At 42.6% G+C, this 53,380-nt stretch overlaps 2 protein-coding genes across 2 annotated transcripts in view; both read left to right on the top strand.

Moving 5' to 3' along the window:
• Positions 1-9,611: 9,611 nt before the first annotated feature.
• LOC306929541 (RNA-binding protein Musashi homolog 1-like) lies at positions 9,612-46,843 on the top strand. The gene is made up of 14 exons (XM_079510111.1): positions 9,612-9,740; positions 10,241-10,281; positions 11,150-11,231; positions 11,382-11,466; positions 22,717-22,758; positions 23,513-23,605; positions 32,930-32,978; positions 34,690-34,772; positions 35,250-35,367; positions 36,193-36,276; positions 37,757-37,813; positions 41,592-41,654; positions 41,935-42,092; positions 42,973-46,843. Exons 1-14 carry the CDS (start codon positions 9,679-9,681, stop codon positions 43,012-43,014), a joined length of 1,059 nt encoding a protein of 352 aa, XP_079366237.1. The 5' UTR covers positions 9,612-9,678; the 3' UTR covers positions 43,015-46,843.
• Positions 46,844-50,882: 4,039 nt separating this feature from the next.
• LOC306930434 (transmembrane protein 233-like) overlaps positions 50,883-53,380 on the top strand; it is a 2,567-nt gene continuing 69 nt past the window's right edge. Inside the window, exons 1-2 of the mRNA XM_079511397.1 lie at positions 50,883-51,228; positions 53,193-53,327. Coding sequence (XP_079367523.1) covers positions 51,037-51,228; positions 53,193-53,327 — 327 coding nt within the window. The 5' untranslated portion in view covers positions 50,883-51,036. The remainder of the gene's footprint in view (positions 51,229-53,192; positions 53,328-53,380) is intronic.

Here is a 53,380-nt window from a genome sequence, read left to right as displayed (position 1 = left end):
TGTTTGTTTGTTTTAATAGAAAGATATTTTTTAAATCATAAGAAGATTCGTCCATTCCACCATGTTTCAAACAAACCAAAGTAGTCTGTCCTCAATGTGCACTTTAACACACACGCATGCAGTATATTCTGTCCATGTTTCAAACGAACCAAAGTAGTCTGTCCTCAGTATGCACTTTAACACGCATACACGCATGCACACACACACACGCACACACACACACACACACACACACACACACACACACACACACACACACGCGCACACACACACACACACACACACACACACACACACACACACACACACACACACACACACACACTGTCACACACACACACACACACAGAGTGGTTTTCTCAGTGTGTCATCAGCAGCTGTTCCTGGAGCTACTATATTATAAGCAATCCACTCTATAGCTGAAATGAAGGGAGGAGAAACCATCCTGCCAAACACACATGCTCTCTGTCTGTCTGTCTGTCTGTCTGTCTGTCTGTCTGTCTGTCTGTCTGTTATTATAGCTTAACCCCATATAATGTACTTTTGTAAAATATGCTGTTTGAGGTTAAAGGGGGTGTTTGTAAAATAAAAATATATATATTATATATTGAAAAGTGAAAGAGGAAATAAATGTACATTCCAAGACTGACATGAGAATGTTGAATGGGTGTAGTTTGACATAAGTGGCCAGTAGAGGGGGCTATATCATAACTTAGTCATAAAGAAATGGGTCCATTTTTTATTTTTTTTTAATGGCCTTTTGCTTGATTTAATTCAAATGACTACACATTTATTGTTTACAGTATTACCTGGAGTGGTGTGGCTAGTATTGATTTTATTAATTATTTCTAGATTTCCTTTTATTTGCAAGGTAGGCCTACAGATTGGCTGCATTTACAGGATAGCCACCATGTAATGTTGTATGACTCTGGATGTGATGTGTTGCGTAACAACATAACGTCAGCATCCATAGTCTTGGGGGGGGGGGGGGGGGGGGCATTAGCCAAAAATAGCAGCTCTACAAGCTAATAGATCTGCTATTTTTGGTGAAGAGATTTGTTATAGAAGGGAAAAAGCGGTCCAAGTACAGATCCAACTCAGTTCCAGTTTACTAAGCCGCCCTAGGGGGTTTAAGTTGTTAAACCCTAATACACTTCTTTGACTGGAGCCCTCCAGGGGTCTACTCTAGGTCCACTCTTCCCCTCTACACCAAAAATAGCCACAAGCTCAAAACACATCACGCTGTGGCACGTTGTGAGCTTGTAGATCTGCTGTTTTTGTCGAAGGTTCACCCCAGAATAGGGAAACTGCATGGGTTTCATTGGCTTAAAAACCTGTGAAGGACTGTTCAGCCTCATCCATTTCCTCTGTCACTATAGCATCCAAATAGAGTCCTGTGGGGTTTTAAACCAATTCCCTCTCCTCTCTCTCTGTCCTACCAGCTCTCTTATCTCCATGTTCAACTCTCCATCTCCACCAGCCACTCTCCAGTTCCATCTCGGTTTCCAACTCCTGTTTCCAAAATCTCATGCTCTTTCTATGGACTCGCCTTCTGTTCCGCTCTCTCCACACACACAGTAAAATCCACAGCGTTAATTTAACTCAGAGAGTTCAAAGACAGTGGACCCAAATGGATCCGCAGGGTCCGTTTTCAGGCCCTCAGGGTTACATTAACACTGAGTATTTTTGCACCCTGCTGCATCCCTCCCTCCCTTGCTCTCTCTCACTCTGTTTTCTCTTCCTTTCTTTTCCTCCTCTCTCACCTGGTAACCAGATCTCTGGAGAGGAGTGTTGTATTTCCACTTTCCCAGAGAACAGGACAATCTGAGCCACACAAAGAGTCACAATGGACCCCCTCTGCTCTCTCTCTTTCTCTCTCTGCCTCTCCCCTTTTCTCTCTGTTGGTGCCGTTCACATACACAGCAAAGTCCTGAGTCCTCAGTGCTAATTTCACTCTGAGAGAGTAGAACATTCTACAATCTTAGAGTAAAGTTAACACTGAGGATGCACATACCGGTATGCCGACATAACACCATTTATGGAATATGAAAAACCTTCCAACACAGAAACAACCTAGCAAGTTTCCACATTCATGCTTTTGTCTTTATGTTTTAGTTTACTTCACTATACTTCTCTTCTCCTGGTAAATTCCTCTGCTTTTATTACAGTGCAGAATTATGCTAACTAATACTTATACTTATAGTATAAAGTAATGTAAAATATCAGTCAAGTTGAAAACATAAGCATGTTTGTGTTCTGCTGCTGTTCAGCCAGTTCAGATGCTCATGCTACACCTTTCCCCCACAAAAGAACCACAACAGCAACTTATTTTCAATGTAAATCCACTGTGTATCCCTGCTAATCACCCATGCATCCCATGGTCTGCTCTGTTGCATCATTTCCTCACTGGTGACATCACGGTGCACCTGGGACAGCCGATGGGGTTAGAATCAAGGTGAGAGAGAGACCTTGTCTTGAGAGTGAGACCTCTCTCTCTCTCTCTCTCGACTCTGTGCTGTCTTGGTATGAATACCATACCACATTAACAATATTTCCAGTACATCTAAGTACAAAGATACAAGGTTAAATGTACTTTAACCTTCACTATCTTTTTTTCATATACGTATCAAACAACTGATGTTATTTGAAGAAAATAAAAGTTAAAATAACAAAGGTGATAGATGTCTGTGTGTCTTTCTGTCTTGCTGTCTAAAGAGATTAGAAAAACAAGACTTGAGTTTTCCTTGTTTGTCACCCAAACGTGTAATTACAAATGACCGTGCAAGGCTAATGTGTTCATTGCCAATCAATCAGACAGCAAAACAGGGCACAATCTAACTGTTGCCCATAAATCAATAGCCATACGCTTCCACACTGGGCTGTAGGGCCGTTCCTGCTTGCTGACAAAGCATCCACATGAGGCTACAATACACATAGCTTATCACATTTGACTGTATGCAAATATGATGAGTGAAAGTATACACCCAAACACGCACAGTCGCACACCCACTCCAACTATCCAGAGATACACTGGATGCCCCCAAAGCCTTCGTGGAATGGAATACATTTCAGCAGTCACACACACTGAGTGTGTGTGCGGACACACATACACTCACACACGCACGCACACACACACACACACACACACACACACACACACACACACACACACACACACACACCGGAAACAACTGGACAGGTGGGATAAATTAAGCCCATTCACCCCTCCCCCGAAACACACGTATGTACATATGGGCACACACTTACATACCACTGTGACTTGCTTTCACAGACCTTATTTTCATTGACTCATACAATTAAGAAACAGCAACAGACAGGAGTAAGAGCGATTTTCTGAACACACAAACACACACACACACACAAAGACACTCATATACAGACATCCACACTCAACCAAGGGGACGGGGGACAGTGGTCTCCTATAAATAGCAGCTGGGAATGGCGTTGATAGGCTCTGTGAACACAAGTAGAGGGGGGGAGTGGAAAAAGGATTAAAAGAGATACAGGGACGTATTACAACTTGACTTGCGTATGTGTGTGAGTGTGTGTGTCTCAGGCCGAAAGTGCTTTGGAGAGCAACGGTGTGGATTTCTACCACTGACCAAAACCACACTTTAACCCGTCACCTAGTCTCGTCCTTTGCCACTCTCCCTTGTTCTATTTTTTTCTCTCGCCCTCTGGCTCCATGGTATTGGTATGAAAATACAACTGAAATGAAACAACAGTAGATGTTCCACCCTCCACAGTAAAAATCTTCAGGGTTCATTTAACTCTGAGAGCGTACTAGTGTGGCATTTGTACATTCTCAGAGTTTGAAATAAAATGGTGTTTTTTTCTTACTCAATAAAGTGTTCCGTAATTTGAACAGAACAACGCACTACCGGATGAATGGTTCAAACTACAGTATATTAAGCCCAACACATGTCTAGCGAGGACAAAGTGACGATGAGTCAACTAACTACTGTGTACGACAAATCTCTTTGGGCAGGCGTGATGATGACCTTACGGTCGTGACTGAGTCTACATATCATGATGTCATCTCCAGCAATGGCTTGGTGACATCATCGTTCCGACGGTCCCCTAAGGAGATGTGGAGATCATACCATGCTGATGTCTTGCACTGTAGTCCTCACATATCTTTCATCCAATATCCAGCTGTGGGCTTTGAGTGGTAATGTAGTATAGAGTGCTTTTCCAAAGCACCAGCATCCGTTATCAATGACAAAATAGTTATTGCAAAATAGTGAATCTATCTCTATCTATCTCTAAAATATCAACGCTCTACTTTCAATTTGTGAACCTATTAGTACAGTATCAATTATCATTGAGATACCCACTGTTTTTTGAATATCTAATTTTAGAGTGTAGTCCTTAAATGATACATGCACAATGTTAACACTCAGAGTTAATGTAACCCTGAGGGCTTGAAAACGGACCCTGCAGGTCCATTTGGGTCCACTTTCTTTGAACTCTTAAATTAACACTAAGGATTTTACTGTGTGTGGAGAGAGAGGAACAGACGGGGAGTCCATAAACAAAGGTTCATACAGCATAAATATGACGGAAGATTATTAATAGATGACAAATATTGCTGTCTAACAAGTGAGATAAATAGACAGACAGCTTTAATGGACTACTGTGCAATTTCCTTGGTGGCAACTATAATATTGATAATCTGTCTGTAAGTATTAGTTGTCCTCTGCATTGTTTCCGGGAGGCTTTGTGTGTGTGTGTGTGTGTGTGTGTGTGTGTGTGTGTGTGTGTGTGTGTGTGTGTGTGTGTGTGTGCGTGTGCGTGTGTGTGTGTGCGCGTGTGTGTGTGTGTGTGTGTTCTGTCCTCATGTCCACCCATCTGTCTGTGCAGTAGCCTATTCCTGTATGTATACTGCTGCTTCTTAATTCTCATACAACTGGTAGACAGAAATAGGCTTTTGTGTCATCAGGGTTAATAGGCTGCACTCTTTGTGTGTTCCCAGCAAGCCTACAGCGGTCTTTTATTGCCTATCAGTATCATCAGTCCAGTTTGTATGTGTGTGGTTGCTACTTGAAAGATTAATACAAGCTTAACTCAACCTCAGACAACTGTTGAAGGCCTGGAAATCTCCCCAACAATCTCTTCCTTCCTCTACCTTTCTCTCCTCCCTTTGTCTCCCTGCCTTTGCCACACCTTCCCCTGGGGGACGGAGGATTGTGATTGGAGAACGGAGGTGGGGCTCCTGGCGCAAGCACAGGTGTGCTCGTTTCCTCCCGTTGCCTCTCTCATGTAATGACTGGCTCGCCACCTGCCAGGTGGAAAAAACAACCACAGCAGACGAAGGGCTCCACCATGGCCTCCTGGCTCCCACTTAAAAAGATTTTCTTCCCTTCCCTTGTTGCCTTTATCTTTCATCCATTCGCAAACATTCCATTTTTAATCCTTTTCCACTAACCACTGCCTGATGCCTTCAACTCAAGTGAGGTATTTCCGGATTCACTTGCTCTGTTTACATATATGTATTACATGCAAATGATGGGCTGTGGGAGCGCTGCTACTGTCTGACACAAGGACGACACATACAGCCACTGCTGCTTGTTTTTCAGATAATTTTCCTATTGGTCTTTTTTTCCCCCAGTCCCCTTCTCACCCTCTTTCAAACAGCCTGGCTGGAGGGCGGTAGAGATCAGGTCCCAGGCCCTGGAGAGGCCAGAGGTCATGGGTAGACAATAGGTCCTCACTTTGGGTCATCTGTGGTCAAGGAAACAAAAGCAGTGAAGACCCGGATTGGACAAACTATCTGGACAACAAGACAGGGAAGGGGGTAGTGTGAGCATAGCGAAAACTATACTCTCTCCCTCCCTCATCTTTCTCTCTCTCACACACACACACACACACACACACACACACACACACACACACACACACACACACACACACACACACACACACACACACACACACACACACACACACACACACACAGAGTTGTTACTCTTCCTTTCCACACAGGCTTGACCTGTGTGTTATGCTAAATGGGCTGCTACGAGCCTATAAAATAAGTGAGCCAAAGTTTCTCCAGTACTGCAAGAATATTGTCTCTTTTATGATTCATTTATCACCAACCTTTCTCAAACATGATTTGATTGATGGTCTTGTTGTGGGTGTTATGACTGTCCTATTATTTTTCCTTTTTTGTTCTACTTCACCTTGCCCTTTTCTCTTCCACATGTCTCACAACTCATTCCTTCCCCTCCCCCAAGCCTCTCTCGTTCTCCCTCTTTTTATTCAGTGCCATTGATCATGCATGCAGAAATTCAGCACGCCCAACCATGGCTCCAGCCAGGATAGGCTAGCTAGTAGCTAGTGCCGGGCCCTGTCCTACATACTGTTCTCTCGCTATGGTTCACCAGGCCCCACACACACACACACACACACACACTACCCCCCCCCCCCCCCCCCCCCTCTCTCTCCCACTGCCATGCACAAAAATGCCCTGTGGCTTGTCTTGCACAAAATGCACAAAAACACACAGATTATAATGTAGCCTAATATTATCAGAGCAGGGGGAAAAAGTAAGTTTGTTAGGAATCAAACGAGTGTTTGTGAGGGTTGTGGAGATTGTGATAACATTTTTATCCCTTTATTATTTTTGCATGCACGCATGGCATGCATGATGTACACACACCACGGTTGTCTTACTATCTTTTTTTCAACAATGTATTTATTTTCCTTTTTTACACACAAATGACAATACAAAAAACAACAATGAACATTACAAGACAATTACTGATATAAAGAAAGCAAAACAACAATAACCAAAAAACAAAACAAAACAAAAAAAACAACAACAGCACTACTCCTCTTCAGCTCCATCCATTAAATGTGACAAATTATTGTTCTTTATGTATCTTATAAAACGGCCCCACACCTCCTGAAACATTTCTTGTTTGTCCTTAAGAATGTATGCAATCTTTTCCAAAGGTAAACATAAAGACAATTCCCTGAACCACTGTGTAATACTTGGTTTGTCTGGCCTCTTCCAGGTCAATGCTATCACTCTCTTAGCTTGTAAAATACATATATCTATAAACATTTGTTCATTACGCTTTATCTTGTGTCCCTCCGGATATAGACCGAGCAGGAAGAACTTTGGTTCTGGTACAATATTTATTGACAAAATCTTCTGTATTTCCTGCCCGACCTTCCACCAAAACTCCATCAATTTTGGACAGGACCATAGACAGTGGAACAATGTGCCTCTATCTTCACCGCATCTGGTGCATACATCTGGAATATTACAATTATACTTATTAAGTTTAACTGGTGTGATGTACACTCTCATAAGCCAATTGTATTGTAGAAGTTTTAGACAAGTATTCCCAGTCTGGGATTGAGTTTGTGCACAAGCCGTACTAAATCCTCCTGAATATCTGTTCTCCAGGCTTGTCTTACTATCTTAATGGGGACATCAAAACCAAATGTTTATTAAAATGCCCACAAGGACTTGCACGCACGCACGCACGCACGCACGCACGCACGCACGCACGCACGCACGCACGCACGCACACACACACACACACACACACACACACACACACAGACAAACACACACAGACAAACACACTGTACACAAGCACACACACACACCTAAATGCAGGGTGGTGCCATATTGCTACTGTAATCAGACAGCAGCCTAATCTATGCTCTACTGTTCAACTCAGTTTGCCCTAGTAGTATAAGGACACAAATTCTTCTGAGAAATCCAACAAGCCATTTGTTATGCATCTAATTTATATTTTTACAGTTTGCCGAAGGCACAAGCTGTTGAATTGAGTGAGTGCATTTCACATTAATGTGACTACTATTAGTGTGACTACTATAGCCTACTGGTAATGTAGTTTGTAACTGGGGTGTTGAAAGTGCTTAGTTGACTGATCATATAGCCAGCCTTGTACGAGGTAATGCTGCTAATCTGCCACTTAGCTGGTCAGGACAGCCTGTCACGTGGAATCTGAGAGTGGGCCGCCATCGTATTGTATAGAATAGATGAAGGTCGGGTACAGTGGTTGGGGTTAGATGAGTTGAAATGGGGGAGAGGTGTCCCCCTAACACACAGATTATCCCATTATGTTAGTTAGTTAGTTAGTTTCATTTGTTGTGGAAATTTGTTTTTGGTCTCATAAACAACAGTAACAACAAAACAGCAACAACAGCAAAACAACACTTAGACACAATTATCAAAAAGCAGGACAACACAACAGTGACAAATAGGCCTACATTAAAAACAGATTTAACGAGACATGGTATCATTTAGGGCCTTAATGCCATTAGGAATGAAGGATGTTTTAAAGATGTTACGGTTAGCTTTATGATTAAAAAGAAAAGAAAAAATAATCATCATCATCATCATCATGATTCATCATCATCATTATCTGATCATCATCACCATAACCAAATGCATAATAATATGCATAATAATATATGCATAACCCCTCCCTCATACATACACATACTGTACACTCATATGGACTACTGTATGCAACCACACATACACACGCACGCACACACACGAGCACACACACACACACACACACACACACACACACACACACACACACACACACACACACACACACACACACACAGTCACGCACAGTCACACACACACACATACGCTCATGCAGATTGTGAACAGGATGTGTGTGTATATGTGTGTGCGGCTGTGCGCATGACAACAGATGTTTTTACTGTAGATTATTTCATGTCAGATGTTTTTATGTTGATGATCGCTGGAGCATGTGATGCGAGAGGACCTGGGCAACTAGGGCCAGGTTAGTATAGGATGCAAACTGGATGAAGCGTTGGAGATGGAAAGATGCATGGATGGTGGGGATAAGGGTCAAATGAAGGTCGTACAACAGTTGCACCAGCAGGCATTGAGTTGAATGCCGTTTGGATGGTAATAATCTGGTCAAAATGCAGCAGGGTTGGGTGTGGACAAATGAATCTTTTCAAGTTCCATCAATTATCCTCTTTTTACGTAATCTACAGTTCTGTTTTGACACCAGTGCATCTCCTTGCTTTTAATATAACATATTTTCTGATAGCTAGATAGATAGCTAGATAGACAGATAGATATAGATATAATTTGTTGATTGATTGATTGGTTGATTGACTGATCGATTGAGCCCAAAATAAATCCCAGTGTGGGCTACCAAATAGTGGTCTAGTCTAGAGTATCCATGATGTCCGTTAGTTTATCTCATAGAGATAAGCTATATACTGTGTGTGTGGAATGGATCTCATCTCAACACGTGCACGTTCATCATTCATGAGCCATGTTGCCTATGATGATCAACCAATATGTCACGAACGGAACGGCGGGGAAACACCAGAGAGAGAGCGCCACTGACTGACACGGATAAAAAGCAACGTACATGATGGGAGGGAGCTTCGAGTCTGCTGTGTAAGCTACGGGAGAACGAGGTATAGAGGCGGAGCCGAGCCGTGTGTGTGCGTGAGTGTGTGTGTGTGTGTCGCTCCGCGCTCGTCCCTCCTCCTTTAGACAAACCACCCCCACCCGCCCCCCCCCCCCCCTCGCAGCCACCCGCCCCTGAGTCTGGAGCAGTGAGGCTTACTGCTTTTCCTCGCCACACTGTGCGGGAATACTAGTAGAGCAGAATGGATACGGAAGGGAGCCAAAGCAGCCTGTCCTCCACGGACAACTCCCCCCACGACCCCTGGTAAATGCCTCCTCGGCCCGGCCTGTTTCCGTAGGAGTTTGTCCTTGGGAGTTATTTTTAGTTAAAAGTGTGGATCTTTATAGCGGAGCAGCACCGAGACAAAAGACAAGCATGCTTTCTGTGATGTGTGCGTGTGAGCCAACACAGCCAGTGTGTGTGCTCCACTCAGCCGCGCACCAGACCAGACGGATGGACGCACGGCTGTTTGTCTTGTTCTGCTTCATAAAAGGGCATCCTGCAACTTTTTCATCGTCGTCAGACGCCTGGAAAGCCTTGATTTTGTTTCTTTTCTTTTTTTCCTCTCCCTTTGGGGATTATAACGGATCTGCTTGCCTATTCGTGCGTCTCCACAACATGGCCGATATTTCCCCTCATTTTAGCTACTTTATTGATGCTACAATGTTGTTTCAAAGTCGTCTAGATGTGCATTTACCCGCTGGATGTTGAAACGAATACATGTGTTTACCCTGCGTAACGTGTGGCTTATTTCTCTCATTCAGCAAAATGTTCATCGGGGGTCTGAGTTGGCAGACGACACAAGGTGAGCTGTCCCGCACGCTACTTTAAACCCCGTCTACGGATGAAGCTGTTTGTCAGATGGATGCAAGTGTGTGTTGCAGCTTAATTCAATGTCATAGCAGGCTATAAATGTATTTGCTCGCATGCGACACCGAGCAAAGCGTTCATTCTGAAGTTACCAGTGGGACGGAATAGAGCTACTTCTCGTGCAGTCTAAATCAAAGCCCCCTCTATTCAATAAAGGATAAAGCTTGGGATTTAGGATGGCTGAAAAACACCGAGAGATTATTATTATTATTACTGCAAACTGCTATGAAAGCGACTCGCCTGTTATTGCACGCTGTCGTTATTATTACATTGTATTTAACGAGGGGGACGTGTGATTTATAAATCGCCTCGCCACCTCTTGAGAACTTCCTAGCGTTTTTGATGCTGAGGACATGTTTTGTTTTCGTCAATGCATTGTTGCACTCCAGCTCCACTACTAGTACAAAAAACCCATTCATTTATTTGAAGGCCTCGCATCATCACAGTGTCTTACCTACCGGATGCATAATATATTCTACGACGCCACGGGCCAGCGTGGTGTTTTTTTGGAACAATATTCGGCGCAACAATGCAACGTTTGTCATCAGTTAGGCCTTAATAACGGGCTGCGTTAGGCTGAATAGCCCGAGAGAGAGAGAGAGAGAGATACTAGCCCCACCGTTCTGTGGCCGATCAGCCCTCGAGGGACACAAACAACGTGGTCTGCCCCGACCCCCATTGTCTCCCGTCAGTGGACCATGTAGTTTCATAAGGTGTGCGGTTTAGCACATATTTTTTTAAACACGCGGTGTAATTGATTTTACCATAATGTCCCCCCCTCCCCACCCCAAATACATTTTCAGAGGGCTTGAAGGAGTACTTCTGTAAATTCGGCGAAGTGAAGGAGTGCATGGTGATGCGGGATCCCGTTACCAAGCGGTCGAGGTAAGGAAGGAGGCGTGTGCTGCACCGTCCTATCACTGTGCACAGATCCAACTACCTTTCCTGCTGGCTTTTCATGGATGTTGCGTTTCTTTTTCTTTTTTCTTTTTTTTGTATGTAGCAATATTTATTTTTTGGTTTTGTTTCTTGCAGGGGATTCGGGTTTGTAACATACGCAGACCAAGCTGGAGTCGACAAAGTTCTAGCTCAAAACAGACACGAGCTGGATTCTAAAACAGTAAGTTAGCTTTTCTTTTTTTTTTCTCCTTCCTTTTTTTTTTAATGATGGGCTTAACATAAACTTCCTTTAATGCCTTTACATAGACCTAGTCATTCATATTTGTACAGCGTATTTTCCCCGGCCCTCATATTCCTTTGTAGTTTATGGCTGGTTGCAGAGTGTATTTTGGAGCAGCACACCCCCCCCCCCCCTTCATTTCCCCCTCCAAATCCTGGTTCAGGGCGCCAACATGAAAGCGTTCTTTCTTGGGCTTCATTGCCATGGTTACCTGGGGACCTGAATGGGGTAGTAGACTTGTGTAGAACTCGGTGGGTTCTGAATCTGTAGGGGAAAAAACAGCACCGTTTGGTGGCCACTCTGTCCACTCACTGAGTGCATTTATTTTTTTTAGTTCGAAGGTTTAGTGTTGAAATCGTTGTTTTCTTGACTTGAATAGTAAGTGGCCTTATTACAGTTTGTTTTCTTGCAGGACTTGGTTATAAGCTGCCCTATTTGCAAGTTGTTTTGTATATAGCAACACTTACACTGCACAAAGCCAGGCTTAGGCCTGGCTCGTGTTTAAATCTCATTGAAGGTTTGAATGCTCCTTCCTTGAGGCTCTGCTAATGCATGGTTCTCAAAGTGGGGTCCACAAACCCTCAGGGTTCCTTGCTGGGATTTCAAATAGACCCTTTCTGGTCCGTTACTCTGAGAGTGTACAAATACTGTAGAAGCAAATGAACCCCCTCAGAGTTGTTTTTATTTTATTTTATTAAAACGTTTGAGAACCACTGTTAATTTGATTGGGTTCTTCTTGTCAGTTTTTTTCCCTAGCCTTCAGTGGCACATTAAGGGAGAAAGCCATGGGTGGAGAATAGTAAAGTTTAGTTGGTTGTCAGTGCAGGCCTGTTGCCGTGGGTGACAGCAGGGAGCAGGCACAAGGGACAGTACTGTGACTGCACAGCCTCGTGGGATTTATGTCTCCATAACAACTTCCCAGCATATATATCACCTACAGACACGCAGTCCCCTGTAGGTAGTGGTGAACTGACACACGCACACGCATGCATGCACAGACAAACACACTGTGTTGTGTCACACTAGCACCTTCACATAGGCCTGTGTGTTTTTGGTATAGATTAGAAGTGTATCAGAAAATATTTTGTCTGCTTTCAGATGTGATAATAAATTAGTAATAACTTTACATTTGTGGCATAAGTTTCTGGGAGCTCACAATCACAGTTGCTTACCTACCGCCCTCTCATACTTACCCTGAACTGTAACCAACCACACCGAAATCAAATTCAGAAACTTAAAGCCTGCTATGTTTTTTTAATGAATGCATTTTAATTTTGTCCAGTCTGTCTGTAGCCTAAGGTAGAGTATATGTTAATACAATTTATACAATTGAGGTGGTTGTATTAAGTCTCCCTGCTCTTCTATTGACAATTGAGAAGATCGTGTCAAAGGTCATTACTCACCTAGACACAGGATCTGGATCATCTGACAAGATTTTGGACCGTCCATTTTTAATCTCAACCATCAAATCACAACCATTTCTAGGTGAGCTCTGGTCAGCTCTGACTGTTGGTGCAGTGCATCATGGGTCCTATCAGTTCAGGAGCCAGTACATAACTTTAAAGCTACGTACTTACTGTTTGGAATATCTGAATAATCCCCCCCACACACACACACAAAATCACTGCCCACAATGATTAGGGTTGGTACATTTATTTAAAGCATTTTGTTGTTGCTGGCTTTGTAATCATCTCCGAGCTGTTGCAAATGATTATTTCTATGAGTCATTTCACCGCTTTTTTTGTTTGGGTATGATTCTAATACTGGTTTGGGGCTTTTGGAAGCTCAGCAGCCAGCTAGGCCACCGGCAGGGTTAGGCGTTGTCTTAATCCATTGATACCTGGAACGCATCCATGTCACGTTAGCGTTAGCGTTTTAAACATTATGTTATAATTTAGCTATTGAAAAATAGCAGATCTACAAGCTCATAGCGCGCCACCGAGTGGCGCGCTATGAACTTGTAGGTCTGCTATTTTTTAAAAATCGTTAAAATGTGCCTCAAATCTTTCCGAAAATTGTCATGATTTTTAAATTTCGACGTCAGGCCTGAATGGGTTAAACCAAAATCCTGTATGAGGCTAAACAAGAATACTGTAAGCAACTCATAGCATCTTTGGTTCTCACCGGTTATTAGGACTGTACCATGTCTGGGCTTTGCATGGGCAAAAATAATGTTTCGTCGGCCGACTGGTTTGTGCCGATTAAAAATGCTAGTCTGTTGCAATCTGACAGTTTTACGTCGTTTTTGACTAGTCTGAACAAGACTCTTTGGTGTGTGTGGAAGGGCCTTTAGGATAGGCTAAATGCAGACAGAGGATGTACAATTTAACTTAAGTAAATGGTGAAACATTTGCGGTGTTGGGGGGTTGCTAGTAGTCTACCACAACAGCTACATTCACAAACACTATTCAAAAAAGTGTTGTTGAAATGTATTTATTCAGGTTTGAAGACTCAAATGTTCAAAATCAGTTTTTGCAGTTTTTTCCAGCATTTGGGATTAAACTATGTTGTAGTGGACATTAATACAAGAAAGAAGAGGAAAAACATTTTGGGATTGGGAATAATTATTTTAATTTCAACAGATACATGCATTTGAGAATCAGGATCCATCTCTTTCTGTGCCTCTTAAAACCTGCATAGACTATGATTATTTTCTCTGTATTGACCTCTGTATTGGTCCAGTTTTCTGGACTTTCTCTCTTCCCAGTCGAGTAATAGTTATTGTTTGATCAGCGTGAGATGAGAGGAGAAGAAAGAGGTTGACATTCCTCCCTGGGAATTAGGAAGAATGTTCTGTTTTGAATGTTCTGTTTTGAATGTTCGCTCCATGGAGGCAGAGAAAAAGAACCAGAGCTTAAGAAAGGTTGTGGGCAAAATAATGTAATAATATTTACCGTTATTGTCCATTTATATGAATTAGGGCCTTGTTTTTTAAGAAAAAATAATGGTTAATTTATTATAATGAATTAAAAGATACTGTATATGGGAACTGCTCTTTCTTTAGATAAAGGTCGAAAGCCTGATTTATACTTGTTGTATGACAGTGTCGCTCAGCGAACATAGCAGATCGACAAGCCCACAGCGTGTCACGGATGCGGTGTGTTGTGGGCTTGGAGATCTGCTGTGTTCGGTACATGACACTGTGGTACGGCGGAGCATAAATTGCGCATAAGATAGTTGTTTTGGAGAGTTTAGATTTCCTGCCTGAGCAGCGCAGATGGCCTCAAGGCAGTGATGTGCTGTTGTGTTGTTGTGGACAGGGAAGGCACGGCTGCAGTCACAGTGTAAAGCAAAGACTATTTAATGAATTATACATATTTTTGGCATGTCAATTTACCCATTTGTAACTCTGAGAGTGCACAAATATAACCAAATGGGATACAAATGCATGGAAGTACTTTTTTGCTTTCCTGGCAGTGTGCACAAGAAATTTGGTGCTTGCTCGGTCCAGCGGTTTGCCAGATTATTTCCAGACAATTCCACATACACTCTCATAGACGGTCCTACAAGTGCCTCACTGCAGAAATATACTATGCCTTCTGTTTATTCCCCTCTAAATGTTGACGCTGCGAAACAATGACGTCAAACGCTCCGTTTTGCGTCATCGAGCGTACGTTTGTTTCGTATATTTCTCTAGAGTAGATCAGTGTGTGGTTGGTGGCTATTGCCTGTTATGTGGCACCACTGTCCATTTGTGAATGTAGCAGTCAACAGCATGGTGCTAATGTAGCTGCATCCATCCATAGCCTTAGCCATGCAACATATGTTAGCGCCACCAGGCTTCTGTCTGTGGGCCGAGTTGCATGATGGGGCCGCCAAAGCCATCAGCCATGGTCTCTGGTTAGTGGCACTACAAGCTAGGACTATAGCTCCTAGCTGTCTGGAGATTAGCAGTTAATGCTGACGTGGACAAGACATGAGAGGGGGATGGAGAGAGAGAGAGACGGGGCAGAGAATGAAAGAGGCCCTGCTCATGCACTGTAATTAGTATAGATCCCAAAAGCAACTAATCGGATTGGAGGAAACAAACTGGATTGGGCTTCCGAGGTATGGCCACAAAGCTGAGGCTAAAGCCATGGTCCTGTCCTATAGGTGGAAGCACCCTACACTGCAATGTCATCAGTGTTCGTTTAACTCTGCAGAGTCAGTGTGAATTATGTATCCAAATGGACCTGTAGGAGTCCATTTGGATACATAAGTATGTATTGTACACTCTACTGCAGGAGTGCAAAAGTTACTTGAAACTAATCGATTTAATCGATTATTAAAAAATATATAATATCAATATAACCAATTGATATTCCTATCCCTATTTTCAGCAAATAGGGATAGTCGTTGTCGGCAAAAAGTTTCACAAAATGTCAAACAATAGTACTATTTTCACTATTACAGTTTAAAAATAAAATGTATGATATAAAAAAATATGAATTCAATTGTGGATTTGCGCTTCTTTCCTATTCGATGAATTGAATTAGTAAGTAGTAATTGATAAAACAATCGATAAGAAAATTATTGATAATTTGCAGCCCTACTCTACAGAGTTACAAATGGATAAATGAACACTGATTTTACTGTGTACACATGATTGCACACACACACAAACACACACCAACAAGCTATTCTAGCAGGGGTCGTCAGAGTGGGGTTGGGGGCCTTCCTCGGTGAGCTTCGTTAACTAATTACGGTGCCATTGTTCAGCTGTGCAGATTGACCCCGCTGGCTTGGACCCAGAACGAGTCTCTCTCTCTCTCTCTCTCTCTCTCTCTCTCTCTCTCTCTCTCTCTTGACACGCCATCGGTTTGTCTCCTCTGTAAAACTTTGCTTTCAGTTTTACAGCCACACTGGGGAACCAAAAATATGCGTTTTTGGGATATCGCACAATGTGTGAGTGCATGGTGGTTTTAATGGGACCTTAAAAGTGTGTGCATGCATGTCACGGTGTACAGTATAGAGGCATTGCAAACACAACTCATTAATAACTCATTTGTAACTCATTCGGGAAGAGTATATTTTTGTATCTGCCTTGGACAAGGGCACATGTTGTACACTATGTGTGTGTTTTTATGTTTAATTATATGTATGTGTGTATCTTTGTAGCTTGTATGTACATGTGTTAATGTTTGGCGATGGGGGAGTGTCTGTTTGCACTGTATTAAGCGAGTGCCCCTGTTTGTGCGTGCGTACTGTGTGTGTGCGCGCGCGTGCGCGCGCGCGCGCGCGCGCGCGTGTGTGTGTGTGTGTGTGTGTGAGTGCAAAGTGGGGGTAGCAGGGGAGCCCCTGTTCCTCTATGGGCCCATCTGTTTTGTCCTCTTTGTCCTGTTAATTAATGAAATCAGAGGGGCTGCCTGCTGGGACAGCCCGCTACACTGGACAGGCCCACTTTCTCATGGGCAGGCTCTCTGCTTTCCAAATGAATGGGCCCTCTCTGCCTCTCGTATGCTTTCCCTCTGTCCTTTTTCTCTGCCTCTCTGTGCTTCTCTCTTGTATTCTCTCTGTCTATGCATGCTGCTATCTATCTATCTATCTATCTATCTATCTATCTATCTATCTATCTATCTATCTATCTATCTATCTATCTATCTATCTATCTATCTATCTATCTATCTAGTTTTTTTGAACCTCCTATGCACAGCTTTGTGTGTAGGTGTGTTTGAGCACGTGTTTGTAGCACGGAATGTGATGATTTGATTGGCTGATGTATGATGATGTATGATGGTAATAAGAGCGCCCCTCACTTCACACAAGTGTGATTTATTTTCCTCTAGCTGACAAACCTACTACACGTTCACACTTCACATTCAGAATCGGCTAATTCATTCAGAATCTTAATTATGTTATATATTTATTCCTCTCTTGTTTACACATGCCACTCAGCTTGTGTTTCTTTCTTATCTAAAAGAGGGTTGAAAGTTGCAGTAATCAATACTCGTCTTGCTACTTGCACTTAAATACAGTTGTCTCATGTCAAAGCAAGCTGTTTCTATGCTCTTTTGCCTTTCTTATTTGCCCAGAATAATCTTTGCTTGTATTGATTTGACATTCTATTTTGTTTCCCAGTTTGTTACACAGGTGGACAGGCTGGGCCATGTGAGGTGACTATCGTGGTAGAATAGTACAGTCCTATAAGCTAAACTACTAAAATCATATTGTAGGCTCTGTCTTTAAACTGATTTTATAGCACATCATCAGTGGAGGTTGGATGTCATGAAGGATGGATCATTTAGCCCAGAGGTTCCCAACCACCGGCACACGGCACATTGGCCACCCGTACGCGAGAAGGGACCGGCCATGAATCTATAACCATGCGTCTCCGGGATTGACTCGGGAGCATGAGAATACCAAGGATTTGTCAGTGATGTCACTGACTGTGGTTTATAAACAGCTTCGAGTCCTACTTCTTGCTACTTCCGTGTTGCACAGCCTAACAGTGACATCATCACCGTCGAATCCTTGGTATTGTTATCGTTCACGTGTGTTGAGCGGGTACCAGCTTTAGTTCCGACACTATTATTGGTCCGACTTTAGTCATTAGACCGACAACCTACCTCAAACCCTAACCTAACCATAACCGCAAGCACGGGAGCAGTGCATGATCGAGCGTTAGTCCGACCGTTGTTCCCGCATGTTGGACTAACTCTCCGTCGGAATTAACATCGGAATTAACAACAACAGCTGTAGCCTATTTTGTCACGCTCGCGCTAATGAAACACTAAACGGGATTATTATTTAATTCATCTTTCATGTCGACATATGTCGAGTATAACTATCAGAAGATAACCCAGGTAAAGTAATGCATCACTCTGCAAGTTTAACTAAAGTTTTCCACCATTTCTGAAAAAGACATAGGCCTAAACTGCTATCCATGTTGATATAACGCCATTTAGGTCAATGATATAACATTATGTTTTTATGATATAATAATATAGCAGCAGGTAGCCTACTTGAGTCATTGATTGTAGTCAACTGTCTTCCGTGTTTTGGTAAACTGATGCGAGACGCGACGACGCACCGTACCCCCCCACACACACACACACACATGCCGGTCCGCGAACATTTTATGAACTGTCAGCCGGTCCATGGGAATAGAAAGGTTGGGAACCCCTGATTTAGCCAGACCATTTTATGAACACTCGGTCATATCTCTTTCTGTGTGACACAAAAATGAAATAGTTTTAACTTATTCCGGAGTAGTTAACCACTTGAACCCTAGCGACTCTTCTGGGCATGTCATGATAGCTGAACATTCTGCAAAACATCTACACACTCACAATAACGTGTTGTGTTGCAACTATGGCGTTGTGGGCTTGTAGATCTTTTTTTTTTTTTTTTTTTAGTGGAAAATATTTGGTGCTGGGGGGGCAAGAACCCAGTCATTGAAGTATATATGGGTTAAGTGGTTAACTGATTTACTGATCAGATACGACGAGCTCATGACAATGAGCAAACTGCAAATTTAATGTCTTCTTATCCCAAAATGAAGAGCTATTTCCGAGTGTTGCTAACAGTGATCTGACTAAGCCATTTGAGTTTTGCTTCGTGGCCTATCTGCCTTCACCAAGGCTAACCTCTCAGTCTAGCATGCAGCAATCTTTGATAGATACATTAGTGTTCTATAGGCTCTATAATATATATCTGTGTTGTTATTTTGTTTAAGCACAGCTAGGTGTACATACTTGGTAGATTTCCTCTGTTACAATTCTCAGATGAGTTAATTTTAACTGCATGGCATGACCTAGCTATAGCAGCATTGTACAGTATTGCATTACACTCTAAGTAGTCTGAATGGTAGCCTACTGTATTTTAGGCTGTTTCTCTTTAGACTAGTGAAGTACGTGATATCTGATGACTTCTTTGTATACCAACACGCTTGAAGATTATCATTATTTGCGTGTGCAATTTGTTTAGTTCTAACCTTTAGAATTGCCTTCATGCCTGTCATTGTTCTGTCTTATGTCAGTGGACAGCAGTGGTAGTAGTTTGCACCTGACCACTTTTATTGTAAGCCCCATGATCTGTCTCTGTCACATAATCGCTTTAGGACAACTCACGTCCCGTAGTCCTGTTAAAACAGTTAAATCGTTGGTGCAGTGACCTCAAACTGAGTTGAGAGCCTATTACAGTCTAAGTCCTGCATTGTTGGCCACCTAACTTCTCGTGCCCGTTCACACATGCCGTCCGCCGGAAATCTCAAGACGACAGTCTAGAGATAGACTTGTAATAATGACGTACAAATTATAATGACGATACAAAATTATTTGGAGCCATATTGAAGGAGGAACTGTTTGTCAGTGCTTGTTATTAAAGGACAAGCCCGAGCCAAGTGGGGATATTTCTCCATAAGATGTGTCTAAATTGACCATTTGACCAGGACTAAACCAAATGCACCTCTACCATATGCTGTTGTGGTCAGCGTGCTGTTTGCATGTCCCTGTCACCTTTGTGTCTGATCAGACCAGCTGGAAGTGACATGACTCCTCTCATCTTTGTCCTACTAGAAGGTGCACCCCCATCCAAGGATGTTTCAATCACATCTCCTTGGCTTTGGTGTTCTGCCCCCACATGTGTGGTATGATATGTTAGGTAGCCTAAATCCGGGGGGATTAATCAAATTAAATGAATCATCAAAACAACATTTTAAATGTTAAAAATGTTGAGCAGTTTAATATCGTCGAATTATATTAGCTATTTTCGCTATTTACTTCCAAAAAGAAGACATTTCACAACGGGGGGGGCGTCAGAGACTATGGCGATTTGGGGGTCCTTGGCCTCTCTTGTTGCTTAAACTCTGTTAAGTTTACATCATCATTCATCACAGCTATATGACGTTATACAAATGAATTTGGGGCGTTCAATAACTGCGGACCTGACAGATGATTCCCGAGCCAGGCGGACCGTGGCTGCATGTCACCCCCTGACTCTCTCCCTGCTCCTGTCTCTCCACTGTACTGTCGATTAAAGGCAGAAAAGCCCTCAAAATGTCTTTAAACAAATCAATAGCATACCAGGAAGAGATTAGAAAGTTGTAATTTCCCCTCCCACTCATCAATGTGTATTTTTTGTTAAAATTATCATTATTTAGCTAATATCAGGTCCATACATTTGATAGTTCATGACAGTTTGTGAGGTATATTTTTGCTTTCCATTTTCATAATAATAGAGGAATGATGCTGTTTCCAAGGCTAAGGTCATTTGACCTGAGCTCATCGCTCTCATTGGCTGGAATGATAATATCCTGAAAAATTCCGCGCAGTTCTCAAATGCCAGACTCTCATTTGCATATTCAGTATTACTAAAGGCCAGCGCGCTCAAAATTCATTTGGTTCTATTTATATCCATAACCTTGACTACTGATGAGATATTCCGCAAGGGAAAAATTAGGCAAGCGGCAAAATATGGCTAATCCTAAATGGATGCAGAATGAATCTGTGTGTAAAAAAAAAAAAAGATTTATACTGTACCCATACATAATTTATTCTGAATATTAACCCATTCAGGCCTGACGTCGAAATTTAAAAAAAAAGGTTTTCTAAATCATGACAATTTTCGGAAAGATTTGAGGCACATTTTAACGATTTTTCAAAAATAGCAGACCTACAAGTTCATAGCGCGCCACTCGGTGGCGCGCTATGAGCTTGTAGATCTGCTATTTTTCAATAGCTAAATTATAACATAATGTTTAAAACGCTAACGCTAACGTGACATGGATGCGTTCCAGGTCTCAATGGATTAAATGGGCCTTGCAGACCTCAAAATATACTGTACAGTCTAATTATTAATTTAGATGTTTTGTGTTCATCTGTATATTCCAGTACAGAAAGAGATATACATAACAAAAGTAATAGAAATTACCGACATATTTACAGAATTAACTCTGGTCAACTTGGATTCCTGAGGGTTTCTTAAATGAAGTTCTACCACTTATCTCTAGCAAAACAACCGGTCTCGCTTTCATATTTGATACTTTCATTTTGAGTTGATACAACAGGTGTACGCGGCCTGCCCTGCATAGTGAATACTACCCCAGCAACCTACTACACAGTCAAATACCCAGTGTTCATGTCATTCTGAATTATAGAAATGGAACCAAATGGACCACATTTGTACACTCAGAGTTACAAATGGGCGAAAAATGAACACTGAAGATTTGACTGTATATGTACTTCTGTAATCTTAGTAAAGCATCGCCAGTGTAACTGTAATACGGCTCGAGCACTACTTAACTAGGCACTAATGCCCGGTTTATACTTCATATTATAAATACAAAAATAGCTGATCTACAATATCTGTTCACAGCGCGTTGCATTTGTGGCACGTTGTGATCTTGTAGATTGTCTATTTTCGGTGCACGTCGCAGGCTATGTATAAATCAGGCTAAAGTTTTACATTTATTGTTGCAATCGGATCCTTTTTTCACACCAGAAGTTGACAAATGTATGCCACCAGTGGTGGACAGTAACAAAGTTGCATTTACTTGAGTACTGCCAGTTTTGTGAATATCTGTACTTTACTTGAGTGTTTGTATTGTATTTTCTCCTCTACTTCTTAGGAAGGGAAAAGGTTCATTTTGAATTAAGCCACTTGTGCCATATTTGAAATATAGTGACAACAGGCAGCCGATCTACAGCTTGTAACTTTAAACGCAGTAGAGTAATATTTGAACATGACAGTGTTGGAAAAGGTAGTCACATTTCTTACTTAAGTAAAAGTATCAATACTGCAATGTAGATGTACTCCATTACAAGTCCAGTAAAAGTAAAAAGGTAAAGGTATCAAAATGTACTTAAAGTACCAAAAGTAAAAGTACTCATTGTGCAGATTAAAAAATCATTTGAAATTTGAATTTTCAAATGGACGAAATGTATAGGGCTGAAGTGTTTCATGTATGTGTTACAATTGTTACAATAATCAAAGTAACTAGCAACTAAAGCTTTCAAATCAATGTAGTGGAGGAAAAGAACAATATTTGCCTCTGAGATGTAGTGGAGTAGAAGTAAAAGTATTGGAAATTGGAAATACTCAAGTAAAGTACAAATACCTCAAAATTGTTCGTTAAGTACAGTACTTAAGTAAATGTACTTAGTTACTTTCCCCCACTGGAACAGGAGTATCTATCTATATACTTTGACCAGAGTTGTGCACTTTGCCCACCTCTGATTGTCACTGATCTACTCTCTCCCTTCTGTCCTTCAGATCGACCCCAAGGTGGCGTTTCCCCGCCGAGCGCAGCCCAAGGTGAGTGTGTGAAGGGGTTAATGGTAGAGGAGGGATGATGATCTCAGATGTGTCACAACTCATCACTCTGCCCGTGGTTGGGCTGGGATTAGTGTCCAGCCACGTGACCCAACGGGGGGCTGCAATCCCTTCGCCCACCATGACCGACTGTCCACTCTCTCTGACCCAGCACACACACACACACACACACACACACACACACACACTCACGCACACGCTCACACGGGCACGCGGTCACACATGCGCACGCACGCACGCACGCACGCACACACTCACCTGCTACACACGCACGTCTATTTCTCAAATTCTATATACTTGTGTGGACATCTTGTCCTCACATCTTGTCCTCAAGTATAGTAATAAAAGTGCACAGTCTGCACGCACGCACGCACGCACGCGCACACACACACACACATACACACACACACACACACACACACACGGATATAGATTGACATTTTGTTAGTCATAGTTGCAGTTGTAGCGTGGTGATAGTCTTCATTATTACTCATATCTGTATTTCTGTAACACCCCAAAGCACACATCCTTCCCCCCCCCCCCCCCCCCCCCCCCCCCCCCCAACATTCCTGTGGGCCTTGAGCTCAGCTCAAATGAGGTTGAATGCTGAATGGCTCATTCAAAAACCACTGAAGATTAGATAAACACCAACAAAACACACATCTCTTTATTGCTAGCATCTTTCCCTGGCTAATGTGATTTGTTGTAATGATGCCATCTTGTTCTGTGTTCCTAGCTGGTGACCAGGACAAAGAAGATCTTTGTGGGAGGACTGTCAGTCAATACCACCATTGAAGATGTGAAGCAGTACTTTGACCAGTTCGGAAAGGTATGTAATGCACATGGAGTTTTGACACCATCGGGAAACCATCATCATTCCCGCTTTTCATGTGCTGTCTTCGATTAGGTCGTTAAGTCCATTAAGTCCTTGAAATATGGAATCCTCCCTTTTTTGGAAACTAAAAGACGTGTCCCTTTTTGAACTCACATTTTTAGGACTCAATCAATGACACACAAGTTCAAACAGCATCTATAAATATATTATAATTAATATAATGTACAAGAACTGTACATACTGTGATATTTTATTGACATTTAGTGACTTTTTCCCGGGGTCCCTTATTTTTCTTGGAAATTAGGGATGCCTGGGTGTCCCCTATTTGAATTTCAAGTAGTTGATAACCCTACACAGATGGTTTTTGTCAGATGTGTTGTCCCATGGTGATTCTTACCCACATCTTTCTCTGGACATTTGCCAGAGATTTACCATTTACAGGCTTCTAACCTGGGTTTTTATTTCGGGTCTTTTCAGTTGACAAAAGGCACAGAGTGCCTCATTTTACACAATAAAATCTGAAGCGTTTAACTAGTGTGCATGTGTGCGTGTGTTTGTGTGTGTGTGTGTGTGTGTGTGTGTGTGTGTGTGTGGGGGGGGGGTTACTGTCCTGTTCTGCATCTGGACGATGCCATATTAAGTTGTTTGTTTGTTGTCAGCGGTTAAAAGACGCTTTTTGGCTCGGCCGTTTTATTTTGGGGCCAGCTCCTTTGAGTGAAATCTGGTGAAAGGCAAGCACACGCTGTGGGGACAGATGTCTGGTGAAAGGCAAGCACACGCTGTGGGGACAGATGAGCGGCCAGGGAAAGTGAAAAATAAAGGGGAGGTGGAGGAGGTGGCGGTGATGAGCGGGGAGAAGCAGGGCAACGGAGGGGCTTTGAAGAGGAAGAAGCAACCCCCTGTAGGGAGGGAGGGAGGGAGGGAGGGGCACGGAGCCAGGCAGAAGAGCAAGGAGAAAGTAGGAATGTTCACGGAGGAGTGGAACCAGACGGAACAAGCGTGCGGCGGTGCGAGCGGCGCATGATGAAACGTTACCGTTCAAAGATTCAGTGACAGTGTAGGGTCGGAGAATGACGGCGGTTTCATGTCAAAAAAAGAAAAGAGAGACAGTGTGGTGAAAGTTTGGGTCCTCCAGGGAAGTATTAGTAAGTGTGGGACTTCAGTGTGAACAGCTGCTAGCTAGCCCCCATCCTAGATGCAAACAAACCCGCACACCGGTTAAGTCCCCTGAGTTCGTTGCTGTGGAGACTTCTTTTGCCTATTGTGCTGCTGTTTTTAGGCTTCCTTTAAAATATGTGTGAAGTGTGTATTTGCATGGGTGAACATGCAGCCGTGGCAGTGAAAAGAAGCTTACATGCAAACATTGAACTATGCACAGTCTCTCTCTCTCTCTCGTGCGTGCACACGCAGGAACACTCTCACACATGCACACGCGCACACGCACACGCACACACACACACACACACACACACACACACACACACACACACACACGCCCACACATCCTGCTGTCAAACAGACTCAGTGTCTGGTTCTAATGTTGTTGAGCAGCAGAGGGTCTGAAGATCACCGTCACTTTGGGTTTAATGAATTGGAAGACATTAACGGCACAAGCCGCTGTTTCTCTCTCACCTTCATATTGTGCGGTGAGTGAGTGCTTGCTTAGGGCATTATTCCAAGCACACTGTGTCTTAGATTCTGCATTGTGAACACAAGACAACCACAGTCAGTTGAAGTGATCTGTCACTGCACTTGGTCTTCGCATGCCATGATTCACACTGACGGGTGTGAATAATGGCTGTTTGTGCACTAATCAGTCCGGCCTGGTGACTATTGACTTTCATGTCTAATACCTCTTTTCCACCACCATTCTGAGGCTAAGCGAGTCTCCGCTGCAGTGCTCCGTTCCGTGACGGACAGTGGTGGAAAGTAACTAAGTACATTTACTTAAGTACTGCATTTAAGTACAATTCTGAGATATTTGTACTTTACCTGAGTATTTCCAATTTCCAATACTTTTACTTCTACCCCACTACATCTCAGAGGCAAATATTGTACTTTTACCCCACTATAATTATTTGAAAACCTTGGTTACTAGTAGTATTTCTTTCTTGGCAATATTGATACTTATACTTAAGTAAAAAAAAAGTGAGTACTTTTTCCACCACTGGTGACAGAGTTGTGTGAACAGTGTTTCAACCGAACTGTGGAACGTAAATCAGGAGTAGGACGTCCCCTAAACAAAAAACAGTGATTTTTTGTTTTGTTATAGAGTGTTTATTCAGTAACAGGAGTAAACAGAAAATACATTTTCAGGATAAATAATACAGGATAAACATGATGAATGATCTTGTGATCTTCTTTCCTGACTGGGTGAGTTTGGTGACCCACCTGAAAATGTTTTTTCTGTTTATTAAATAGCTTATTAGAGAGACAGGGAGTCCCCTCTCTATTGCAATGATCACTAGAATGTAGTACTCTAAATTTAAACTTCTGATTGGAGTTTGGTAATAATAAAAGAAGAACGAGGACTAGCAGGTCAACATTTTAGCCGCTTCCAAACAGTAAACAACATTTCCTGCAAGTTGTGTATGAAGTACAGTGTGTGTATGTATGTACAGTATACAAATGACAGAGCAGAAATTGATCAGGCTTAGCCTTTAAAGGGATAGTTCAGATTTTTTGAACTTAAGTTGTATGAAATACTTGCCATTAATATAGTGGTTGCAACTGTATTAATTGATTGCCCGAGTCCTGTGGTGGGAGTTCTGCTCTGGTTTTGGTCAATATTAAGTAGTTCCGGTCATTTTGTGGGGGGCACTGGGGCCACGCAGTAAAAGTAAATTAATCCACAAACCGAACGTAATTTGTATTGTTGACCTATTTCTAAAATATTAGCGCGACTTTCGTTCAACTTTGACCCCTCTATCACATGGAAAAAAAAATTGGGCGTAGTGATATGGACACAAAAAACATAGTTCTGTGTGATAGAGGGGTAAAAAAAGAACGGAAGTTGCACTAATATTTTAGAAATAGGTCAACAATACAAATAACGTTAGTTTTGTGGATTAATTTACTTTTACTGCGTGGCCCCCAGTGCCCCCCACAAAATGACCTGAACTACTTGATATTTCACCAAAACCAGAGCAGAACTCCCACCATGGGACTCTGGCAATCAATTAATACAGTTGCAACCACTATATTAATGGAAAGTATTTCATACAACTTAAGTTCAAAAAATCTGAACTATCCCTTTAAAACCCAGAAAGCATCTGTGAAATTTTAGATGTTGCTATGTAAATGATATAGCAATAGGAATGTTTGACAAGATTTTCTGAAAACCTTATTTAGAAGTTTTACATTTTAGAACGATTTAGAAGCCCTTTTTAAAATCGGCCTCTGGCCTAATGCCTTCCCTTGACCAGATCCCTAGATTTGCATTGGGCGACGGCGCTTTGTTGAGTGTCAATACATATTTTACAACAAATCATTTGTCTGGTGAGAACCTGAGCTTTACCTGAATGACCTATATATCAACCATGTGGTAACACGTAAATTCAGCATCTATAATTGACAGCCATTGTAGTCTTCTATGAATAGATTTGGAAATGTATTGTTGTCTCCTCCAACTGTCTGGCAGTAGTAAATATTCCGACATGCATTTGGAGCAGTATTTTGTGTTGACTGACTCAGTGCAGAGCCAAAAACCAATAATTGGAAATGTACGTAAGCCCTCCCACCGGATCGGTTTGGCTACCCAGAGAGTGGTTCATGGAACCGTTCGAGGTTGCAGTGGAAAAGCCTCATCCTTCGGATGAGAGGATATTTGGACTTTTTAGGACACGTGAGATTCTCCCTGAAATCAGTTCAGCTGTTGCTGTATCATAGTAGATAGCTCCAATCCCACAGTGCATTCCTGCCGAGCAGGGGGTATCTCTTGTTTATTGTCTGAGCCTGGTTACATGCTGCAGGTTGGGTTGTCCTGTTTATTTTCTTACTGTGGCACCACCCCACATGGAAAACACACAATACACTGCTACGCTCTCCGCGGCCTGCAACGACCTGCTAGAGAGGACGAAGATGATTTATTTGAGGTGGTTATTTATCGCTATATGTACGCTACATTTGTGACAGGATGGAAATGGCAATATACACATTTTTAACCACTTAAGCGTATACTTACTTAGCTGGTCAGAGTTCTCTAGGCCCCCTCCTGTTTTCGCTCTACACGAAATATCTTCTAGAAAAATAGCAGCTCTTGTGACCTTGTATATCCGGGGAACAATGTTTGCCACAGAGTAGGGATGCTAGGCTTCATGTGGTTGATATAGTCGGACATTTTGAACCTAAGTGAGGTGTCAGAGTCAAAGGTCCAGTTCTCTCGTGTGACTTCCCAACTGTCATAGCCGCGCACCAGTTGCTCATTTCCACGCAAACCAGCCAGCTGTGAGTGAGAAATGGATCCGGACATCAGTATAAAGGTCTTGTAATCCCCCCCCCCCCCCCCCCCCCCCCGTCAACCCCCCCACCCACCTTCCAGCCGGGCTGAAAGACTTTTGAACATCACACCTAAAAGCTGAAAATTCCAGCAACTCTGGAATCAGCTGTTGGTTTTTGTAGGTGTTTTGCAGCGTTTCCAGATGTCAGGATTTTGGTCGCACAACTATAGCAATCTCTGTTTAGTGAGAGAACACAAGGGTTCACCGCAAAGTAACCATCCCCGCGTTTCCGTGCTCCTCGGTGCTCACATCCCTGAAAATATAATGTGTAGTAGAACTTCACATTCGAAATCTCCTCTCAAACTTTCTAAAAAGGATATGAGGGAATGTGGGGGGAGCTGTGTGCTATGGGCCGACTGGACAACAACATGGTGACTACAGACGGGAAAGTTTGGACTCCACTCACCCATGCAAGTTGCCGATTAGGAGGCTTGACTGGACACTTTGTCTGCGGCACTGTTTAAAAGATTGCTGGAGAGAGAGGGAGAGCGAGATATGAGGGCAGAGAGAGGAGAATGAAAGAGCGGTTTACAAGGGGAAAGACAGTCTGAAGAGAATGTGAATGGCACATTTCATAACATCGCACAAGAATGTTTGGGTACATTAATGATGCACTTGGCATCCAGCACTTGTTAGAGACAAGACAACAGCATATCCATTTTTATTTTTTTTATTTTTTTTTCCTTAAAAAAAAAAAAAATAACATTCTCATAGAGCTTTTCCCCAAAACAACATAGAACTATGTGCAAGGTTTTTATATCAGCATGTTTCAGAATGTCACTCGTCATGAGAACATGACCTTAGGATTTCTCTTGACACTCCAAATACACACGGTGGGTAGTTAGCAACAGAGCTGCTGCTAAGCCAATCTCAGTCCCCCATAGCTATGCAATCATATTGTCTTACAGCACCCCTGGCTTTGGACATGGGGAGCTTTCCTTATTATTGGTTTTGGCTAAGGCAAGAGCCTAGCGTGTGACCATGGCATAAGTTAACACATGTCAAATACTTTGCCACTTAACGCAACGTTGTGTTTTTGTTTTTACTGAAGACATCAAGGTTAACCTGTACGGTTTGGGCATGCCATGAAGCATGCGCCAAATATTTGACTGTAAGCACATGTTCAGAAAGGGACGTTAATGCTTAATTTATGCGCTGTGAGTTTCTAGTACTGGTGTTTTTTTTGGTTTTTTTAATCCATGATGCGTCATACGACGAAGCATAAATCAGGCTAAAGCACACCATGGATATGGTGTGTTCCGGCGCGGCGCAGTACTGCTAACGGACGGTCATCGTCCAGAATAGCTGTTGCTAATGCTAACAGGAGGCTAGTTGAGCTTGTAACACTATTCTTATGATAACATGTTGGCTTGCAGCTGTCTACTCACTGCCGTGTCCCTCAGCGTGCTGCTGTGTCATTGAGTTTGGAAGAGCGGAAGGGTGGATGGGATGGTGGTGGGTGGTGGAATAAAACCACACAACGAAGGACAGAGAGAGAGAGTGCGTGGTCAGGGGACTGTGTGTGTGTGTGTGTGTGTGTGTGTGTGTGTGTGTGTGTGTGTGTGTGTGTGTGTGTGTGTGTGTGTGTGTGTGTGTGTGTGTGTGTGTGTGTGTGTGTGTGTGTGTGTGTGTGTGTGTGTGTGTGTGTGTGTGTGTGTGTGTGTGTGTGTGTGTGTGTGTGTGTGTGTGTGTGTGTGTGTGTGTGTGTGTGTGTGTGTGTGTGTTGTGAGATAACTCGGATACCTTTACATCTCTAGCAGCTAATACACCAGATATTGTTGTGATTGATGAAGAGTCCAGAGAAGTGTCTGTATTAGAGATAGCCTGCACCTTTGACCACAGCCTAGAGGAAGGCCTTTATGACCAAGGTCATAAAATACCAACCACTTCTACATAACATCTCAGAGCTGGGCTATAGGTGCAGACTATTTGTCTTTATTATTTGGCAGCCTAGGCATATGCACAGACTGGTTGTTAGAGGGTTCCAACAACTTGGGGATGCCCAAAAAGGAGGCAAAAAGGCTGGCAAAGTATTGTGGTGTCTATGCTATAATTGGCAGCCGTCATATATGGCGGAGACGCTGTTACTTATACCCATAGAGTACTGTGTGACATGCCTGTTGTATCATGAAAACACATGCCATGACTTTGCAGATGTAACTTTAATGCACCTATAATGTTTGTGTCCTTGTATGCATACCCTTTGTGTGGACATAAATAAATGGTTAAAGTGTGTGTGTGTGTGTGTGTGTGTGTGTGTGTGTGTGTGTGTGTGTGTGTGTGTATGTGCGCGCTTTTATGAGCACTGGTGGTTGTTAAAAGCAGACAGAAGTTGGATGGAAGCATGTCTCACTTATCTCTCTAGTCTGTATCCTGGCATGGGAGGATTTACCCATTACCCTGAGTTATTACTTCTCGTTGTCGACTGTCGTGCACCAAAAAACACAGATCTACAAGTGCACAGGCTTGTATAGATCCACTATCCGTGCGGCGCAACGCAAGTATAATTCTGGCTTTTCTATTACACAAAACGCGAAACAACTCAAAGTAAACACTCAGGGCTGTATTTTGCGTGTCTTAAGTACCAGGTCTTATTACTTAACTTAAGACCTGGAGGCGTGGTCAATGCTCTTTGGCCCACTCAGAATAGCCAAATGGCAATTGATCACGCCTCCAGGTCTTAAGTTAACCCATTTTGGGCGGAACCCCTTTTGGTGTTTTAAACATTATGTTATAATTTAGCTATTGAAAAATAGCAGATCTACAAGCTCATAGCGCGCCACCGAAGTGGCGCGCTACGAGCTTGTAGGTCTGCTAATTTTTTTTTAATCGTGAAAATGTGGCGCAAAATCCTGACAGAAAACTGTCAGGATTTAGAAGACATTTTATAAATTTCAAAAATCAGGCCTAAATGGGTTAAGTAATAAGACCTTGGTACTTAAGACATGCAAAATACAGCCCTCAGAGTCATAGCCACTCATAGGATTGCTGCTGCATCTTGGCCACTTCACACTTGAAAAGTTCTGTAATTAGACAAATATGGGTCAGTGGGAGAGAGACTTAAGGACGTAGATGTGTTCTACATGGGAGGCAACAGTCCAGAATCTTCCACCACTCGCATTACACTGGCTTGAGATTCAATACTAGTTATTGAAAATAGCTGTGTAGTCATACTTCGTGCGCGCGTGTGTTTGTGTGTGTGTGAGAGAGAGCGTGAGTGTGCGTGTGCGCGCGTGTGTGTGAGTCTGTGCTTGCGCGCACATGCACATAGGGTTTGAGATGCAGAAGGAGGGGATTGGGTTTGAACACTTTCTTCCTGCCTCAGCCATGCTTTAACCTGCTCATAATCTCCCGTCAACGTAGAATATTCAGTCAGTAGTAATAATGGCAGCATTGCGTTCCATGTCTGGCTGCCCATTACAGGTAAAGCCTAATTCACAGTCTGTTGCCAATATTTAAGCCGACAACGTGATGGCTTTGAGAGTTTGTTGTGGAGAAGCCACGAACCTTCATCCTTGTGAAGTGCGAGGGAGGAGGAGGAGGGGGGGGGGGGGGGGGGGGGGGAGGAGGGGGGGGAGGGCAAGAGGGAGAAGAAGAAAGGAGTATGAATAGAGCAAAGTTTGAGTGAGGGAGGGAGAAAAGGAAAGTGGAGGGAGAGGAAGAATGAAAGGGGAGCATGTTGACAAAGCTCCCACTTCACTGTTCTCTCTCTCTCTCTCTCTCTCTCTCTCTCTCTCTCTCTCTCTCTCTCTCTCTCTCTCTTCCTCCCTCCCTCCCTCTCTCTCTCCGCTCTCTCTCTCTCTCTCTCACACACACAGAGAAGTTTCTCTCCATTTGTCCCATCTCTCTGAAATAGAATGACTGAATGTTCCCTGTTTCTCTATCTCTCTTTCCCCCACACACACACATGCACACGCAAATGTCCACAGACAGATTTTGCATCCCCCATCACGAAAATGTACCTTTCTGTTTGATTCTTAGCACTACGTTTTTCGTCACCTTCTGGTGTTTCCTCCACTTTTCTCCGCACAAGCTCTCTCCCTTTCTGTCTGTCCTTCTATTCACAGGGAGGGAGGGCTTGTGTGTGTGTGTGTGTGTGTGTGTGTGTGTGTGTGTGTGTGTGTGTGTGTGTGTGTGTGTGTGTGTGTGTGTGTGTTGGGGGGGGGGGGGGTCTTCCAATTGAAATTCTTTGCAGGGTCTCCATGGGAATTGTAAACTTTGCAGAGGTAAAGAAAAGACAAGAGCGAGCAAATCAAAAGGAGAAAGAGAACGGGGTAGAGTTTGTGAAAAGCTAGCCTTCTCCGTGCCACAGAGAAGAAATGACTCACGTGCTCGCGCGCGTACACACACACACAGAGAGAAAAGAGAGAGACAGAGAGTGAGAGAGTGAGTGAGAAAGAGTGTGCATGTGTGAACAGGGAACATTCACTAGTTCTATTTCACTCTGGAATATTTGACTTACTTACTTTCTGTACAGGTCTGTTTATTTTCACCCTCTCCTTTCATTCATCTTTTCTTTTCTGTCCCACTCCTCTTTCATTCTTTCCTTCTTTCTTTTCTCCCTCCTTTGTCACCTGTCACCCCCCCCTACCCCCCCCCCCCCCCCCCCACGCCCTGTCCCCTCCTCCCTCTCCATCTGTTTTCCCCTCTCTGGCTCCAACACTAAGGAGAGACAATGGAACCCCATGCTGTGTAATGGTGTGGTGTGGGTGTGCGTGTGTGTGTTGTGTGCGCGCGCATGTGTGTGTGCGTGCGTGCGTGCGTGTCTGCCTGTTGATGTGTCAAAGCTCATCTCCTATTCGTTGCTTTGTTCCCGCAGGTCGATGATGCCATGCTCATGTTCGACAAAACAACCAACAGACATAGAGGTATGGAGACCTACACACACACACACACACACACACACACACACACACACACACACACACACACACACACACACACACACACTCAGATGGTAATGTGTGGTGACTCAGTAAAAGGGACACCCCGACTATGCCTTCGTAAATTAAAGGAGGAGCAGGGTATCATCATCATCATCATCATTTTGCATTAGAAATGTTTAAAAAAAGTGAGCAATAGTTAAGTTGTAATTTCCTGCTTAACCAGCTTCTGGGTTTCAGTGTTATCCGTTTTGTGCTTTCTCAGAGTAATATGATAGCAGCGCTAGGTTACAGTAGGGATGAGATATGCAGAACAAATGGCACTTTTACACTACGTGGTACAACTCCACTCGACTCGACTAAAATGTTGTGGTTTATCATCGGCCAAACGTACCTGGTATACAAAGGTGCTGAGGTGATACCAGATACCTTTGTCACACAATGGTGTTGTGCAAAAGTGGCGAAAAGAGTAGATCTACAAGCTCACAACGTGTCATCATGACACAGGAGCTTGTAGTGCTGCTGTTTTTGAAATTGCATAATTTTAGTCTTTTTTTATATAATTGATTAGTTTGAGTCTAACTGCAGTGGAACATAAAGGAAAGCGACTAGAGTTGAGTCGAGTCTAGTACCATGCAGGCGCCATTTCAACGTGTGTGAGAGCAGGAAAGGAAAGGAACGAGGGGTAGAGGGGATGTCGGCTGGAAGGGAGGCAGGTGGAGGAAGTGGTTGAGATGATGAATCAGGTGGTTTAATCTGGGCTCAGTGGAGGTGAACCACTCTCCTTCCAACTCTCCAACAGCATGCTGACAGGTGGGTGGGTTATGAGAGGCTTTTCTTATCGCCTCAGCTTCTTGAGTCAGAAGGGGGGGGTTACAGGTCAGTGGGAATTGGGTCAAGCCCAACATTGTGGTCAGTCAGTCCTCTTTATCACATTGGGCATCCCCTTTACAGGCACAATGTTCTGCTAATCATTTACTTATCCATTCATTGACGATAAATGGGCCATTTTCAATTTCACAAAAGTTATGTCTCATTATAACCTTTCACTAGAGGGTATGCGTGTGACATCATCATCATACCCGGAAGTTATGTGGGAACGTCGCCTACTGGGTGACAAAAAACTATTTTCTGGCCTTGACAGCCAATTACACTAAACTCACTTTGCCACTCACTATATGCATGCGCATATATCTGTCACAATAACCATTCCACATAAATGTGTTTTTGACACCTTGTCTAGTAAACACTATTTTTAGTCGCTAGGGTCTGCTGGCAAAACTCCAGAGGTACTAGCAAAATGACTACTACACTGGATGTTACACAGTGGGACTTTAACATGATTTTGATCACACTTAGTATTCTGTTCTCTTCTCAAGCATTTGCAAAAAAATGGTTTGAGATGTTCTTGAAATGATCTTCCCTAACATGTAAAAGCATGGTGTCGTTTCCATGTGGAGAAATCTTAACATACCGTATCTTAGCTGCCATGTAAAATCACGGCACTTTAAAACTAAGTGCTCTGCTCCATTGACAAACGTATTTAGTAAGTGTTAGATAACAGTGTCTCTCTCTCTCTCTCTCTCTCTCTCTCTCTCTCTCTCTCTCTCTCTCTCTCTCTCTCTCTCTCTCTCTCTCTCTCTCTCTCTCTCTCTCTCTCTCTCTCTCTCTCTCTCTCTCTCTCTCTCTCTCTCAGGTTTTGGTTTTGTTACCTTTGAGGATGAAGACGTGGTGGAGAAAGTGTGTGAGATCCATTTCCATGACATCAACAATAAAATGGTATGTATACATATTTCCATTTCTACTTGATCACATGAACCCCAGCAATTTGGAGTAGAGGGGGGGGAAAAGAGGGGGCCCCCTGGGGGACTTTTGGTCAGTAAAGTACAGTATATAGGGGTTTAATAGTTAATTTTGGTATGGTTTTGGGTTGAGAATTTACACTTTTGATGGGAGTTATGTAGTTTTAGACTAATGTTAATTTCACGGGAAACAGCCATCAATACACAAGTAAATACTCAAGTATTCAAAGGTACAAATTATGAAGTACATTTCAGAAATTGGACAGTAGAGCACCACAGTAGTCAAGTAAAGTCAGTTACTGTCCACCACTGGGAGTTAGTCATGCCCTAATGAAGCCTAGTAATCCCCATTCTTTGAATGTACCAACGATGCGATTATGGGAGATGAAATGCACGGCTGAGTATGGCTGGCGATGTGTGTGAATGTATGGCTATATGATTATCCCTCCTTTAGGTCGAGGTTAAGAAAGCCCAGCCCAAAGAAGTGATGTCACCGACGGGGTCGGCCAGGGGTCGTTCCAGAGTAATGCCCTATGGCATGGATGCCTTTATGCTGGGCATAGGCATGCTAGGTAAGATCAAAGCCTGTAAGTATGAACAGAGCACGCTGATATTTCCATTACTGACAGATCCGCCCTGTGGCCATCGCATTCACAGGCACACGTGTTTTGTTCAGGAAGCCAGACCAATGCTTGTTAATGCAAACATTATTGAGGTATTTGACCAAATGGAAAGATGCTTTGAATGCCCAACAACACCCCACCCCCCACCCGTAATACTTGCACACTAGTATTTGAGATAGATAGTCATGTAGACCATCTGGCACCTTCATCGTTCAACAAAGTGGAACTGTTCTTGCTGAATAGTGGGTCAAGGGGGTAGATCTGTATTTGTGACACATACAATTCTCATTGAATGCTCACTGAGGCCAGAGACCTGGAGCCAGAGGGAGATGCTCATAGTACTCGTAGTCTGTGGTTGTTTGGCGCTCTCTACTGGACAACACTGTTTACACACTTTGGGCACACTGACTTAATCAGACAAGTTTGTATATTATATATTCTTCTTTGCTGTCGGGTGGAAAACTTGTCAGGAAATGGAAAAAAAGAAAGAAACCTGTGTTCCAATATATCCAATATAGTTATTATTTAGTCATAAGATCTTGTTAACTCTTCATAGGTTACTTTAACTTTCCAAGATTTTCATGAATAGCGAAAATAGCCGATCTACAAGCTCACAACACATCGCAATGTGTGCATTGCGTTGTGACTTGTGAGCTTGTAAATATGCAAATTTTAAGTAAGGCGTGCCATTCATTTATGAACGAAGGTTTCCGCCCGACAGCAACGATATATTTTAATGTTTACGTTTTTGTTTTTTGCTCTCTTTGCTGACAGGCTACCCAGGTTTCCAGACTACAACCTACACTAGTCGCAGTTACTCTGGCATCGCGCCTGGATACACTCATTATCAATTCCCTGGTAAGTCCATACACGCATGCTCAACGAGGAGTCTCTGTGTCAGCCACAGTTAATTCCCTTCACCCCTGTTATTCAACATGCTGCACATTTATGTGTAGAAACAAACACACACACATGCACTTGCACGGGCAGAGTCTCTGGCTGCTTGTAGATATTAACTTCCATAAGCACTTCGCAGTCCCTCTGTACTACTGACTTTTCTGTTTTAGCTGTGAGTGAATATTCAAGTGGTTTTATTCTCAAAACACACACTTAACTGGGAAATCACAAGAAACAGTTATACGCAAGGACTTGGAATAACTAGGAATACACAAGGAACTGAACACCACATCATTCACAACGACAAACTGACAAGGAACAGAACACACTGGGGCATAAATAATTAAATATAGACAAAGACTAACTAGGCACAGACGAACTGAAGCACAATCAACACTGGTATAGGCTAACAGGCAAACAGAACACAGGTGACTAGGGTTACACTAATACAGGGAGGTGAGACAAGGCAGGTAACAGCAAACAAGGCAGACAGGAAAGCACAGAACACTGCTACAAAATAAGATACTGAATACAAATACAAGTAAAAGTCCCAAAACTAATAAACACAGAGTCCCAAGTCCCAAGAGCAGAGGAGCGAACACCAACATAATATGGATGCTGGAGTTTAAATGGTTAAAACTGCAATCCATGGCTCAGTGGTCCAGGCACCTTGGCTGGTAATCCAGACTTGCAGTGTGCTGCGGGTTCGACTCCCGATCCCGACGGCCCTCACTGCATGTCTTCCCCCCATCTCTCTCCCCATTTCCTGTCAGCCTACTGTCTGCAATCCATGAGATTTGTATGTCCGTCTGGGTATTCAAACCCAGGGTTCCCCGTGCAAGAGACAAAAGTTCTACCAGTGAGCTAAGAAGGATCACCTGCTTGAGCAGTGGAGAGATATTGCACTTTGGGCTTCAAGCAATTCCAGCTGTCAGACACTAGTGTTCCTACCCAAACAAAGGCAACAGCAGAGCATTGAAACCACCTCCAACCAATGAACATTATTTGCTGTCGGCCAGAAGACGTGTACCTCCATATATATCAACTTTGTTTTTTCACAAATGAATGCCCTCCTTCAGCATATAAGAGTATCACACAAAAGTAGTGAAAATAGCCAATCTACAAGAAATGTGATGCATTGTGAGCTTGTAGTCTGTCGGCAATTTTCACTGTTCATTATTATTTTAAATAATAACAAAAAACTAACGGTTTTGGATATACAATGTCTCCACCCAACAGTAACAATTTACTAGTTATATTGTATTAATGCAGATGGGTCAAGAAGTGTGTGTGTGTGTGTGTGTGTGTGTGTGTGTGTGTGTGTGTGTGTGTGTGTGTGTGTGTGTGTGTGTGTGTGTGTGCACGTGTGTTTGTAGTCTGGCTGGTGGACGGTAAACTGTACTAAGCACTCTCTCTCTCTCTTGCCCTTCTCTGTTTCTAGAATTCCATTTAGAGAGGACCCCCCTCATGACATCGGCCCACCCCCATGAGCTGGCAGGTCAGTGGCTCCTTGCTCCTCCTAGGGCCAGTGGTAGGAAACGTACTCAAATGTTCTCTATATGTCACTAGTAAAAGTCCAGAATTGTAAATTCACTTGAGAAAAAAAAGTATTGTTATCAAAATGTACTTAAAGGGGCATTCCACTCATTTTCAACATTTTACTATGTCATTCATATACCTTAGAGCTGTTGTGTGGAAATAATTAAAACGTTCCCCCATTCTGTGTTTCCTAAAACTGGAGATCTGAAAAAAAAATCATTAACCCATTCTGGGCGGGAACCCATTTTTGGGTTCTGTACAGTATGTACAGTATTCAAAAATGTAAAATGTTTGATGCTGCTATATAAATATTTGATTTTTTTCAGAAACCTTAGGTCAGGATTTAGAGGCCTCAGGCCTAAATGGGTTAACATGGGGAAACACATCTTGATGATGTCATCAAAATGTTACACAAGTCCAGTACTTAAAGGGGAAAACCACCCATTTTCAACATTTTACTATGTCATTAATATACCTTAGAGCTGTTGTGTGGAAATAATAAAAAAGTCCCCCCATTATGTGTTTCCTAGTATGAAAAGTATGAAAAGAATCATTAACATGGTGAAACACATCTTGATGACATCATCAAGATGTGTTTCACCATGTTAATGATTTATTCAGACCTCTAGTTCTAGGAAACACAGAATGGGGGAACTTTTTTATTATTTCCACACAACAGCTCTAAAGTATATTAATGACATAGTAAAATGTTGAAAATGAGTGGAATGCCCCTTTAAGTAAATGTTACTTTCCACCACTGCTCACGTCCAACAGCTCTTTGTCCTTACAGACCTTTTTGTTTTTAAACTGATATTGTCTAGCAGGAAAATCCATCTAGCAGGAAAATCCTGCTAGATGGATCTTCTTTCTTTTTTTTTGTAGATCAATATGGACCATTCATAGTAACTGGTATTCCTTTGAATTATTTACAATTTTCTGCCAAAGTGTCACAGTCAAACAGGTTTGTGTTCTTTAGTGAGGTGCTTATGGTCATTCTGACTCTATGACTCATGATTTATCTGGGCGGAACTACAGGACAAGTGCTTGTATCTCTTTCTTTGCTAAGTTGATGATGCCATCTAGTGGCATTGGGTTGTACTTGTTTCTTCACTTGAGTATTGCCTACTGTAAAATGTAAATCCACTGTATTCAAATGTATTTTTTTCTCTTTTATAATTTGATTGTTTTTGCCGTTTTCTTTCTGTTACTAATCTTGGAATCTTTGTACAGTTAGTCTAGGATCTGGCTAAGATATGTATGCACTTCATTTAGGAGAGAATATCTCAATTCTTCTTGGCTAATATGACCCCTGCGAACAACTTGGGAACTGTGAAAAATTCTCTATCCGGGGCGAAATACCCGAAAATGACCACACCCTTTTTAAAATGACCGCTAGTTCAAACATGGCTCTATTTTCTAAACTGTTGGACTGTTGGAGCTACAGATTTTCTGAGGTGCTCAGAATGTTCAGAAAACTCATGTTTGTTGATTCCGTGCCCGAGCCAGCAACCCTCCAGGTCATCATTGTGGCCAAATCCAATCCGCCACCTGAAAAAGGTTTTGTCTACAACTTTTGAACCAGATGAATGCAAACTTGGTGTCTAAATCATGTTTTTTGACATTTAGAAACATTTTGGAATGCTTATCTGTATGACTGGGTGTGGCTGAACCTCTATTTTACCAGAGGTGGACAGAGTACTCGACCTCAGTACTTGAGTACAAATACGACCTGTTCAGATTTACTCCACTACAAGTAAAAGTAGCTCAGTCAAAATGTTACTTGAGTAAGAGTGAAAAATGATATGCTATTAAATGTACTTAAGTATTCAAGAGTAAAAGTAAATTCAGGCCTGGACTGGCCACTTGACGTACAGGGCATATGCCGGTGGGCCACCCAATGAATGGGCCGCTCCATACATTTCTTTTCTCCTTTCTTCTCCATTCCATTTCCTTTTTGACCCTGTCCAGCCCTGCACGCACGCACGCACGCACGCACGCACGCACACACAGAGAGAGGTAGCTCACATCATATGTAGACTACTTAAGAAAAGTATCTGGTGTTAAGATGTATTTAAGTATCAAAAGTAAAAGTATTAAAGACCTTTTCATGGTACAAAGAAAAAAAAACAGCCAGACATGTCTACTTCTCTTTCCTTTCAGAATCAAGTACCGGTACTTCAGCTGTTTTTGTAGAGAAATTTGTCTTAGACAAAGGGCCCGTATCAAGCGTAGCCCTTATGCCCATGTCGCCGCAGAGCAACGCCAATACATCTTTCTTGCAACATCAAAGAAAACCGCCCTCTTCAAGTGGCTGCTGTCCATTACACCAAAGAAAGAATTCTCCGTCTACATCCATTAGCTAGTTCTGTCGTCCAATGGTTTCATCTGTCCTTCAGTGTCCTGGGCTGAATGAAGGTCTAAAAGCACATCATAGGAGCTTGTGCTCTTATAAGCCGGATGCTTAGGGGGAAGAAAGGGAAAAAATACCATTCCTTAATACGAACGAATGCATACAGAACTTAACCATGCTAGTCTGCCTCCAATATTTCAATTCAATTCAATTCAATTCAAAGGGCTTTATTGAAAGGGCTCTTTCACTATATCCATAAATCTTCTCTTTGATCTTCCTCTAGGCCTCCTGCCTGGCAGTTCCAACCTCAGCGTCCTTCTACCGATATACTTACTATCCCTCCTCTGTATGTGTCCAAACCATCTCAGTCTGGCCTCTCTGGCTTTATCTCCAAAACATCTGACATGTGCTGTCCCTCTGATGTACTCATTCATGATCCTATCCATCCTTGTTACTCCCAGAGAGAACCTCAACATTTTAAAATAAGTAAAACAAATTGTCAGATAGTCGCCATCTTTGAAATATGCAAAATAGAGGTTCAGCCACACCCAGTCATAAAGATGACCATTCCAAAATGTTTCTAATTGTCAAAAAACATGATTTAGACACCAATTTTGCATTCATAGCTCATGTGGTTCAAAAGTTCTAGATAAAACCTTTTTCAGGTGGCGGACTGGCGGCCATACTGGATTTGGCCACTATGATGACCTGGAGGGTTGCTGGCTTGGGCACGGATTCAACAAACATGAGTATTCTGAACATTTTGAGCACCTCAGAAAATGTGTAGCTCCAACGGTTTAGAAGATTTTTCGAAGTAGTGGTCATTTTAAAAAGGGCGTGGTCATTTTCGGGTATTTCGTCCCGGATAGAGATTTTTTCACAGTTCCCAAGTTGTTCGTGGGGGTCATATTAGCCAAGAACAGTTGAGATATTCTCTCCTAAATGAAGTGCATACATATCTTAGCCAGGTCCTCTACTAAGTAGCACAGGTCTATCATCTCTCCAGGTCTTTAGTGAACAGAAAATAAATGATTAGGTTTAAACATGATACTGACATGATACTGACCATGATACTGTCATGATACTGACATGATACTGACATGGTACTGTCATGGTACTGGCATGATACTGACATGATATTGACCATGCCTTTATTAAAAAGAAAAGACAAAGTAAAACATTACTGTTACCATCTGACAGAGCTCATAGAAACCTACAAAATTATATAAAGTCAGTTTTACCAAAGAATGTCACGTACACTTTGTGTTCCAAGCCCTGTATTTGGTCATGATCAGGATACTTATGGGGCTGAGATTCATGTCTATTGTATACAGTATCTATTCTAGAGATATAAACCTTGTTGTTTCTATTGTGTTCTGTCCCTCAGCCATTCCCCTGACTGCATATGGACCAATGGCAGCAGCAGCTGCAGCACAAGCATTAGTTAGAGGTAAGTGTGTGTGTGTGTGTGTGTGTGTGTGTGTGTGTGTGTGGCGTGCGTGCGTGCGTGCGTGCGCGCGCATTTTCGCTGAATGTTACAAATGTTCGCCTACTATCCCATGGCAAGAATAGGAATGCTAGGATTCGTGCAGTTACGGTAATGTTATGACGATGTTGAGTACAAACATGTGTGTGTGTTAGGATTTGTTTACAAGGGAAGCATAGATAGATAGATAGATAGATAGATAGATAGATGTTGTTAACAGTCATGCCTGATGTCTTTCTCTCAGGCTCCACCCCTTCTCGCACGGGAGGCTTTCTGGGCACCAGCAGTCCCGGGCCAAATATGGCCGACCTGTATGCTGCAGCCAATCAGGACTCGGCATTGGCCGGCTACCTCAACTCTGCCAGCCCCGCCCCCAGCTCGGGATTTGGCCACAGTCTCGGGGTAGGTCACACCCACACGCCATCATCATCATCATCACATGGTCTTTGGATGCACAATACATACATAATTATGTTTCCTGTCGGGCAGAAACTTTGTATCTACATATTTGTTCTTTTTTTGAGTGGTGTAAACCACTCCTACAACTGGCTTTGTTAGTTTACGTGTCTGTTCGTACCAAAAAATTAGCATTAGTTTACGTGTCTGTTCGTACCAAAAAATGAGCATGGTTGCTATGGTCACCCAGTTCACACGGGTGTGATTTCATTACGTCAGACATTACGTCAGACCACAGCTGATCAGTCTATATAAGACCTTACACCACTCAGTTCACACGGGTGTGATTTTTCTTCTCATAAATGAATGCCATACTTTTAAGTAGCGAAATTACGCGTTGCAGCATCGTGACACGCTGAGAGCCTGTAGATCGGCTAATTTCTCCGTGGGTGTGTCCGTGGGCTTTATATATAGATAATTAGATATATAGATTTATTGTATACTAGATATACAGTACTACAGGCTCAGGAACGATTTCCCCACCCGGTTATCCAGTACCCATTGTCAGAGTACATGTTTTTGTCTTTCTGGCCTCTTTTCCACCAAGTTTGAACCGGTTCGGTTCTCTTTTTCCCCCCAACTAATTTTGAACAACTTCAGAGTGTTTCCACTGAAAATGAATTGGTTTAGGAACACTAAAAGTGTGTTCAAAATAAGTTACAAAAAAAAGGGTATTTATAAAAACTATAATTGGAACACAGGTTCTTTTTTTTTCTTTTTTGGAAAATTAATGGTTTTGGACATGCCAACAGCGACGAGAATGTACATTAATGTTACCTTTTATTGATACATTTATTTGTGTATTATCTTTGTGTCCTATCCACAGGGTCCTCTTATTGCTACTGCCTTCACTAATGGCTACCACTGAGAAGACTCAGGTCACTGAACAGGGATGGATTTCTTCTCTGCTGATAAAGCCAATCAAACTGCTGGGGTGTTCATGGCTAAATGTGATTGGCAGCCACAGGCTCCACCGCTGTAGCCCTGGCTTGCTGTGACTCCACCCACCGACCGAAGATCTTCTTTCAAAAACCTTGAATTCTGTTTTCCTTTGCTACTAATCTTCCTCACCATGACCCCCCTGTCTTTCCTCTCCTCTCCTTTTGTCCATGTGTAGGCTGATTATTAGATCTCCAATATCCTCTTCTTTCACCACTTCCTCTGCAGCTTGAGAAAATCAAAAAAAGACAAAAGAAAAAAAACACACACAAAAAAACACAAAAAGAAAGAAAAAAGAAGAAGAACGACCCAACTCTGTGGAAAAGTTTGTCATTGAGTTTATGGCAAGTACACAGAGGACTCTCTTTTTACTTACTTATTAGATTTTTTTTTATTTTTATTATTATTATTATTATGTTGTTTCATTTATCTGTGATAAAATGCTGTTTCATCACAAAAACCCTTTGAAACTGTTACCGAGGTGAGTTGAGAGAGATGACGTGCCACAAAGCTGGGTTCATCCTCGTCCTCTAGTCTAAAATGAACCCAACCACTTTTAACAGAGGAAGAACAAATTAAAATCTGTCAAACTCCTTTTTTTACCTTGTGTCACAAGAAACATGGAGAAAAAAATAAACTAAAGTGTATATTTTGGTAGTCTTTTAAAGCAAACCTTTGTAATATTGTTATTAATATTGACGGTGATGATGATAATCTGTAAGGTATTTTATTCTGTAATTGGTTTTAAAGCAATGTTTTTATGTCTTCTTGTAAGATATTGTACATAGAGTTTGGGGTAAGGGAGGGTTGTTTGGGTGGAAGGGTTACTAAACCAGTTGAAGCCTGATTTGTACGTAAAAAAAATAGAGGATCTACAAGTTGACGACGTGTTGCGCTGCGACACGTTGTCAGCTTGCAAATTGGCTATTCTCGTGCGTGACACTGGCCCGCAACCAAGTACAACTCAGGCTTTAACATGTCATTGATTTGTTTGAAAAGAGTTAAGGTACTGGCTGTGATTTAACTGGATGTGATCAACTACTACTAGTGTGGTCATCTCAATATGTTTCTTCGTATGCATCTGGTGTACATAATGTAGGCCAGGTCTCTATCCCAGTGGTCTCTCAAACCAGACAACTCTTCCACAATCTTCGAATGCAATACAGTAGTCTGTAACTTCACCTTGCAAAAGTTGTGACAGGAAGCTGTCATCTGTTACTTCCGTTCACAAATGTATATTTTAAAATATCTTGGAACTATATTTTTGAAAATCCCATATCTGCTAAGCAGCGAGCTAGATCGGCTTCAACTAATTTGATTTCCAGTAGAACTTATATTTACGCCACTGCAAAGGCGAAACAGAAGTGCCGACGAGGTGGGACATCCGCTTTTTTCCCCCCTACGCATCTTTCAGCGCTTCCCGATGTACAGAACGTTAGGTGGAAGCATTTGAATATTGTGTGAGCCAATGAGCTGTCTCGAGAGACTACTATCCCAGCATTGCCTCAGGCACGGTGCATTGGGCATCTTAAGAAATAACCTTTTATGAATATGTTTTTGCATATCCATATCCAATTCAATGAGTCCAAATGATGTTAGTCTTTCAAATTCCTCATCCATTTACTTGCCTTTGAAAAAGCACCAATGATTGTATTATTTTGCGATCATTTTATTACCATGATGAACCAGATTTCTCAATGTACTCATGAGACCTGGTGAATAACTGAAATGCTCTTACATCATGAAATGTGTTCATAATAGTGGATTGGCACGAAGGACGAAGTACGACTTAAAGGATTTTCGAGGACTGGGGGTTTAATGGAATTGGGGGTTCACTTGACTACCATTTTTGGAAAGGATTATATATATATATATATTTTTGTTGCATTTTCCTTCATAATGTTTTTGTTTCTTACTATTGTTTTTGCCATTCTTTAACGCGGTGTTATCAGCCGTGAACGCAAATGAAGGACATCCAAGGAGAAGCTATTCTAAAGATCGCGGTTATGTTTTTGTCCTATTATAAATAATATTGAAGGTGCATGTGCTTACAGCTGAGTGTGTGCGATTGACTGTCTGTGCGCATACATCAAGGTGTAATACGTAACTATTGTTTGGCAACAAAGGAGCATTTTGATTGCCAATTTCGGTACTGATACGATTGCCTGGTTCCATTTTGGTCAATTGCCCCGTCCCCTGCGTCCTACATTTTCTTATTATTATTATTATTTCATTTAATCTTTACTGACGGATCTAAAGTTATGAACTATTGTCAATGTCAGGCAGAAACCTTGTATCTCCATATTTAATTCAATGTTTTTTCATGAGTACATTCTTTGCATGTCATGCCAAAGTGGTGAAAATAGCCAGTCTACAAGCTCACAATATTGTGCCGCAACTCGCAACGCAGTTGTGAGCTTGTAGATCTGCTATTTTGAAGACTTTAAATTTGTTTTCACAAACTGATGACATGCCTAATATAATGGCACGTTGAAATTTGTTACGTCTGTTTATGAGTTTTATTATTATAAATATTCAACAGATGACAAATAATAGCAAGAGCTTGTGAATAAAATTACTACATTGATCCTTTGGATACAGGTTATTGTTTTTCCAATTTCCTGACAAGGGTTTTGGACATGCAAGGTTTCTGGTGAAGCTGTTTCGTGATCTTCCGTTATCCACTGTTCTTTTTTGTTTCATTTGAACGCCATTGCTACTCATTGTAATGATGGGCAGGGGGTTGGGGCGAGGAGTCAGAAAGGTACTGGGCCTCACCTCAGTCAGTTCTATAGAAAGGACTTTCGGTATAGACCAGTGGTTCTCAAAGGGGGTTCAGGGACCCTCAGGGTTGCTTGAGGGGCTTTCAAATGGACCCTTTACAGGTCTGTATCTCTGAGAGTACATATTTCTACATCCATTTGTACTCTCAGAGTTATGGCGGTCATTGACATTTTCATTTTTGTGAACCACTGTGTTCAATACTGGCTGGGCAGGAAGGAAAATATTGAACAAAAAAAATAATCAAGTGTATGAAATATATACCATTTATTAGTTTGTGTTCATCATCTGTACAGCTCCATTCTGCTGGTTGACGAAGGCAAGGCTTGTATGACTTCCTGACCGGGCCATTTTGTACCTCTCTCAGTCTGTCTGGGAATACAACACAAAACTACTGCTGGACACCAACACTGTAACTTTTTAACTTACAATAAAGCAATAAGTTATTTTTTACCTTACAAATGAGAATAATAATTACTGATGTTGGTAGTAGGAGATGACGTATTGATATGTCTGCGGCATTAAGACTTATTTTCAGAAGAAAAAAATGAAACTATATTTTTGTTTCCAGATCTTGTTCCCCTTGTACAGTGATTTTAATGCTTTTCTTTGTGTGTGTTGATGTCAGGAAAAGGGCCAATGCTTTTGACTGGAGCTTGAAGCTCTAATGCTTAACTTATGCTCCTCCGTACCACGGTGTCGCCGGTCAAAAGTAGCAGATCTACAAGCTCACGACGTTTTGCAGATGCGACGTGCCATGAGCTTGTAGAGCTGCACTGTTGTTGCCGTGTTAACACCATTGTACAATAAGGTATAAATGGGGCTTAACTGTGAGCTCTTGAACAACACTTTAACCAATCCCATTTGGGCAAATCCCTACCAAGCTTTATCACAATGTTTTTCTTTTTTTCCCCCTCCTTTCTTTCTCTGGAAATTTCGATTTTAAAATTCCTAATAAATTATTCTAAAACATTAAATCGTAATCTTTTTTTACACCTATATTTCCATCTATCCCAGCCATTTCAACTGTAGCCTGTACATCTCTGCTGTCTGGAAGAAACCACCTAACTCCAAAATGTTCATTTTTCAGGAAATGAAAAAAACATCCAGTTCAAGTGGAGTTAGGAGGTTTTTGTCGATTTTTGTCAATTGCACTGATTTATGAAAGAAAAGAAAGAAAGATGGCTAAACGGGTGGAGTTAGCTGGTTTAGCAGGTAGTTTGAGGATCCAATGGAGTTAGGAGGTTTTTGTCGAAGCACTTTGTAATACTTTCCATTGGTTCAAGATTTGTTTTAACCAACACAGACATAAAGGGTGTTCAATAGCATTGATTTATGAAAAAATAAAATATATAAATAAATACAAAACCTCACAAATTGAGTTAGGTAGTTTCTTCCGGACAGCAACGAAATGGTGGTATCCCCTGGCTTTCCTCATCAGAAGGCCACTAGCCGTTATACCACACATGGGCGGAACAAATTCACTGCCAACTCGACATGACTGAGGGGCGACTCACACGGTCGCAACAGATTGATGTATGCTTGTTGTATGAGATGTATAGCTGATGCAAGCTCGCAATGCATTTCCAATGGGAGTCACATGGTTTGACACAACATTTGTGTTGTATGAGGGGGGGGGGGGGGCAGTCGAAACACAGCCGAAAGCCATACAACACAAATGTTGTGTCAAACCATGTGACTCCCATTGGAAATGCATTGCGAGCTTGCATCAGCTATACATCTCATACAACAAGCATGCATCAATGTTGTATGCTAGATGTAAAGGTGTGAGTCGGGCCTTAGGCTGAGCTCACACCTGTAATGCAATTCTCGTGCTCGTTGGATCAATGCTGTGTTGTGTCATGGCCGCCCAATGCATTTCCAATGGAGGTCACATGGTTTGACACAACATTGTGTTGTATGAGGGGGAGGGGCGCAGTCGAATGCGCCCCTCCCCCTCACACAACACAATGTTGTGTCAATTGCATTAAAGGTGTGAGCTCAGCCAAAGGCTGAGCTCACACCTTTAATGCAATTCTCGTGCTCGTTGGATCAATGCTGTGTAGTATCATGGCCGCCCAATGCATTTCCAATGGAGGTCACATGGTTTGACACAACATTGTGTTGTATGAGGGGGAGGGGCGCAGTCGAAACACAGCTGAAAGCCATACAACAGACCCCTCCCCCTATGTTGTGTCAAACCATGTGACCTCCATTGGAAATGCATTGGGCGGCCATGACACAACACAAAATGCATCCAACGAGCACAGAGCATTGCATTAACCGTGTGAGTGCACCCTTCGGGTGCACTCACACCTTTAATGCAATTCTCGTGTATGAGGGGGAGGGGCGCAGTCGAATGCGCCCCTCCCCCTCACACAACACAATGTTGTGTCAAACCATGTGACCTCCATTGGAAATGCATTGGGCGGCCATGACACAACACAGCATTGATCCAACGAGCACAGAGAATTGCATTAAAGGTGTGAGTGCACCCTAAGGCCTCACTCAGACCTTTGCAGCATTGATGCATGCTTGTTGTATGAATGTTGTGAGTGTCATGGCCGCCCCAATGCATTTCCAATGGAAGTCACATGGTTTGAGGACTACATTTTGGACTACAAGCTGTTGTATGGCTTTCGGCTGTGTTTCGGCTGTGTTTCGACTGCGCCCCTCCCTCTCATACAACACAAGTGTTGTGTCAGACCATGTGACTCCCATTGGAAATGCATTGGGGCAAGCTGTGTCACACCCTTTGTATACAGCAAGCATGCATCAATCTGTTGTAAAGGTCTGAGTGAGGCCTCACTCAGACCTTTACTGCATTGCTGTATGCTTGTTGGATGAATGTTGTGTAGTGTCATGGCCGCCCCAATGCATTTCCAATGGAAGTCACATGCGCCCCTCCCCCTCATACAACACAAATGTTGTGTCAAACCATGTGACTCCCATTGGAAATGCATTGGGGCGGCCATGACACTACACAACATTCATCCAACAAGCATACAGCAATGCAGTAAAGGTCTGAGTGAGGCCTAAGGCTGAGCTCACACCTTTCATGCAATTCTCTGTGCTCGTTGGGTGTTGTGTCATGGCCGCCCAGCGGCCCAATGCATTTCCAATGGAGGTCACATGGTTTGACCCAACATTGTGTTGTGTGAGGGGGAGGGGCGCACGACTGCGCCCCTCCCCCTCACACAACACAATGTTGGGTCAAACCATGTGACCTCCATTGGAAATACATTGGGCGGCCATGACACAACACAACAAGCATCCAACGAGCACGAGAATTGCATTAAAGGTGTGAGCTCAGCCTAAGGCTGAGCTCACACCTTTCATGCAATTCTCTGCTCGTTGGATGCTCGTTGGATGCATGTTGTGTTGTGTCATGGCCGCCCAATGTATTTCCAATGGAGGTCACATGGTTTGACCCAACATTGTGTTGTGTGAGGGGGAGGGGCGCAGTCGTGCGCCCCTCCCCCTCACACAACACAATGTTGGGTCAAACCATGTGACCTCCATTGGAAATGCATTGGGCCGCTGGGCGGCCATGACACAACACCCAACGAGCACAGAGAATTGCATGAACCGTGTGAGTGCACCCTAAGGCTGAGCTCACACCTTTCATGCAATTCTCTGTGCTCGTTGGGTGTTGTGTCATGGCCGCCCAGCGGCCCAATGCATTTCCAATGGAGGTCACATGGTTTGACCCAACATTGTGTTGTGTGAGGGGGAGGGGCGGACGACTGCGCCCCTCCCCCTCACACAACACACCTTTCATGCAATTCTGTGCTCGTTGGATGCTTGTTGGATGCATGTTGTGTTGTGTCATGGCCGCCCAATGCATTGCCAATGGAGGTCACATGGTTTGACACAACATTGTGTTGTGTGAGGGGGAGGGGCGGACGACTGCGCCCCTCCCCCTCACACAACACAATGTTGGGTCAAACCATGTGACCTCCATTGGAAATGCATTGGGCCGCTGGGCGGCCATGACACAACACCCAACGAGCACAGAGAATTGCATGAAAGGTGTGAGCTCAGCCTAAGGCTGAGCTCACACCTTTCATGCAATTCTCGTGCTCGTTGGATGCTCGTTGGATGCATGTTGTGTTGTGTCATGGCCGCCCAATGTATTTCCAATGGAGGTCACATGGTTTGACCCAACGTGCGCCCCTCCCCCTCACACAACACAATGTTGGGTCAAACCATGTGACCTCCATTGGAAATGCATTGGGCCGCTGGGCGGCCATGACACAACACCCAACGAGCACCAGAATTGCATGAAAGGTGTGAGCTCAGCCATAGTGGGAATTGGCTACTCAAGTACCTCAGTACCATGAAGTCAAAGTACCTCAAAATTACAGTAAATCTACTTTCCATCACTGAAATCTGCAGTGGCTGAAGTACATTTACTTAAGTACTGTACTTAAGTACAATTTTGAGGTATTTGTACTTTACTTGAGTATTTCTAATTTCCAATACTTTTACTTCTACTCTACATCACTCTACATCTCAGAAGCAAATATTGTACTTTTTACTCCACTACAATTATTTGAAAACGTACTTTGTAGATTTTGATTATTACAAAACCTACACTAACCACTTCAACCCTATACATTTCGGCCATTTGAGAATAGCCGATCTAGAAGCTAACAATGCGTCACATTCAAAAGATGTTCATACATTTGAAAACTTGAAATGGTACATTCTGCATAGTGAGTACTTTCTACTTTCGGTACTTTAAGTATATTTTGATGCAAATACTTTTGTACTTTTTAATTCCGGGCTTTTACTTGTAACAGAGTATTTCCATATTGCAGTATTGACACTTGTACTTAAGTAAAACATTTGAGTATGTTTTCCACCACTGTCTACTTGTTACTTTCCACCATCACTGAACTCTGTAAAGCTCTTCTCGAGTCATTACCATGGATGGGGGCCAGCAGTGATAGTGATCTCTCCTCCTCTCCCACCTCTCTCCCCTGCTGGAGTTGATTTTTTGCCCACCCTGGAGTAAATGAGGTCAAGGTTTTGGCCGTGGTCAACACACAAAAAATCCTTTCAGGGTTTAACCAGTGCCACAAGGTTTTACCGGAACGTTTTGAAATGGACTACCATTTTTGACTGAATCCCAGCTTTTTAAGCATCCTGTTCTCTCTTCACTGTGATGGCTCTCGCTGTGCCATGTCAGGATTTGAGGAAGATATCCCTGACTGGGAGCATGCACTGCATAAGTTTTATGCAGGAAAAGGAAAAGGAACCCCCACCTCCAATTCGCAGCTATCTTTGTCTGACAATTTTCACCTGCTTTTGTCCCGCATACCCCATCAACATTGTGGCGCTGATATTCTCTATCATGGTAAGTAATAAAGCACAGTTTTAGAGTATCACATTGACACTTGAACCCTACCATCCCTATTCTTTGGCGAAAATAGACGATCTACAAGCTCACAGGTTTTTGCAATGTGCTGTGTTGCGAGCTTGTAGAGTAGCTATTTTGGGGCAAACATATTTAATGTAGAGAGGAAAGGGAGCTTATCTAGTAGAGAGCCATGGGCGACTCCAGTCAATGAAGTACAGTAGGTTTTAATTGTTAAATACAATACTATGCATTTGCACTGTGCATTGACTCTATTACTGTTCTGATGTTTAACAAAAGAGCATAGGGTGGCAACTACTGCAGTCATAATAAATGTGATTAATTTAGACAATAATAGTATGGCAATGTTGGTTTGTGTTTAATATTACAACAGAACCTTCTTAGTGCCAGAGGCCAGTCTCTTGAATAGTAAATGTTTATCACAAATTGTCTTAACAGTGACACAAACAAACCCACTGGAAGAGCTGGTTAAATAATGTTAGCCCACAAGTCAAAAACATACCTTGTGTTATAAATATCTTATAATACAAGATTATTTCCTGTTGAATTTGATGAATGTTCTGTCCATTTATGAATCGATTATGAACCCCCTGGAACGCACTCAAGGACCCCTGGTGGTCCATGGACTTTGAGAGCCACTGGTTAGAAATATAGACTGACTGAAGGAGAGTGTGGCTTCACTGGACACTTAAATGTAACCCAGTCACACATACACCTGCTCTGCCCATCAAACATGACTTAACTTTACATTATATTATGCTGCTGTAACGTCTCAATTCCCTTTGGGGATTAATAAAGTATATCTCATCTCATCTCATCCACCTTAGAAAATGAGTCAAAGTTTTGAGCCGACACTTTTATCAACACAGACAGCCATCGAGGAGCCAGATATTACACCAACCTGTTAGCACTGTATTGTGTTACTACTACACTTGTAACATCGCGTGTAGGTCTTGTAGAGCCACGACTGATGTGTTGCCAACATTCCAAAGAAGACCGATCATTTGACTACATGTCATGTACATTTGTTGGATCCTAGACTGGGGGCTGATATGAGCCATCCCAAGTGTGATGTATTTCAGTACACGTTAATGGGGGTCATTCCTATGTGGAAAAATGGAACGCTGGGAATATAGGACCCTGTGAAATACTAGCCGGATGATCAAACTGAAGCTTCCCAATGCAGTCCACTCAGAGAGTGAGTCCATCACATATATTATATAGGTGATTCAATACAGTTGAAAGCAATGGGCCAGTGGTTCTCAAAGTAATTGTCCGGGGACCACCTGGGGTCTTTTTTTTCACTTAATTTTTATTGACGAAAAGACAAAGACAAAAAAAAAGGAGAAAAACAAAAACAAGGCTGCATTTTTCATATTACAAGATACATTCATTGAAATCCTCATACATTATCGCTAGGCTGAAAAGAGATCCCACTTTTCCCACTTTTTATAGAACTTATCCTCTTGTAGTCTCTAAGTATCCACCTGGGGTCTTTGAGGGGATTCCAGAGGTACACGGCTTGTCTGCTATTTTCGAAAGATTTAAAAGAATGACAACAAATTATGAATATGATTTGGAACATTTTTAGCCCTGGCTGGCACAAATCTTTTCTGATGGGGTTTCGTGGGCAAATAAAATAATGGGGTCTGTGACATGAAAAAGTGTGAGAACCACTGCAATAGGCTATAGTGCTCAGTCATGAGATCAATGACATCAAACCGGAAATCAAAATCTATCTATCTTATCCCATTTTGGGCGGGAACCCCTTTTGGTGTTAGCATTATGTTATGCTTTAGCTATTGAAAAATAGCAGATCTACAAGCTCATAGCGCGCCACCGAGTGGCGCGCTACAAGCTTGTAGGTCTGCTATTTTTGAAAAATCGATGGTTATTTTAACAATAGTCATGTGGAACAGAAGTGTCTCTCCTGTGGTTCTCAGTCTAGGAACAGCTATGATCTTGGAGACTACGATGGCTCCAGGCGTCTGGGAAGGAACGCTCTATATGTTGGCATCTCCTCCATCATCATAGGCCTCCTAATCATCGCCATCTTCATCGCAGTTAATTTTATCCACGTAAGAGCACAACTGGCAGACAGTGACAATGATCATCAATATTATTTATAACC

The sequence above is a fragment of the Electrona antarctica genome (genome assembly GCF_951216825.1).
Source record: "Electrona antarctica genome assembly, chromosome: 9".
In the NCBI taxonomy this organism is placed as follows: Eukaryota; Metazoa; Chordata; class Actinopteri; order Myctophiformes; family Myctophidae; genus Electrona; species Electrona antarctica.
The sequence above is the reverse complement of the archived record's forward strand: the minus strand, read 5'-3'. Positions and strand labels throughout refer to the sequence as shown.

What these genes read in the sequence shown, in the direction of transcription:
- LOC306929541 (XM_079510111.1), top strand. Translation starts at nt 9,679, where the DNA reads ATGGATACGGAAGGGAGCCAAAGCAGCCTGTCCTCCACGGACAACTCC. An exon ending in AACTCCCCCCACGACCCCTG is followed by an intron (nt 9,741 to 10,240) that starts GTAAATGCCTCC and finishes TCTCTCATTCAG; the next exon opens with CAAAATGTTCATCGGGGGTC. An exon ending in CCACCCCCATGAGCTGGCAG is followed by an intron (nt 37,814 to 41,591) that starts GTCAGTGGCTCC and finishes TCTGTCCCTCAG; the next exon opens with CCATTCCCCTGACTGCATAT.